This window comes from Gopherus evgoodei, chromosome 4 (genome assembly GCF_007399415.2).
Source record: "Gopherus evgoodei ecotype Sinaloan lineage chromosome 4, rGopEvg1_v1.p, whole genome shotgun sequence".
In the NCBI taxonomy this organism is placed as follows: Eukaryota; Metazoa; Chordata; order Testudines; family Testudinidae; genus Gopherus; species Gopherus evgoodei.
The window spans coordinates 90,273,661-90,345,749 of NC_044325.1; the positions used below are offsets into that span (position 1 = coordinate 90,273,661).

General features: G+C 41.4%; 2 long non-coding RNA genes across 2 annotated transcripts; one reads left to right on the forward strand and one right to left on the reverse strand.

The window, feature by feature from the left end:
- Window positions 1-26,284: 26,284 nt before the first annotated feature.
- LOC115651342 lies at window positions 26,285-26,473 on the reverse strand. The gene is made up of 2 exons (XR_004000327.1): window positions 26,443-26,473; window positions 26,285-26,383 (listed from the first exon to the last, which is right to left on the reverse strand). It is a non-coding gene; the product is annotated as an uncharacterized LOC115651342 (long non-coding RNA).
- Window positions 26,474-28,261: 1,788 nt separating this feature from the next.
- Window positions 28,262-47,242, forward strand: LOC115651530. The gene is made up of 3 exons (XR_004000379.1): window positions 28,262-28,275; window positions 46,086-46,098; window positions 47,136-47,242. It is a non-coding gene; the product is annotated as an uncharacterized LOC115651530 (long non-coding RNA).
- The last annotated feature ends 24,847 nt before the right edge of the window (window positions 47,243-72,089 follow it).

Below are 72,089 nucleotides of genomic sequence, written 5' to 3' on the forward strand. Positions count from 1 at the left end.
AATTTGAGAGTGGGTGGAAAGAAGGTTACTGCGTGGAGAGACATGGGGGCACAAGAGTCAGCTATCCACCAATCCTTCGTTGACCCCAAATTCATCAACCCAAAGGCCAAAGTTACCATTTACCCCTTCATGTCACAAGCGGTAGACTTGCCTACAGCTGAACTGCCTGTCCAGTACAAAGGCTGGTCAGGAATGTGGATTTTTGCAGTCTATGACAATTATCCTATCCCCATACTACTGGGGGAAGACTTGGCCAACCAGGTGAAGCGGGCCAAGCGAGTGGGAATGGTTACACGAAGCCAAACCAGGCAAGCTTCCAGACCCATTCCTGTTCCTGAGCCGTCCACAGACGCCCCGTCTGTGTTACCAGAGACCCAGACAGAGGTAGTGGACCCAGATTCCATGCAAACCACTCAAACAGCCACAGCACCTCCAGTCCCAGGCCCGGAATTGGAACAGCAACCAGCACCAGCAATTGCAACCTCATCTTCAAACTCAACACCAGAGGACGCCAGCGAGCCAGAACTGGCAGAAGCAACAGTCAGCCATACCCAAAAGGCTCAGCCAGAGCCTGAAATACCCTCAGGTGCACCAGCGGAGAGCGGTTCACCAGCAACGGAAACAACCCCATCACCTACATCGCTTCCAGAGGGACCAAGCCCAAGTCCACAGTCTGAGGAAGAACTGGTGACCCCAGCCTCAAGGGAACAGTTCCAGACTGAGCAGGAAGCAGATGACAGCCTTCAGAAAGCTTGGGCGGCGGCACGGAGCACCCCACCGCCTCTCAGCTCTTCTAATCGATCCCGGTTTGTTATAGACCAAGGACTTTTATACAAGGAAATTCTTTCTGGTGGACACCGGGAAGAATGGCAGCCGCAAAAACAGTTGGTGGTTCCAACTAAGTACCGGGGGAAGCTCTTAAGCTTAGCCCATGATCATCCCAGTGGCTATGCTGGGGTGAACAGAATCAAGGACCGGTTGGGGAAGTCCTTTCACTGGGAGGGGATGGGCAAGGATGTTGCCAAGTATGTCTGGTCTTGTGAGGTATGCCAAAGAGTGGGAAAACCCCAAGACCAGGTCAAGGCCCCTCTCCACCCACTCCCCATAATTGAGGTCCCATTTCAGCGAGTAGCTGTGGATATTCTGGGTCCTTTCCCAAAAAAGACACCCAGAGGAAAGCAGTATGTACTGACTTCCGTGGACTTTGCTACCCGATGGCCGGAAGCAGTAGCTCTAGGCAACACTGAGGCTAATACTGTGTGCCTGGCCCTAACAGACATCTTTGTCAGGGTAGGTTGGCCCTCCAACATCCTTACAGATTCAGGATCTAATTTCCTGGCAAGGACCATGCAAAAACTGTGGGCAACTCATGGGATAAATCACTTGGTTGCCACCCTGTACCACCATCAAACCAATGGCCTGGTGGAAAGGTTTAATGAAACTTTGGGGGCCATGATACATAAATTCGTCAACGAATACTCCAATAATTGGGACCTAGTGTTGCAGCAGTTGCTGTTTGCCTACAGGGCGGTACCACATCCCAGTTTAGGGTTTTCACCGTTTGAACTGGTGTATGGTCACGAGGTTAAGGGGCCATTACAGATGGTGAAGCAGCAATGGGAGGGGTTTACGCCTTCTCCAGGGACTAACATTTTGGAATTTGTAAGCAACCTACAAAGCACCCTCCGACACTCTTTAGCCCTTGCTAAAGAAAACCTAAAGGATGCTCAGAAAGAGCAAAAGGCCTGGTATGACAGACATGCCACAGAACGTTCTTTCAAGGTAGGAGACCCGGTTATGGTCTTGAAGGCGCAACAGGCCCATAAGATGGAAGCCTCATGGGAAGGGCCATTCACGGTCCAAGAGCGCGTGGGAACTGTGAACTACCTCATAGCATTTCCCAATTCCTCACTAAAGCCTAGAGTGTACCATGTTAATTCTCTCAAGCCTTTCTATTCCAGAGACTTACAGGTTTGTCAGTTACAGTCCAGGGAGATGATGCTGAGTGGCCTGACGGTGTCTACTACGACGGGAAAAAAGACGGTGGCGTGGAAGAGGTGAACCTCTCAACCACAGTGGAATGTCTGCAGCGGCGACAAATCAAGGATGCATCTGAGCGTGGTATAGGAGCAGTTCTCATGCAGGAAGCAACAGATCACAATTTCCATCCTGTCATGTTTCTCAGCAAGAAACTGTCTAAGAGGAAAACTCACTGGTCAGTCAGTGAAAAGAAATGCTACGCCATTGTGTACGCCCTGGAACAGCTAAGCCCATATGTTTGGGGACGGCGGTTCCAGCTACAAACTGACCATGCTGCACTAAAGAGGCTTCATACTGCCAAGGGGAACAACAAGAAATTTCTTCGTTGGAGTTTAGCTCTCCAAGATTTTCATTTTGAAATTCAGCACATCTCAGGAGCTTCTAACAAAGTAGCTGATGCACTCTCCCGTGAGAGTTTCCCAGAATTCAGTAGTTAAAAAGTGTTCTTAAAATGTAGACGTCTGTTAGTTTTATACTTAGTGGTATATGTAAAGGTGCATGTGTTGTATTAATCTGTTTATTTTAAAGTTCTAGAAGGAAATCGCCGCCAGTGAGCTTCCCCACTGTCTGCAATTTGGGGGGCGTGTCATAAACAGATAGCTAAAGGTTAATGTCTCTTTCACCTGAAAAAAAAAAGTAACCTGAAGCACCTGACCAGAGGACCAATCAGGAAACCGGATTTTTTCAACTCTGGGTGGAGGAAAGTTTGTGTCTGAGTTTTTTGTCTGTCTGCCTGCCTCTCTCTCAGCTTTGAGAAGTGATTTCTGTTTCCTGCTTTTTAATCTTCTGTTTCCAAGTTGTGAGTACAGAGATCATAAAAACAATAAGGGTTATTGTTTTCTTTTGTATTTACATGTTTATAGTTGCTGGAGTGCTTTGATTTGTATTCTTTTTGAATAAGGCTGTTTATTCATATTTCTGTTAAGCAATTGACCCTGTATTTGTCACCTTAATACAGAGAGACCATTTGTATGTACTTTTCTTTCTTTTTTATATAAAGCTTTCTTTTAAGACCTGTTGGAGTTTTTCTTTAGTGAGGAACTCCAGGGAAAGTGAGTCTGTACTCACCAGGGAATTGGTGGGAGGAAGAAGTCAGGGGGACATCTGTGTGGGTTAGATGTACTAGCCTGACTTTGCATACCCTCTGGGTGAAGAGGGAAGTAATTCTGTTTTCCAGACTGGGGAACGGGGAGGGTGGAGTCCCTCTGTTTAGACTCACGGAGTTGCTTTTGAGTATCTCTCCAGAAACACCTGGGGGGGGAGAAGGGAAAAGGTTTATTTCCCTTTGTTGTGAGACTCAAGGGATTTGGGTCTGGGGGTCCCCAGGGAAGGTTTTTGGGGGGACCAGAGTGCCCCAAAACACTCTAATTTTTTGGGTGGTGGCAGCAGTACCAGGTCCAAGTTGGTAACTAAGCTTGGAGGTTTTCATGCTAACCCCCATATTTTGGAAGCTAAGGTCCAAATCTGGGACTAGGTTATATGACAGGAGCACTAGAAGGAATCCTAAGCTCTTCTCTCCTCTCCTTTCAGGTAGGCTTCCTTTTTATAGACATCTTCCCATTCGGGAGGCGTAGTTGTCAATTCCACCTCTCAGCAGTTTAATGAGCCTCAGACACCAGATCTTCTCTCCAGGTCTGGCAGCCTTTCAGGGCTACTCTTCTTTCAACCCAGCAATGGCATTTAAACTCTTCCTGTTTTCATCGTATGTCGCATCACAGAGCTAGTAGTAACTCTGCAACCTTCTCAACTGGAAGCCAATCACTATTAGACTAGGTACTCATTGCTGCATGAGTTCAAAATCTCCAGCAAATAAGTCAGAGCGTTCTCAGTAGGGATGGTGCCTACTGACCCTAAATATTGAGAAAGAAACTATAACAGATGAATTCTGGTGCTTATAGACAAAAGGGAAAGCAACTATACAGAGTTACATCATCTGCTTAAAAATTCTACTCGCATATAATGAACTCACTGAATTTTTGGCACTGTTTGCAAATATCCTCAGAAGTTAGTGAATAAGAACATAAGGATCCCCTGGTGAGTGCCTTCTTAAGATAACTACCACAGAGGAACCATTCTTAGGTCTCATGATAAAACGTAAGGGCTGAATTTTCACAATTAATAGGAGTATCCTTCTGAGAGCTCGGTAAATAAAATGCCCGTGTAGTTCAACTACAGAACTCTTAGAGTATTAAAATAAAGAGAGAGAGAGAGGGGAAAAGAGAGAAAGAAATCAAGTTGCTAGTTCACCATCAGAAACATAAACTGTTTGTGGTGGGTAATATCAAACTTGCCTAAACTGACCAGCTGCTGCTCTGACAACTTACAATTTGTTTGAAGAGAGAACTCCAACATGTGGGGTCCAGACCATCTTTGCTGCAGTCACTGACCCACTGAAACAGAAAATGGCACTATGTTCTTCCTGTTGTAGAAGCTGCTGCTAAATGAAACTTGGAGTTTTCTGATACTGGATAATTTGTAAAACACCACTGTAAAACTAAATGCTGCAAGAGGGAGATTCTGCTAATCTGAACCATATCCAAAATATGGATATAAACCACCTGAGTTTGCAACATTTATCTGGAAATCTCATGATTGTTTGATGAGATTTCCACACCTCTGGCAATTCTGAAGAGCTTCTTTCTCCTTCTCCTGCATTGACCTATAGATCAAAATAGTTCCATCATTTATATATAACTGCATGCAAATCCAGCAGGCCTAATTCTGCTCTCAGTTACATCAACCCAAATCTAAAATAATACCACTGAGCTTCATGGAGTTCCACCAGTTTAAACTCAAAGTTTAACATTTGGACTGAACAGCTTGGATGGGCTGCAGAGGGATAAATAAGGGGAGAATTTGGCCCACAGGGCCTCTTTTGAAAAACAGCCTGCATTTTTACAGGCATAAGTCTGTGGCACCACTATCTGAAAGTACAAATGCTATCAGTTAGATATCTCACTGTGACAGTGTCATAAACAGATAGCTAAGGGTTAATGTCTCTTTCACCTGAAGCACCTGACCAGAGGACCAATCAGGAAACTGGATTTTTTCAACTTTGGGTGGAGGGAATTTTGTGTCTGAGGTCTTTGTTTTCTGTCTGCCTGCTTTCTCTGAGCTTTGGAGAAGTAGTTTCTGCTTTCTAATCTTCTGTTTCTAAGTGTAAGGACAAAGAGATCAGATAGTAAGTTATATGGTTTCTTTTCTTTAGTATTTACATGAATATAAGTGCTGGAGTGCTTTGATTTGTATTCTTTTTGAATAAGGCTGTTTATTCATATTTCTTTTAAGCAATTGACCCCGTATTTTGTCACTTTAATACAGAGAGACCATTTGTATGTATTTTTCTTTCTTTTTTATATAAAGCTTTCTTTTAAGACCTGTTGGAGTTTTCTTTACTTCAGGGAAATTGAGTCTGTACTCACCAGGGAATTGGTGGGAGGAAGAAATCAGGGAGAGATCTATGTGTATTGGATTTGCTAGCCTGATTTTGCATTCCCTCTGGGTGAAGAGGAAAGTGCTTTTGTTTCCAGGACTGGGAATGGAGAGGGGGAGTCACTCTGTTTGGATTCACAGAGCTTGTGTCTGTGTATCTCTCCAGGAGCACCTGGAGGGGGGAAGGGAAAAAGGATTATTTCCCTTTGTTGTGAGACTCAAGGGATTTGGGTCTTGGGGTCCCCAGGGAAGGTTTTTCAAGGGGACCAGAGTGCCCCAAAACACTCTAATTTTTTGGGTGGTGGCAGCAAGTACCAGGTCCAAGCTGGTAGCTAAGCTTGGAGGTTTTCATGCTAACCCCCATATTTTGGACGCTAAGGTCCAAATCTGGGACTAAAGGTATGATAGACAGCTCTCACAAAAACAGGCCAGATTTAGGCCTTTTCAAAATCAGACCTACAAAGACAAATCCCATCAATGGACAGATTCTGCATTCTGTAGCAGATAGCAGAATTCACACAGGAGCTGTGAACTAAGTTCAGCTTACTCATGCATACAGCTCCATGGCTTCAGTGGGACTACAGACCTGAAGGGAGAAATTGAACCCTGACCAGAAGTCTAGCACAAGGCTTATCCATTGCCGAAAGAGGAGGGGTTAATTTCACAATCAGAGTTTACACTGTCCTATTAGAATGAAATAAGGCCCAGGCATCAATGAAGCCCCATGTATGTCATAATATTTCATCCTTAGAGAGGTTCTGAAAGATTCTATCTGGGATGGTGTTCCTTCAGCTTTGCCTCCCACAGGATGAGGACTTTGCTTACCTGAATAGCAGGTGCTTCACAAGTGCAGATTTAACTATAGACTCCCACAGCAGGCACTTTTTTTCTGTATGGGTGAAGGGAGTGTCATAATCAGAGGAGATAAGGTTTCCCTGGAATGAAATGGCAACCTCAAAGGAATCCATTTTATATATCAGCACTCAAACAGTTACTTGCTATTTTTTTAAATGTTTGCCTTTGCTGACCTGCCAAGAATTTCACTGAATAATCTAATGAGGTTTCACTTGTTATCTTGCAAGAATTAACACTTTGACAATTGCAAAGCATTCTTCTTTGAACAAAAGATAAGGAAAAATGTATATATGACTAAAATACTGGGCCAAATTCTGCACTGTGATCCTATTAAGAACTAGATGGTGCCTTTGAAGTACAGCCTGACTGGAAGTGGTGGGTGAAGAGGACTGTATTGTAGCAGGAGGCCCAGGAAGATTTCTGGCAGACCCAGCTGGTATTCCTCCATGGCTCCTGGACACCAGTGTTGCCATGGAACTTAGCTCTCTGCATTGTTTTAAAAGGCATAGTGTATTCTGTTCCTCTGGATAGGCAAAGGGATGTAGCACCATTTCTGGTTCCTTTACATAAGAACATAAGAAAAGCAGTACTGTGTCAGATCAAAAGTCCATCTAGCCCAGTATCCTGTCTTCCAATAGTGGCCAATATCAAGTGCCCCAGAAGGAATGAACAGAACAAGTAATCATCAAGTGATCTATCCCCTGTCGTCGATTCCCAGCTTCTGGCAAGCAGCTTCTGGCAAACCCTCTATGTCCATCCTGGCTAATAGCCATTGATGGACATATCCTCCTGAACCCATCTAGTTCTTTCTTGAACTCAGTTATAGTCTTGGCCTTCACAACATCCTCTGGCGAGAGTTCCAAAGGTTGACTATGCGTTGTATGAAAAAATACTTCCTTTGTTTGTTTTAAACCTACTGCCTATTAATTTCATTTGGTGACCCCTAGTTCATGTGTTATGAGAAGGCATAAATAACACTTCCTTATTTACTTTCTCCACACCAGTCATGTTTTTATAGACCTCTATCATATCTTCCCTTAGTCATCTCTTTTCCAGGCTGAAAAGTCCCATTCTTATTAATAGTTCCTCATATGGAAACTGTTCTATACCCCTAATAGTTTTTGTTGCCCTTTTCTGAACCTTTCCCAATTCCCAATTCCAGTCTTTTTTGAGATGGGATGACCACATCTTCACACAGTATTCAAGATCTGGGCATACCATGGATTTATATAGAGGCAATATGATATTTTCTGTCTTATTATCTATCCCTTTCTTAATGATTCCCAACATTCTGTTCACTTTTTTGACTGCCGCTGCACATTGAGTGGATGTTTTCAGAGAACTATCTATAATAAGTCCAAGATCTATTTCTTGAGTAGTAACAGCTAATTTAGACCCCATCATTTTATATGTATAGTTGGGATTAAGTTTTCTAATATGCATTACTTTGCACATTGTTTTTTTCCTGCCCCAAACAAACACACAAAAAAACCTAACCAAACCAAACCAAAAACCTCCAAGAGCGCAACCGCTGAAGCAAAAAACAAAACAAAACCTCCTCTGGAATTGTGCCACCTCACGCACTTGCTTGGTTTACTGGTGTCTAGAGCCGGTCCTGATTTCATCTGCCATTTTTTGGCCCAATCACCCAGTTTTGTGAGATTCCTTTGTCACTCTTCACAATCTGCTTTGGACTTGATTATCTTGAGTAGTTTTGCATCATCTGCAAATTTTGCCACTTCACTATTTACCCCTTTTCCCAGATCATTTATGAATATGTTGAACACTACTGATCCCAGAACAGACCCCTGGGGGACTTCACTATTTACCTCTCTCCATTGTAAAAATGGATGGTTTATTCCTATCCTTTGTTTCCTATCTTTTAACCAGTTATCAATCCAGCAGAGGACCTTCCCTCTTATCCCATGACAGCTTACTTTGCTTAAGAGCCTTTGATCAGGGACCTTGTCACAGGCTTTCTGAAAATCTAAGTATACTATATCCACTGGATCCCCCTTTTTTCACATGCTTGTTGACCTTCCCAAAGAATTCTAGTAGATTGGTGAGGCACCATTTCCCTTTAAAAAAAATCATGTTGACTCTTCCCCAACATATTGTGTTCATGTATGTGTCTGACAATTCTGTTCCTTACTATAGTTTCAACAAGTTTGCCTGGTTTCTTTAGAGAGTCTAGTGTAGTGTTTGCACTCTACAGTCACGTTGTGACTGATTCCTGAGCAGCAGTGCAAGGAAAAAACCCGTCCTTTTGTAACCATTCCTTTTAGGGAGTTGGACAGGTCAAAGCAGAATTTGCCTACCGAGTCAAATTTTCAATTTTGGTAAGCTAGGCTAGGTATCTAGATTTGGCATTTGAGAACTCAATTTGGCAGTTAGGTACTTAAATTTGGTATTGGGAACCTAAGTCTCTATTTACTCAACCAAATGGGGGATTTAGATGCATAGTTTCAATATCTAGGCTTGAAAACTCAGCCCCCAGTGACATTTTTCTCTGGATTAAAAACAATTAGAAAACACCAGGAGAAAGGAAACCTTGTAAATTACAACTGTTCTAAAAATCAATATAGCTAACTAAAGCCTCAGTGAAGTCTCTCGATTGCACACATGCCAAAATCAGTATGGAAATAGTAACTTATCCAGCATGCAGGGGTTCCCCCTGCTTAACTTAGCAGTGCTGTACATTTGTTTTATCACCTGAAAGATGCTCCAGATATCTGCACATTGGTGTAAAAATAAAAAGAACAAAATACCCTCCCTATGGGAGAATACCCATCCATATGTTCTTTCCTCATATAATACAATGCATTTTGTTTGTAACCAGCCAAAGTAGGTTCGTGTAGCATAAAAAACTAGTTATCATTCCAGAACTGGAAATGACGATGGCCACACAAGTTGCTCTGGTATAGCAGGGCATTTTACCTATAGTTGTTACTATATGTGTAAAGAAACCAAAGAAAAATCAACCGTGATTTTTTGTTTTAATGTCTTAAGGGTGTGGTCACTTTTCTAGTGACAAATGTTTGAATCATGGCCAAAGAATCCCAACTCTAAGATATACCTACTTTTCTCAACCAGTATAATGCTTATTTTGTCTCTACTTTATTAATTTTTAACTGATAATGGGCCTGATCCTGCAAATTCTGACTCAAATTAACTGTTCAATTTACCACAAAGGGACTACATGTATGAGTAATGACTATTTGTAGCATCTAATAACTGTAGATTGTGACGGATAATAGCAATTATGTTTTAAACAACAATGGGACAGATTCTCTTCTGCCTTGCACCTTGTATAGTCATTTACTCCTTGGCAAAAGGAGTGTAAAATGCTAACAGATCATAATGGCGGCATTTTAAACTCACTTTGTACAGATGTAAAGATGCAAGCCATGAAGAATGAGAACAAGTAACTTTAGTTAGGACAGAAATAGAAGACACAGCATATTAGGCCCATCACAAGCAAAAAGCTTTGCATAATCATCCTCATAGGCATCTACAGTGAACCTATATTATCTTTATTTTATTCAAAAGCAATATACAAAATTCAGCCTTTTGTTGAGGAAAACCATCCTAGAGTAAATGTCATACCAGCATTATTTATTATGCTCCCTTTCCTTTTTCTGACTGAAATATACATGAAGTAATTATACACAATTAAACTTATTCTTTCCAATGCTATTTCCTGATCTCCTTTATCATTACTAAAATTACACTAAATTTCCTCTTACTAGTCAACTCACACTTTCCAGGCCATTTCGTATGCATTTACAGTTGTTCATTATGCACCCAGGGGGACAATACAATATTTCATTGCTCTTTCAGTGGATCCATCACCTTTGCCATTGCTCTTTACATTGGGAATCTTGAACAAGATAGATGGCTATTTAGTTTTACACCAATCTTTTACCTTTTGTGGTTATTTCTAAACGTAACTTGAGCAAGTGACAAAAAAAAAAAAGAGAGAGAGAAAAAAGAAGAGCAGATTCCTTCTCAGTGACTTGCTCTGTGGATGGTTGTTACATGTACAAAATTTGTTGTGAGCATGTACCGCTCTTTGTCATCAGTATGTTAGTACCTGTTAGTAAATATTCACTCTTTAAATCCTCTTTTTCCTGTATATGACATTAATTTACATATAAACTATTCTTCCAAAATTTTTATGGTATTAGCAAAGAGTGCATTTGAATTCTAAGGCCCAGAGCATTGCTTCTTAACAAGTGAGTGACCCATATTCAGGAATTTTATATGACCGAGTGACCTGTATCTAATTATCTTCATCATTTTCAGGTCTGTGGGAATCCACATGTCCAGAGAAAAAAACCCCTCAAACTACTACAATAAATAAAACTGGGTGATTGATAAAGGGTACTTGTTATGACAGATGCTTTCTGTTAATGGAATGGGTGACTGATATGGAATAATTGTTTTTACAGGTGAATTCAACAACGGCTGAAACAATGACCCATTTAAAGATTTTTTAACTCATTAAGAACTGTCACTTTTCATAGCCGTTAGTAAGAATGACCAGATTAGAGATTTCTTTTTACTTATGAATTAGGTAAACTGAAAACCATAAAAAGAAATTTCATCAGTAATTTGAAAAAGAGAACACATAGTAAATGTAACCATGGGAAAATATTTTTCCCTCAAAAAAGGGGGTTTCTATGTCTCATATCCTATAAAAAATATAGGTTTGGAAGTTAGGTTGGGGAGTGCAAAATGCCAGCACCCTACCACATATGGAGGAGAGAGATACAGAGGCCAGTTTGTTACCTTTCACTATGAGTGACAGCATATCTATTCTTCCTGTATTCTGTATAGTTCTGTACTAATCTCTAATTGATAATCTTTGATTAAATAATTTCATTTGAATTTATTTAATAATCTCAAATTGTTATTAAATTCAAGCACAGGACAAATGGGAATTCTACATGTGAAATGAGTGCAGAATTATGCAGCTGAAGTTGCAGAATAGGGACAATGCAAGACAGCAGGAATGGAATACTCAAAGTACAGTGTGGACTGGAGTGAAGAATGTATTTGTCTTAAGGTATGTGAGCATTAGCAAGAATCATTAACCATAGAAAGAAGCTTCACGCCCTACAAGGTTGTAAAACACAAATGGCTCTGTTCACTTAAGACAGGGATTCAGGTAGAGAAAAGTTATCTAGTATTCTCTGGGGATAGTTATCCAGTATCGGCTGCACCAAATTATTTAAATTGTAAGCTTTTTGGAGCAGGGACTGTCTTTTATGCTCTGCTTGTACAGTGCCTAGGATAATAGGGTCTTGATCTTAGTCAGGGCCGTTAGGTGCTACCAGGATACAAATCATCATCATCATCATCATATCCAGCCAGCACCAGTCTCACCAGCTAGGTTTCAGTGATTCATACAGAGGCAGGGGTGACATCTGTTATCAAACCATTAATTGTTGCAACTTTGCAGAGCACTACCCTGACATTAATTAGCATGAAATGAAGGTCAGGATCCTTTCTTGTTTACATAATCTAGTAGTGAGAGTGTGTTACAGGTCCCTCTTTGTGCCAATTTTCAGAGGACAGGAGTCTGCTAAAGCCTCACCTGCAAGGCACCTTGGCTCTTAAGCTGTATCAGCTTGTGCTTTTATTCTCTGGAGGTCCCTAGTTCAGTTCCTGCCATGTTGGTCAAAATGATGGCTTCACACTGACGTTCTCTTTCCTAAGAAAAGCTTAAAGACAAAACTAAAGGAATTGAGAGCTAACATCTCAGTTCTGGTGTCTGCCAAATAACGACAATTGCTTCCAGTCTTGTCTCCCACTCTGTTCTGCCACAGGGAATGAGGGATACAAAGCCCCACAACAGAACCCCTCCCACACCATATCTCCATGTTCCCAGCATGTGGCTGCGTGGTTCAAACTTCTCAGGCATGTTTGAGTGGTCACGAAAGTGACACCATTGTTATAACCAACCCTTAAAGAGAAGACACTCTGTCCCTCAACACCTGAGAATCCACAACCCTTACCACCACCTATGCAACCACTCAGTTGGAAGGCAGCCCTGTTTCCAGGAGGGTGTTTATCATCCCAGAGATTGTCACAGCATAAATTAAAAACAAGAGCAACTGCCAACAGCAATGGTGATTTTGTTTTATGTAGCCACCTGTGCACTGGGAACTTGATTGAGAGGCATTCATTTTACATAGACTGCGGTCAACAGATGGAATCAGTGTTCATTCACTAACATACTGGGATGAATTCTGAACCAGTGGCCTTGGGGTGAAAAGCTCTGTCTTCCATTGCCAAGCCCACAAGCCACCAAGAAAGTTCTTAGCTAATAGCCCTGTAAATGGGTTTCTACTCCTTATTGTTTTCATTATGCCATGATAAGGCCTTTTCTCAGCTATAAGTGTTCAAAATGTGAAGTACAGAGTCAGCAAGGCAAATTCTCCTATCAGCTTCCCCCCTATATATTGGGAGTAACTCCACATAGCTGAAGGCAGCCAAGAGCAGAATTTGTAGCTGAGAACAGAATTCAAGCCATCAGCTGTTAGACATACAGTTAGGAAATTCAGAATCACACGAAGGGCAACATTTCCAGCTGTTGGGTTTAACTGAGTGAGAGAAGAGTAATGATTCCATGCAATTAAATGTGACATTGACAGGAAAAAATATCTTTATTATTATATTATTAAAGTATTTTTGTCCTTAATTCTCCCTTCCTTTCTGTTATTTTGTTCCAGCTAACTTTGAATAAGGTATCTTCCTTGTGCCGCACGCTGACTGTAATTATGCCCAGAAAAATACTACAGTACCTTATCGTAAAGCCAAAAATACCAAAATACCAAGTTCAGTGTTAAGGATTGTTACTGAAGACTCAGCTGCTATTTTTATGAGTGTATTTAAGGAGCAATAGGTTATTTGATCAGCCACCATTATTGCACTGAGCCCTAAAACCTCCCATTGGAACAAATTCAGTCCTGGTGGAGCAATTCCATGGACGCTTATAAGGAAGTAAAGAGCTTGTGGTTAAGGCACTTCACTAGGATTTGCATTGGAGACCTGGGTTTAATTCTCAGTACTACTGCAAATATCTTGTGTGACCTTGGGCAAATCACTTAGTCTCTTTGTGCCTCACTGTCCTCATCTATAAAATGCTGACGTTACAGGGCAGTTGTGAGGATACATCCAATTCTGAAAGTGGTTAATCACTGTAAAGATGGGGGACAGGAGGCAAATAAGTACTGAGATATGTATGAAGTTGAATCTACTGACACTAGATCTGAATTTGGTTCAGTTGTGACAAGAACTCCACAACTCTTAGGGAGTTCAATCCAGTTTTCTGAGTAGAAAAGTGAACTGTTTCTTATAGTCAGTTAAGGTGGGGTCAGTTCCCTCTTACCATAAAGCAAAGGATGCCATTTTATCCCCAGTGGTGCATAAATGTGGAAGACAGAGTATTCTTTCAAATACCCTCATCCATACAGGAGCCTTTCTTTCAGCTTTGTTGATTTCTGAGTAATCCTTCTTCCCCTATTAGCAGCTGCCCATATGCACCTTACTGATGGGGGGAGTGACACAACTGCATTCCTCCACCTGCTAAATCTCATTCAGTGAATCAGCCAGAAAGATTGGTGTGAGAGGGAAGCATCTGCTGGCCACCTCTTTGAACATGTTTCTTCTGTGACCTACACAGTCTCAGTGGGCTTGGGGAAGGAGAATCTCAGACCTGCTGCTTCACTTCACATGGCAGTAGTGTTCTGCATTCTAATGCTTCTGTGTCCTGTCAGACATGCTCTGTCTTTTCTCTCTGAGATTTTGTGTTATTCTACTGCTGTTACTGGATAATGATTTCAACAGTATCATCAACCTTTAGAGTGTGAGAAACCACATAATGCATGAATATCATTCTGGTTTCCTACTTTAAGCCAATTATTCGCTGAATTCACTGGATTTTCCCATCAATCTTTGAATAAATTATTCCACTAACAATATATGACCAGCTATAAAGCTGTTTGGAAAAAACTATTAATTGAAAAATACTAGGGAAAATATTGGAAAAATATTAATTCACGAATATTATTTTATCAAATAATTTGTTCAATGCATAACAGTAAAATTCACAGGATAATTGTATATGACAAATTAATGTTTGATTATCTCTGCTTAGAAGCTCAGATGAAGTTCTAATTCCCACTGGATATTTGCTTATCTAATGTTTAGCAGACCGTATGCCATATTTCTCATGATTCTACTTGGCCATTGAATGACCGTGGATGAGTCACTCAGGCCCAAATTATCAAGCCTCCAATTTTGGGTGTCTTGGTTTTTGAGTGTCCAACCTCATATATGTAAGGCCTGATTTTTAAAAGTGTTGACCATCCATTGCTCTCATTAACTTTAATTGCAGTTGTGAGTGCACAGCAACTCTGATCATCAGGCTGTGATGTTATTAACATGAACTGTGACCATATAGATCACAAAGTTCCTATAGTGGCACCAAATCTTGTACAAAGGAAGTCAGGTAAGGTGTCTATGAAAAAGTTATGATTTGCTGGTTATGTCTATGCTGTCTGTATGCATGTATCATTTCTGTATTTAAAGTTATAAGTATTGGCTCTATAGTGTCTGTATTTCAAACTTGTGCTGTGCTTCTGGGTGACACCCCAGACAGTTTGGCATCAGCACTGCCTGGCCTGCCTGAGGACTCATTAAGGACCATCAGCTATACAACTGACCCATTCAGAGAAGGCAGATTCACCTTGTGACTCAGCAAGGCATGCAGGGACATGCCTATAGACAGAACTTTTCCATGCCATGTGCTGGGTAGCTTGTGTTTGGAACAAAGGAAGCACAAGCCACATGGCAAATGGACTATAAAAGGCAACTGCATCTCCTCCATCTGGTGTTCAATCCTGCTTCTTACCTCTGGAGGAACTTTGTTACACTGAAGCTCTGAACAAAGGACTGAATGACCCACCCAAGCTGTGGATGTACTCTAGAGACTTGATTTGAGCTTGCAGTTTATTCCATCACTGCTACAAGCCTGAACCAAGAACTTTGCCATTACTATACGTAATTAATTCTATTTAACCAGTTTTAACTCTCATCTATATTTCTTTCTTTTTATGAATAAACCTTTAGATTTTAGATTCTAAAGGATTGGAAACAGCGTGATTTGTGGTAAGATCTAATTTGTATATTGACCTGGGTCTGGGGCTTGGTCCTTTGGGATCGGGAGAACCTTTTTTCTTTTACTGGCGGGTTGGTTTTCATAACCATTCATTCCCATAAGAAGCAGTGCTGGTGGTAATACTAGGAAAGTGGAGCGTGTAAGGGAATTGCTTGTATGACTTCTGGTTAGCCAGTGGAGTAAAAATGAAGTCCTCTCTGTTTGGCTGGTTTGGTGTGCAAAGGACCCCAGCCTTGGGCTGTGACTGCCCTGCTCTAAAGCAATTTGTCCTGAATTAATACTCTCAGTAGTGTCCCACCAAAGGCCACATTGTTATACAGGCTCTTGAAAACTCCATTTGGGAACCCCAAAACTGATCACTCTCAGCTCCCAGTGAGGCCAGTGGCACACCCAGGTGCCTCGCAACTTTGAAAATTCGGTCACTTTAGTGAAGATTAAAAGAGGTGATTGTCATAAACAGATAGTTAAGGGTTAATGTCTCTTTTACCTGTAAAGGGTTAACAAACAGGGAACCAAAAACGCCTGACCAGAGGACCAATCAGGAAACAAGATACTTTAAAATCTCGGTGGAGGGAAGCCTTTGTTTGTGTTTTTTGGGTTTTGCTTTGTTCCCTCTGGGTCCTGGAAGGGACTAGACGTGCAACCAGGTTTCTTGCCAATCTCCCTGCTACAGTCTCTTAATTATTCAGAATAGTGAGTATTAAGTAGGAAAGGCGTTATAGTCTTTTGATTGTTTTCTGTATTTGCAAATGTGTATTTTGCTGGAAGTATTTTAAATTGTATTTTGCTGGGGGGAGGCTTCTCTCTAGTGTCTTAAGCTGAAAGACCCTGTAATTTTTACCATCTAAATTACAGAGACAACATTTACTTTTTTTCTTTCTTTTTTATTAAAAGTTTTGCTTTTTAAGACCTGTTTGATTTTTTCCCCTTGTTGAGGCTCAAGGGAATTAAGTCTGTACTTACCAGGAAATTGGTGAGAGGCAAGGAGGGGGAAAGGGTGGAATCCCTTTGTTTAGATTCACGAAGCTTGAATCTGTCTATCTCTCCAGGATAGCCCAGGGAGGGAACGCCTGGGAGGGGGAGAGAAAGGGGGGAGAAAAATCTGATTTCTCTGTGTTGTGATTCAAGGAGTTTGAATCACGGTGATCTCCTAGTGTACCCAGGGCAGGAAAGATCTGGGAGGAAGAAAGGGGGCGGAAATGGTTTATTCCCCTTTGTTGTAAGACTCAAGGAATTTGGGCCTTAGGGTCCCCAGGGAAGTTTTTGGGGGGACCAGAGTGTACCAGGCACTGGAATTCCTGGTTGATGGCAGCGTATCAGATCTAAGCAGGTAATTAAGCTTAGAGGAATTCATGCTGGTACCCCAACTTTTGGACTCTAAGGTTCAAATTGGGGAATTATATCATGACATGGTGGCAGTGGTGGGATAAGAATCCAAAAGCCAGTGAGTTAAAAGCAAAAGCCAGTAGGATTATTATTTTTCTTCTTTTCCCTCTGCTAGCTGTTTGTAAGCAGAGGAGAGGGTTTTTAAAACTACAGCCAGAAATTTTTTTTTCTTTTCTCTTTTCTGGTTGTGCAGAGAGACTGCCTGAAGACAGAGACATTAAAGTTTAACAAGGGTCTTTTGTTAAACAAAAGGACTCCAGCTGTGAGTCAACAGAGACCAGCAAAACACACCTGCAAATTAAAGGGTTTTCTTTTGTTCTAACTGAAACGTGAAAGACAGTTAGAAGGAGTTAGAAAAGGCTCTGTTGCTAAGTAACCCTAAGAAGGCAGCAGAGGAACAGCATTTCAGGCAGTAAACAGAAGAGAGCACACCAGCACAAGAAAGCAGGAAGGATGAGCACCAGTGCAGCAACAAGCAAACTAAAAATAGCTAAACTAGAAGCAATAAACAAACACAATGAACATAAAAAAGAATGGAAGTAATTCAGGCAGAAATGGCCAGGGAAGAGGCTGCCCACAGGAAAGACATGGAGAAGCAACAAAAAGAGATGGAAAAGCAATAAATAGAGATGGAAAAGCAACAAAAAGAGATGGAAGATAGGGAAAAAGAGAGAAAGCATGAACTGGAATTAGTGCAGGCCAGGCAGCATGCTCCAGCCAACCCTACCAACCCTTCGCCAGTTATTGTTCCACATCCCAAGAAATTTCCCACCTACAAAGCAAGTGATGACACTGAGGCCTTCTTAGAAAATTTTGAGAGAGCCTGCCTTGGGTACAACATCTCTGAAGACCAGTACATGATAGAGCTGAGGCCACAGCTCAGTGGACCCTTAGCAGAGGTGGCGGCTGAAATGCCTAAGGAGAACATGAATGATTATAAACTTTTTCAAACCAAGGCCAGAATCAGAATGGGGATAACACCTGAGCATGCCCATCGGCGATTCAGAACCCTAAGATGGAAACCAGATGTGTCATTTCCCCGACATGCCTACCACATTGGAAAGAATTATGAGGCCTGGATATCAGGAACACAGATTAACAATATGGACGAGCTACACCTCCTAATACAAATGGAGCAGTTCTTAGAGGGTGTTCCTGAGGAAATAGAAAGGTACATCCTAGATGGGAAACCCAAAACTATAACCGAGGCTGGAAAGAATGGATGGAAGTGACAGAAAAAAAAAAGCTACTGTCAAGGGGAGCGAATACCCTAGGGGGCACACCAACAATAAACCCTATAACTGAGGGCAGCCCAAGACCCCACCTACAACCCAAGGAAAGCCACAGACGCCCTATTCTCCCACCTCACCAGTCTCCAATAACCCACCTCAGCCCAGTGACCAGTCAGCTGGGCGATGCTTTAAGTGTAATGAACTGGGACATATAAAGGCCAACTGCCCCAAGAACCCCAACCGAGTGCAGTTCATTACACCACCATCACACCAAAGATTCCCAGGTCCAGATGCCTCTCAAATACCCTCGGAGTGAAGGGAAACTTTGAGAGTGGGCGGAAAGAAGGTTACTGCATGGAGAGACACGGGGGCACAAGTGTCAGCTATCCACCAATCCTTGGTGGACCCCAAATTCATCAACCCAAAGGCCCAAGTGACAATTTACCCCTTCATGTCACAAGCTATAGACTTGCCTACAGCTGAACTGCCTGTCCAGTACAAAGGCTGGTCAGGAATGTGGACTTTTGCAGGCTATGACAATTATTCCATCCCCATGCTACTGGGGGAAGACTTGGCCAACCAGGTGAAGCAGGCCAAGAGAGTGGGAATGGTTACACGTAGCCAAACCAGGCAAGCTTCCAGATCCATTCCTGTTCCTGAGCCGTCCACAAGGGCCCCGTCTGTGTTACCAGAGACCCAGACAGAGGTAGTGGACCTGGATCCCCTGCCAACAACTGAAACAGCCACAGTGCCTCCAGTCCCAGACCAGGAACTGGAAAAGCAACCAACACCATAACCATTGCCAGCACTAATGCCAGCGCTTGAAAACCCACCTTCAACCCCAACGCCAGAGGGTGCCAGCTAGCCTGAACTGGCAGAAGCAGCAAACAACCATACCCAAGAGGCTCAGCCGGAGCCTGAAATACCACTTGGTGCACCAGCGGAGAGCGGTTCACCAGCAACGGAAACAACCCCATCACCTACATTGCTTCCAGAGGGACCAAGCACAAGTCCACAGTCTAAGAAAGAACTGGTGTCTCCAGCTTCAAGGGAACAGTTCCAGACTGAGTAGGAAGCAGATGACAGCCTTCAGAAAGCTTGGGGGGCAGCACAGAGCACCCCACCACCTCTTAGCTCTTCTAACCTATCCCGGTTTGTTGTAGAACAAGGACTTTTATACAAGGAGACTCTTTCTGGTGGACACCAGGAAGACTGGCATCCACAAAAACAGTTGGTGGTTCCAACTAAGTACCGGGAAAAGCTCTTAAGCTTAGCCCATGATCATCCCAGTGGCCATGCTGGGGTGAACAGAACCAAAGACCGGTTGGGGAAGTCCTTCCACTGGGAGGGGATGGGCAAGGATGTTGCCAAGTATGTCCAGTCTTGTGAGGTGTGCCAAAGAGTGGGAAAGCCCCAAGACCAGGTCAAGGCCCCTCTCCAGCCACTCCCCATAATTGAGGTCCCATTTCAGCGAGTAGCTGTGGATATTCTGGGCCCTTTCCCAAAAAAGACACCCAGAGGAAAGCAGTACATACTGACTTTTGTGGACTTTGCTACCCGATGGCCAGAAGCAGTAGCTCTAGGCAACACCAGGGCTAAAGCTGTGTGCCAGGCCCTAACAGACATTTTTGCCAGGGTACGTTGGCCCTCCGATATCCTTACAGATTCAGGATCTAATTTCCTGGCAGGAACTATGAAAGAACTGTGGGAAACTCATGGGGTGAATCACTTGGTTGCCACCCCTCACCACCATCAAACCAATGGCCTGGTCAAAAGGTTTAATGGAACTTTGGGGGCCATGATAAGTCAATTCATCAATGAACACTCCAATGACTGGGACCTAGTGTTGCAGCAGTTGTTTTTTGCCTACAAGGCTGTACCACATACCAATTTAGGTGTTTTTTACTGTTTGAACCTGTGTATGGCCATGAGGTTAAGGGGCCATTACAGTTGGTGAAGCAGCAATGGGAGGGGTTTACGCCTTCTCCAGGAACTAACATTCTAGACTTTGTAAGCAACCTACAAAACACCCTCCAACACTCTTTAGCCCTTGCGAAAGAAAACCTAAAGGATGCTCAAAAAGAACAAAAGGCCTGGTATGATAGATATACCAGAAAGTGTTCCTTCAGGGTAGGAGACCAGATTATGGTCTTGAAGGCGCAACAGGCCCATAAGATGGAAGCATCTTGGGAAGGGCCATTCACGGTCTAAGAGCACCTCGGAGCTGTTAACTACCTCATAGCATTTCCCCATTCCTCCCTAAAGTCCAGAGTGTACCATGTTAATTCTCTCAAGCCATTTTATTCCAGAGACTTACAGGTTTGTCAGTTTACAGCCCAGGGAGGAAATGACGCTGAGTGGCGTGAAGGTGTATACTATGAAGGAAAAAGTGACGGTGGCGTGGAAGAGGTGAACCTCTCCACAACCCTGGAATGTCTGCAGCGGCAACAGATCAGGGAGCTGTGCACTAGCTTTGCCCCATTATTCTCAGCCACCCCAGGACAGACTGAACGGGCATACCACTCCATTAACACAGGTAATGCTCACCCAATTAGAACCCCACCCTACCGGGTGTCTCCTCACGCCCAAGCTGCTATAGAATGGGAAATCCAGAACATGCTACAGATGGGTATAATACGCTCATCTACCAGTGCATGGGCATCTCTAGTGGTTCTGGTACCCAAACCAGATGGGGAAATATGCTTTTGCGTGGACTACTGTAAGCTAAATGCGGTAACTCGTCCAGACAACTATCCAATGCCACGCACCGATGAGCTATTGGAGAAGTTGGGACTTGCCCCGTTCATATCTACAATAGACTTAACCAAGGGGTACTGGCAAGTACCGCTAGATGAACCTGCCAAGGAAAGGTCAGCATTCATCACCCATGCGGGGGTGTATGAATTTAATGTGCTTCCTTTCGGGCTGCAAAATGCACCCGCCACCTTCCAGAGGCTGGTAAATGGTCTACTAGCAGGACTGGGAGAATATGCAGTTGCTACCTCGATGATGTGGCCATTTTTTCTGACTCCTGGCCTGAACACCTAGAACACCTGGAAAAGGTCTTTGAGCGCATCAGGCAGGCAGGACTAAGTGTTAAGGCCAAAAAGTGTCAAATAGGCCAAAACAGAGTGACTTACCTGGGACACCAGGTGGGTCGAGGAACCATAAACCCCCTACAGGCCAAGGTGGATGCTATCCAAAAGTGGCCTGTCCCAAAGTCAAAGAAACAGGTCCAATCCTTCTTACGCTTGGCAGGGTATTACAGGCGATTTATACCACACTACAGCCAAATCGCTGCCCCACTGACCGACCTGACCAGAAGACCCAGCCGAATGCAGTTAAGTGGATTAATGAGTGTCAGAAGGCCTTTACCCAGCTTAAGGTGGCGCTCATGTCTGACCCTGTGCTAAGGGCCCCGGACTTTTACAAACCATTCCTAGTAACCACAGATGCATCTGAGCGTGGTATAGGAGCAGTTCTCATGCAGGAAGGACCGGATCACAACTTCTATCCTGTTGTGTTTCTCAGCAAGAAACTGTCTGAGAGGGAAAGTCACTGGTCAATCAGTGAGAAGGAATGCTACGCCATTGCGTACGCCCTGGAAAAGCTACGCCCATACGTTTAGGGACTGCAGTTCCAGCTACAAACCGACCATGCTGCACTAAAGTGGCTTCATATTGCCAAGGGGAACAACAAAAAACTGCTTCGATGGAGTTTAGCTCTCCAAGATTTTGATTTTGAAATTCAACACATTTCAGGAGTTTCTAACAAAGTAGCTGATGCACTCTCTCGTGAAAGTTTCCCAGAATCCACTGGTTAAAATTTGTCCTTAAAATGTAGAAAGTCTTGTAGTTTACATACTTAGTAGTATATGTAAAGGTGCATGTGTTGTATTAATCTGTTTATTCTAAAGTTCTAGGAAGAAATCACGGCCAGTCACATTTCCCACTGTCTGCGATTTGGGGGGCGTGTCATAAACAGATAGTTAAGGGTTAATGTCTTTTTTACCTGTAAAGGGTTAACAAACAGGGAACCAAAAACACCTGACCAGAGGACCAATCAGGAAACAAGATACTTTAAAATCTCGGTGGAGGGAAGCCTTTGTTTGCGTTTTTTGGGTTTTGCTTTGTTCTCTCTGGGTCCTGGAAGGGACTAGATGTGCAACCAGGTTTCTTGCCAATCTCCCTGCTACAGTCTCTTAATTATTCAGAATAGTGAGTATTAAGTAGGAAAGGCGTTATAGTCTTTTGATTGTTTTCTGTGTTTGCAAATGTGTATTTTGCTGGAAGTATTTTAAATTGTATTTTGCTGGAGGGGAGGCTTCTCTCTAGTGTCTTAAGCTGAAAGACCCTGTAACTTTTACCATCTAAATTACAGAGACAACATTTACTTTTTTTCTTTCTTTTTTATTAAAAGTTTTGCTTATTAAGACCTGTTTGATTTGTTCCCCTTGTTGAGGCTCAAGGGAATTGAGTCTGTACTTACCAGGAAATTGGTGAGAGGCAGGGAGGGGGGAAGGGTGGAATCCCTTTGTTTAGATTCACGGAGCTTAAATCTGTCTATCTCTCCAGGATAGCCCAGGGAGGGAACGCCTGGGAGGGGGAGAGAAGAGGGGGAGAAAAACCTGATTTCTCTGTGTTGTGATTCAAGGAGTTTGAATCACGGTGATCTCCTAGTGTACCCAGGGTGGGAAAGATCTGGGAGGAAGAAAGGAGAGGGGGAGGGGAATGGTTTATTCCCCTTTGTTGTAAGACTCAAGAAATTTGGGTCTTGGGGTCCCCAGGGAAGGTTTTGGGGGGACCAGAGTGTACCAGGCACTGGAATTCCTGGTTGGCGGCAGCGTATCAGATCTAGAAAGGTAATTAAGCTTAGAGGAATTCATGCTGGTACCCCAACTTTTGGACTCTAAGGTTCAAATTGGGGAATTATATCATGACAGTGATTATGAATCATCTGGAATTCAGGTATCTAAGTTGAGACACATGATCCTGAAATATTTGGAGCTAGGTGGATGGATGCCGAAGTGGAGGCACTGAGACTGCTCTAAGTAACTTGTTGTGGAAAATCGACCACACGGTTGATTTTAGATCAGAGAGCCTGAGGCACCTTTATTTCATACAAGCATATATGCAGGGAGAGACAGCATATACCCCACGCAAGAGGCAGGCTGCTCTGCTTTTTACAAATTTTACCATGCTTATAAAGGTTAAAACCGCAAAATGTAGCACGCTGGTTACACATGTTATTTGCCTTATTTGGAATATAATGTTGATAACAAGCAAGCTGACCAATTAATTCTCCATCTATGGCTTTTCCTGTTATTGTCTTTGCCAGTCAAGTCTGCAGTTTGACTGTTCTAGCACCTTTTCTGTAGTCCTGACAGCAGGCTCAGCTGTTGTAACTTAACAGATCTCCTGGTTCCCCTTTATCCAATTTCCAGTTCCTCTTAGTTGGGGTCCTGATCACATGTATGCCCTTTGTACAGGATAAACAAGCTTAGCTGTTGCTTTATAGCTGTGCTTAATAGGTCTTAGGCCTGCAAACTTAGTGGTTGCTTTCTAACTTTTGCTCAGGCCTAAAGGGTTGGGTGGGGGGGTTCCCTAACATTTCCCTCCTTTGATGCCATTCCACTGGCATCATATTAATTTAAACTTCGATGTTCATTAAATCTTTAATTTTTTACTGGTTGCTTGTTGTTCGTGGATTGAGGTCGTTTCCTCATACCTGGGTATATCCGGCGTTTGGCAGGCCAATTCCCTAAGAGGGATTAGGGCTACTTGGTCAGAGGTTACCTTTGGAATAGGTGACTGGTGAGGGGAACAACAAGGGGGGAAACATCGTCTGCAACAACAGCAGCAGAAGCATATACTGATTAATATAGAAATTATTATAATTCCCCAGGTGATAATGTGGTGGGGTTGGAGCTGCTGGAAGGTTATGGTTATAAAGCACAAGGCATCATACTTAGTGCAAAGAGTTGAAACTTTATAGGCTGTCTGAAAGGGTTTTTTTTTGTTTGTTTGTTTTTACTCTGGTACATGTTTTGGAGCTGGTGGATTTGCTCCTGCAGCTCAGAGATTTGTTGGACCTCCGGTAGGAGGGAGAGTAAATTGTGGAATCGATCAGGGACCAGAGTGGTTTAATTAAATGGCACCTGAAATCGGAGGCTCACCTGCATATTCTTATCGGCGGGCCAGTAGACGACGTGATTTCCTGAAGTCGTGTGCAGATGAAAGTGTACATCCCACAAAATAGCATTGTTGACATAGACAAGCCATTATTAGCCTGGATAAGTGGCTGTGCATCAATGGTTGTTATCTGTCCGGTACCCTCCCAACAAATATGATCATTAATAGTGACAATTTCTCCTGGCTTAAGTTTTCAAATACACTGAAGCTGTGGGGGTTCTAATGGCCAGAAGGTCCATTGATTTCCGAATCCTATCCAAATATCAGGTGTTATTTCTGGGGTGCCAATCAAGAAATGGTTAGGGCCATCGGGCGGTCTCACTTCCCATACATCCCAGTGGATGACCCAGTCCCACATACAACCTCCCTAAGGATCTGGGAGGATTTGGTATGTGGGAGTCCACAATTCTTTCATTGGCCCCATAGGCCTGGAAGGAGCACTGTGAGCACCAGCATTTCCATCCAGAAAATCTTCAAGTGTGCCTCCAGGGCCACAGATCAGATGATACACCTGAAGCACCCATAAGGGCGGTGGGCCAAGCCTGGTGTTCAAGATCACTCTGAACGGCCATTAGCTGGTCGTTCAGAAAATCCTGCACCTCAGAACAAGCCAGATCCCACCACAATGCCTTCCCTGCTTCAGCAATGCTTAAGAGCATTTTCTCAATAAAACTTGGGTCAGAGAACTAAGGGTGGAGACAACATGCAATTCGCCCACTCCAGCCCAGATACTGCTTACCTGTGCCCCGGAAATAAGCCTATGGCCTGGGCCAATTGGCCCAATTTTTCATCATGCTGTTGATTTTTGTAAATATTCCAAACAGAAGTGGCACTATTTTTCCCGTCCTACAAGGAGCCAGTTAAGACCCTCCTTTGGTGGGAGGATGCACCCCAAGTCTGTACCAACCCCAAGGGCAGCCCCTCAGGAGCAATTGGGACAGGTAGCTGTGATCTGGAAGTGGGATAAGAGCAGGGTAAATTTGATAGTTCCCAGCCTGGCATTAAGTGTGGTCCATCTGAACCCCCCTGGTTTTTTTTTTTTCCTAGAAGAACCATACCACAACTGCTGGTCATACACTCGGATACTTCTTCGGGAGGCCTCTAGGTTTGTCATATGGGAGGGAGAATACTATAACAGGGTACAGGTTATGTTGTTGGTTACTGGAATAGCCTCTAAACAGAAAAATATTCCCGTGGCCAGGCAAGTCCTGTGAGTATATGCTTGGTTGTTTACTAGTGAGGCTACTGATTGGCTAATATTTAGAAAAATATTACTTTCCCATCCCCACTCCAAGTTCATTAAGGAGGAGAGGTTAAGGAACATTAAAAGTTTCATTTTCAGGTAGTTTTGGCTAGCTTCCGCAAGCTATTCTTCAAGATTTCGTAGTCTTAATTCACTTAGCTGTCCAGCAATGAGGCTGCAAGAGAGAGATTACCAGCACAATCACCTTGCTTGCTTGGAGGCTTTATTATGTCCTCAAGTGGAGAGGTTGTTTTCTTAACAAGGCACAGTGGGTCTGTCAGCAGACAAAGGAGAAGTTACCAGTTCTTTTACCTTGTCCTTCACTCCTGCCGTCCAGAGGGAGTAACAACACCAGAAGGAAAGATAGACTGATCATCAGTCGGAGAGCCATTACAGTGAGAAACATGGGCAGGTAGTCAATTCTTGGCACTTCACAGCGGTGTTGGTAATTAACAGGATTTGATAAGGATCTTTCAGCATGGGGCCAGGGCAGTTCCTCGCTGGTGGACCTCCATGTAGACCCAGTCTTCTGGTTTCAGCGAACGGCAGAGCTACTGTATATAAAAAGACCTAACACATTTCATTAGTGCCTGGCAATAATTACGCATTGTGCCATTTATTAAATGAATGCCCATCTGAGCGAAAGCCAGCAGGGCACTGTCGGTAGTTACATTGGGTGCCCTGGTAGAAATTTTATGAGGGTTGAGTGTGGTTTTTTAATTGGAAGTGGCCTTCTAAGGGCATTTGGCCATACTGGATCTGTGAAGCTGCACATGACTTAGTTATAATTTGTCCAGTAAAATTAGGTTCACATTCACTGTTGCTACTCACAGGTATGCCAAAGTTTCACAATAGCTTTGACATTTGCCTTTTTACAATTATTAAAACTAACATATACTCATAAGAGCAGCATTTTGGCATGTTTATAAAGTCAATCTGAATATTTACAAAGGGTCCCCGTGGAGTGGGGTGAGCTGCCGGTCCGGTCCAGACTAGTTTTCCACTGTTGTGTGCCAGACAAATAGGGCAAGAATTACAATATTGCGGAGCCAGTCCGGACTGGACCGGCAGCTCACCCTACTCCATGGGGACCCTTTGTAAATATTCAGATTGACTTTATAAACATGCCATGGAGCTAGGTGGATGGATGCCAAAGTGGAGGCACTGAAACTGCTCTAAGTAACTCCAGGACTCCAAAGGCTCCAGCTGTCCTAAGGATCAGGTGAATGGAAATAATTGAGACCTTCCTTTTCTCTGACTCTAATCTGTATGGAATGGAGCTTGACTGTATCTGGGGATCTGGTACATATGTTTTATATGTCAGATTGGGTATAAATTACCAATGCATAACAGAATCACTGCCCTCTAGATTCATGCCATGTTTTCTGAATTTTGCAATAACTGGAAATTAGTCTGTTAATGGTGTGTCCTTTTGATCCTCTCTCCTTCCTCAGCTGGTTATTAGCAGATCTCTTCAATACAGCATTATCTGATTCCTCCCCTTTCAGTAGAATCCATTCACCACTTTACAATGGGGCTAGTGTGCTTTGAAGATTTTAGAATGAAAATGATTAATAACTGTTATTAATTAAGTTCTCTACTTGGTCAAAATTCTCTACCTTGTCATTACATTTTCTTCCTTTTCTAGCTATGACACTGACAATTTTAGGATGTTAGCCATTACCTTTGGAAGAAGAACACACTTATTTAAATGAAGGAGGGCCTCCGACAGAGCTATAGCAAGTTGTTCTCCATTGATTTGAACCTGAAGATCATGCACCTAGAGGTTGGCAGGAAAAAGGCGGACTTCCCTTTTCGTATGCCTATTATGCATGTGCTCATTAAGCCTGAAGAATCACTTAACTGAGATCATGACTAGACACAGTGGGAGTGGGGGGGTGGTCAGAATTGGCAGACAATATAGAGACTTTGCATTATTTCAATTTTAATAGATCAACAATATTCCTCATCAATAAGAGGCAAAAAGAGGGAGACAGAGAAGGGAAAATAGCTGTAGGGATATTTACTGAATTCCTGTAACTACAGGCAAGCAGCTAGACTGGATAAGCAAACTATTTAACTGAAAGGAACACTCATGATGGGCATTATGATCCTCGTTTTTTCCGATCATCTCATACAAGAGGTCTGCTCTGCCCTGATAGACTGCAGCAATGACACCATGCATCACGAGTTTGGGAGGGTTTATTGAGTCCTCAGAATAACTACATTTATTTTTGTTTTATGATGTATCTGGCACATTGTTGAACAGTAACACGGTGAAATTAAATCCTGTGCGGAGGGCAAGCACCGTCGTGCTTAAGTGGGACTTAATTAGCAAATAGTGGGATTTGTACTGGCCATCTACGTAGAAGTGAATTTCACGCATAATGAATAACTCTTAAATATATGACCCAACATTATTTTGGGTGTTTTTTGGTATTAAATTGTCCACTAAGTATGCCATATTGTGCAGTAGCTGGTAGCTACCTTCAGATAAAGCTTAACCCCCCAATAATGCATATAATGAAGAAAGACTGGCTCAGACCAGTGAAGTCTAGTACCAGACACTCAAAGTATGGTGAAAAAAAATCCTTCAGTGGACAATTATAATTCATGTGGCTAATTTTTGTAATCTTGTACCTTCAGGAAAAATTTATCCTTGGTCTTCAGAGAAAATCAGGTGATACTCATCAGTCACGGAATTTGAATGTCTTTTGGAAGGTGGGTCAGTTTCTATTCTTGGTTAAACCCTTGTAGCCCCACTGAGGGCTTGTCAATACTAATGCGCAGGGTCAATCTAAGGTATGCAACTTCAGCTACGTGAATAGTGTAGCTGAAGTCAACATACTTAGATCTAGTTATCGTGGTGTTTTCACTGTGTTAAGTTGACAGCTGACACTCTCACATCGACTCCGCTTGCGCTTCTCATTCTGTTGGAGTACTAGAGTCGACAGGAGAGCGCTCAGCTGTCGATTCATCGCATCTATACTAGACGCAATAAATCGACCGCTGCTGGATTGATTGCTGCCTGCCGATCTGGCAGGTAGTGTAGACAAGCCCTGAATTTAAGTGGGCTGCAATGGCGTAATTATCAAATGAGTTTAGTCCATTTTCTTTAGCTTGCATAGCAACAAATGTTAACAATGATAATATGTTATCAGGCCATATAAAGTCAACGGGATTTCAAAACAACATGGATTTGAGTCTGAATTCACACTGGTGTAACTCCATTGGTTGCAATAGAGTTACGCTTGATTTACTTCAGTATTAGAAAGAAAAGAATAAAGACCTCAATGAATGCATATCCAGTTCCCTAGAAAAAATCTCTTATTTCTACTCTCACTATGCTATTCTGACCTTCAGTTTTGTTGTCTTTTCTATTGTTAGTTAACATCTCTCTGAACTGCTCTTCAGGGATACTTTGGAACTTGGTTTTCCTTTAATTGGTCTCTTTCACCATTTCTTTACATATATCTGAAATTTTCCACAGTGTCAAGCATATTGTGTTATAAATTTCCAGCTGAGAAACACAAAATATGTTTATAAGACATCAGATAGCATCATCACAGGATGACTATGAGCCGCCAATGTGATATGGCCGTGAAAAAAGCTAATGCGGTTTTAGGATGCATCAGGCGAGGTATTTCCAGCAAAGATAAGGAGGTGTTAGTACCATTATATAAGGCGCTGGTGAGACCCCACCTGGAATACTGTGTGCAGTTCTGGTCTCCCATGTTTAAGAAGGATGAATTCAAACTGGAACAGGTTCAGAGACGGGCTACTAGGATGATCCGAGGAATGGAAAACCTGTCATATGAAAGGACACTCAAAGAGCTTGGCTTATTTAGTCTAGCCAAAAGAAGGCTGAGGGGGGATATGCTTGCTCTTTATAAATATATCAGAGGGATTAATATTAGGGAGGGAGAGGAATTATTTAAGCTCAGTACCAATGTAGATACAAGAATGAATGGGTATAAACTGGACACTAGGAAGTTTAGACTTGAAATTAGATGAAGGTTTCTAACCATTAGAGGAGTGAAGTTCTGGAACAGCCTTCCAAGGGGAGTAGTGGGGGGAAAAGACATATCTGGCTTTAAGATTAAGCTTGATAAGTTTATGGAAGGGATGGTATGATGGGAGAGCCTAATTTTGGCAATTGATCTTTGATTATCGCCAGATAAGTATGCCCAGTGGTTGGTGATGGGATGTTGGATGGGATGGGCTCTGAGTTACTGCAGAGAATTCTTTTCTGAGTGCTGGCTGGTGAGTCTTGCCCACATGCTCAGGGTTTAGCTGATCGCCATATTTGGGGTAGGGAAGGAATTTTCCTCCAGGGCAGATTGGCAGAGGCCCTGGAGGTTTTTCGCCTTCCCCTGAAGCGTGGGGCATGGATCACTTGCTGGTGGATTCTCTGCAGCTTGAGGTCTTCAAACCACAATTTGAAGACTTCAATAACTCAGGCATAGGTTAGGGGTTTGTTATAGAAGTGGATGGGTAGGGTTCTGTGGCCTGATTTGTGCAGGGGGTCGGACTAGATAATCACATTGGTCCCTTCTGACCCTAGAATCTATGAATCTATGAATCTATTATTCAAGCCATAAATATGAGATACTTGAGGACATTTATAAAAAAATTTTTTTTTGTGTTCTACATGAAGTTGGAAGCAGAAATTTACTCTCCTCATGAGACATCACAAAAACATGAAACTTGAGTTTTCAATCAAGTCATTTTACATCTGTGCAATGTGCAAAGAATAAGATGAGCATAAGATATCTTTGCAAAATTATGAGACTATGCACTCTGAGTTTCCTTTAAATTATTTTTATGAAGCCTTAAAAGATTTTAATATGTTGGAAAACAGTGAACCTTTAAAGCAAAGAAAATCTTAAATCTGATATTGAACTCATTTTATTTGCATCAGATTTTCATTGGTGTTCCACCACTGACTTCAGTGGAGTCACTCCAGATTTATATCTGTGGAAAAAAGTATGGAATCTAACTCTATATACTACATTCTTTTCCCTGCCTAGTCCACTGTCAGGAAAGTCCCCAGCTGAGCAATAAGTGTGGCTGGAAATTGGGGTTAACTCTCAAAATCCCTTGCATATCCTTATCTACACTTAGGGGTCAGCACTAGTGCAACTAAACCAACTGCTGAACTGGAGTTATATCCTAAGTGTAGACAAGGCTCCAATTATACTTCTGTAGATCTACAGCAGTTCCACTAAAACCAATAGATTTATTCCTGATTTATAAAGATATAACTGAAATTCAACGCTCAGTTCCTCCTTCTTCTTACTCCACACGTGACCTGGCTTGGACTAATTGATTCTCCTAAAAGCCAGGTTAACTTCCTCAGGTGGCTTTCCATAACCTTTCAGGCCCATCTAATTATATGAGTGATTTCCCATCATATAATATTAGTATTGCTTTGTCAGGTGATTTTTATTTATTTAGCAGATACAATATGAAAACACCTCCTCATATTGGTGACTTTTCTGTCACAAAGCATTAGTAAAGCAGAACACTAATGAGATGTGATGGGATGGAAAATTGTTAGTAATATAAAAGATGTTCACACTTTAGAATAGACATGTCACTCTTCACTGTTGTAAAAGAAGTTTGGGATTTTTTAAGGAAATAGTGGTCTTTCTTTCTCTCTACCATGTGCTACTATTATAGGACTGGATTTACACTTCATACGGTGAGTGATTAAATAGCTTTCGTTCTCTGGATATTGAGCGGCGCTGCAAATTGTGGAGGCATTTGGGGGTAGTAGTATTAAGAAGAAACTACAGATGCATTATCTTATCCACGGCATCTTTTGTTACTTTAAAAGCATGGAAAAGTATGTCAAATTGTGGCAGAGATTGTAGTTTTATCTAAAATAAACATATATAATGAGACATTCTTTATTAACAAGTCAGAAGCCAAGTGTTCCCTCTTTTTGAATACTGAATAGAAATCAATATACATTATGCAGTAGTAGCAGCTGAGATTGCAGAAGACCCAAGGACAGCACAAAGACTGTGATTTACTGAAAATATTTCATCAGGGTAAGAGCCCTGAGATGAAGCGCAGTTTGCCCAAAGAATACATCCTCACTGCTGCACTTTTCAGCATGCATTTAGCAAAGCTACTTGCACAAACTGTAAAATGTACTATTCTTGTTGCAACTCCATAACTGTTGAGCTGTAAAGAATTGTTCATACATTCTAAGCAGGTCCTCTAAGAATAAAAGAAGTTTTATGGAACATCATATATTGCCATTCAATGCTAGACAATGTTAACAATTTTGTTGTTGTTGCTTATGACACTTGCCCCTACACGAAAACTTAACTGCAGAGCAGTGTGTTTCCTTTACTTTTCTGCAGCACTTCAGAGAGAAAGAGAGAGAATATCTTGAGAAATCCAGGTTCAGCTAATTTTCATAATGCTGCACACCTCACCATGACCCTTAGAACATCACAGTATTGGCCCTGCTTTGTCTGGGAGACCTGAGAAATTCAGAACTCAAGCTGTGATGGGTCCCTGCAAAAAAACTGCACAACAAAATAAAGAAATGGGACACACACACAAAAAACTACAGAGATACTCAACTGAATATATCAACTATAATGAAATATAAAAAGCTATGCAATTAATGCAAAATCATCTCCACTGTATTGCCTCATCTTCAGAATGACTATTAGAAATGATTAAAAAGTACATAAATCTCAGTATTTTTTTCAACAGCATAATTCACTACGATGTGGAGAAATTCAGATTAGCAAGAAAAAAGTGCTCACCCTAGCTTGTTTGGTGAAAAGAATCAGGCACATCATGTAAATAATGAGCTTTGTATCAACGAGGCAGGGGCCAAGCACCCTTACACGAGTCTAGTAGACAGCAGCCTTGGAGAAACCCTGGATGACAAAAATTGGAATGAAGGTGGTGAATAGGTAGGAAAAATTATGGATATAGACATATGGCTAAATTCTAACTGGATCTAACACTTGTACAATCTTACGGATTTGTGGTATGCACAGCGAATAAGTCATAAGCAGAATATGGACCACATAAGGCAGAGCAGATGCCTCCAGAATAAGAAAGTGAATTTTGTCAAAGTGAAAAATAAAAATCCAATGTTTGTGCATAAGAACAAGGGAGAGATTAGGGCTAAGTCACAAGTATGTGCAACACAGAGATCTATGGGGTTTACTAAAAATGTCTCAGAACTCTTCTTTTCCCACTAACACAATTATTCACTATTTGAATACATTGTAAACTGTCTGATGCAGTCTTGATCTATTGTGAATCTGTAAAAAAGGCGATTGACTGTGATGAGGAAGAGAAAAGTTAATTTGGCTTTAGACAAAACATACTTTAGGTATCAGCTAGATTTTGCAGCTTTTCCTTCATGCTTAGAACCCAACTAACTATTTCTATCAAGATTTCAGTGGTGTTTTCTTTGTGTATCAGATTTCACACCTCTATTCAAGATTTTATAGCTCTGTTACAGTTTAGGAAAAATATCATTTCAGAAGTGTGTAACATGACCCAGGGTACAATCTGGACTGTTGAACAGTAGTGTTCCCTTAACTCTCTAGCCTGGGGTACCTTTTACACTGCTTTGCTGTCAGAACAGCTATTCCTGGCCTGCTCACACAGGGTTTAGCATGCAAATTCAGTCCCAGCGAAGCACAGTAAAAGCTGTGTTATCTGCCACTTTACCAGCCGAAAAGCTCTATAAACCAGCATTTCTGATCTTCATTGAAAGTCTGGTTTACAGTCAGGCTGGCACGGGACTGGTAGGCTACCTACCTGACTCCACATGGCTCTCCGGAAGCGGCGACATGTCCCTGCTGCTCTTCGTGGAGGAACAGCTATGAAGGGTTCAGAGTGTGGGTGGAGTGCGGGGCAGGGCGTTGGGACACAGGAGTGGTTTTGGGGTCCCAGATCTGGGTGGCACTCACCTCAGGCAGCTCCATCACACCTACTTTGCTTCAGATCACACTCAGCTGTGGTGCAAATATTTTTGTAATGGCTTTTAAAATGAAATTATATATGTACAGACAGTTAACACTCAGTATCAGTACCTGCAAGGTTTATTGTTATCTCAGCAACAGGTCCTCAGCTGTTACAAATTTCTTTAGTGGTTTTTTATTTTATGTGTTATACTACTGGCTTGATAAATTCCTTCCTTATACTCACATACATTTTATGTGATGGATAAGTTACTGTTTGGGAATGTATGTATTAAGAATGGTTGATGGGATATGTGGAAATATTTAATTTCATTTTAAAAGTCATTACAAAAATATTTGGACCAACGAGCTGAGCATGATCTGAAGTAAAGTAGGTGTGATGGATCGCGCACCTCAAACCCAAGCCACTGAGCAGTAATCAGGCCATGACCACCGCCCAGCAGTTCATCTAAGTAACCAGAGAAGCGAACCTTCCCCCGAAGCTCCTTATTGGGAGAAACACCAGCACCTACAATTGGCTGAGGAGGTCTCTATAAACCAGGAAGCAGTACAGGGCATTGTCTAAGCAACTAGAGGAATCCCTGGCTGGTTGCTACTATGGACCTCTTCTGCTTTCCTGAGTCCTGCCTGCTCCTGGTTCATATTCCCCTTATCACAGACCCCCATCTACTTCCAGTTCCTGATTTCCTGCCTTATTCCAGATCCCTGCTCCTATATCTTATCCCTGGCACTGTCCTTTGGCTTGGCACCTGACTGACTCTGGCTCTGACCACTAGGCCCGTCTGCCCATGCCATGGTAATTGGAGTGGATTCATGTTTCTGGTGTTTCTTGAATATAGGCCAGAGTCACACAGCCAGCTATGATTATTTGGCAGGCACTGTGCCTGAATACCTTCGTTACATAGGCCAACAGCAATGTCAGATGGCGGTAAACTCATGGCTGGCCAACTGTGAATATTATAGATGGAAGACAACTGAAAAAGATAATTTGCTCAATGTTTATAAATGCATTCATGCTGAGCATCATACCAGTATGATGCTCAGTAATGAATGTAACTGCATCTGTGGCACAATTGTTAGACGGTATGGCAGGTGAAACATGTGCACTGAGCCTATCCTGTGGAGAACCTAGTGTGAACCAAAAGATAGCATGCAGTTGAGTTCCTGAGTGAATTATTCCTGAGGATGTATACAATGTGTATTTTCAACAGTGAGCAGCTGGAAACAAAGTGCTAGGTGGTGAGATGTGGGATTTTAGTGCTTGGGGAATCTACTGAGCAGGTCTTGTTTAAAATCTGTGTAATGATTTGAGTGATGCTGGAAGGCTATGAATGAATCAGATAGTAGAATGAGTGTAGTGATGAGTGAACAGCAAAAAAGACAGAAGAGGCTAGTTCATCCAAAATTAAGAGGACTTGTCAGAAATAAGCAGCAGCATCTGGGGCACTGTGCACTTTAATGCTCCACTACCAGAAAAACATTGATGAACTGGGGAAGATTTCACAGTAGAACAGCAAAGTACTTAAGGATCGGATGGGATTCATTATTAAGGGAAAATTAAGAGAACAAAATATATAAAAGTTTGCCTAAATTATAACTCAGGGGTATAAAATAACCAATTCTTCACACTCACCAGGTTAAGTTACTCCCAAGGAGCTATAACTAAGAAGAAGAGAACAAAGACCAGTAAACAAATTGTTCCAGCACTGACGTCTATTAGTCTGTGGAATTTTAAGACAATTAAACGTAGGCTGGAAAAGAGGCATGGGAATATACTGCAGAGTTTCAAAGAGCATTCCTACATCTATCCTACCATACCATGCACTACACAGGAAAAACTCATTGCAGGGCTAGGAAACTACTGCATGTCCACTAGGCTTTCTATAGAGTGTTTGTTGGGGAGCGTTTGCCCCATACAGCAGCTGCTGATGGCATGAGATCCACGGGAAAAATTCCACAGACAGAATGCAGGATCACTTGCATAGTGGCACTGGGCAGTACACAGCTTCCCAGAAACATCCCTTCCCCCATGACAACACAGCTTACTCCGAAGCCACTTCCCTGTGATCCCTGCTGGCATCTGCCCTAAATATCCTCTCTCCCAAGAGGAAGGGGCAGAAAGGAATGCAACATGTGGTAAGGGAAACAGCTTCAGTTAATCTTGACAGTATCAGTCCTGTGTTGTCTTGCACATTCCCTGCAGATCTGAGATAGAATCAAAGTGGCCATCATCTCTTTCTCACCCTTATCTCATCCAGATATATTCCCCACTCCAGCTCTGAAGCACACTTAAGGATGGACTTCACAGGGCTTCCAGAGAGAGAGGCAACAAGTTCTTGCTTTCTCTTGTCTATGGTCACAGGGACATTTACATACCTTTTATCCTCTTTTTACACTTCCTTCATAAAAAGCAACATGAAGTAGGGCCCTATGGTTCTTTCATTCGTGTGATGTGAGCACATTAGTGGTAGTGGAGTCAGGAGAGCGAACGAGTGAACGAAGACTGGGATCCAGAGGTAAAAAAGAGAAGAATTAAAAGGAGATGATGCTTGGAAAGACATGTATTGAACTCAATAATGTATAATATGTAGGCAAAGAATAGTCAAGCAGGTCAACGAGAAAATATTAGGCAGTGTTCCAGACTTCCAACTTTCTCTTGCTCAAACACTCCATATCAAGCCTCACCAGAAATTAAGTGTGAAGGCCACTGCAACAGGAGCTGCAGCACTCTCTCTCAAGACAACAATGCAATGACAATGAAGTGTATGCAACAAACAATAATATCTAAATGTATATTCCAGGACATCAGAATATACTTAATAATTATTCAGCACTGCATTATTAAATATGTTACAGAGACCTTGCACATGTTTATATAACCTTTTTGCAGTTCCACAAAGACCAGGAAAATTCTGACCCAGCTGGAAGGTGAAGGTAACTAGTTTAAAATGTCAGCTGAAGCAGGAAGCTCAAACTTGTTGGAACTCAGTGTTCTATATGCTTCAGAGGCGTTATGAAAAACAAAAAGCCATATGTGCTTGCAGCATGTTGGCAAGCAACGGATCAAAAAGGCAGCTGCTGTCCTCCCCACCACCCACTCAAATCATGTTGTCAGTTTAGTTAACATCCTCCATCCATTTGAAATGGCAGCTTGAAAGTGACAGTGATAATACAAGCATGATCTTTCTGCTATCATTTGTTCAGTGTGTGGCGAAAGTGATTCTGAAACCAGCAAGGAGAACAATATTGCTATAGTGGCAGGAAATAACTTTCAAGCTGTCCTTGGGAGCCTTACAATCAGAGCAATGCTTGAAAGTGAAGAGTGCACATTGCAATATTGCTTTGTCAATGTGTCAAGGGGATCCTACTACCATCCAATGCAGACACTCAACAGATGACTGGAAGGATGATCTCATAAAGAGCTTCTGCTCCTTTCCCACAGCTTCTATCTGTCATATACCTCTTGCAACAGTATGTCTATTATTACAAATGATACATTAACAACACCTTTGATGTGCTAAGACCAAATGTAAAAGTATGTTAATGTGCTACGTAACAAATTTCAAATCAAGTAAATAAAAGCTGTTGCTGCTGTCTGCAAAAACGTTTATGTTGGTTGAGCAGCATATTCAAGACAACACCAATCCCAAGGCTTTTATTAATTTCTCTTTTCCAGATAAGAGGGATGATGATCATGTTATGCTCTGGGTATATAACAGAACTCAAGGGCCTCCTCCTGCTCCCACTGGAGTCAAAGGAAAAAATAATTCAAGGACCTTATTGAAGAAAAGATCATTGGTAGCGGTTGGCAGTGATCTTCATTAATGTACGGTAGAGACAAGTTATGATTCCATCTCCACGCAGTGGCTTGCCAACGCAGCTGGTGCTGGAAGTGGTACACAGTGGGGGTGGTGGGAGTGACTCACAGCCAACCATGAACAGTAGCATTTCTCTGAAGACAGCTATACCCAGGTTGCCTTGGCAAGGCACTCCTAGGTAAAAGACACCTTCACGTTGCTTACATGGCAAATTCCTTGGTTTACTACCAGTTCTCAAAGGATGCACAGGGGAGATTTTGCTTAGACTCACACTGGAGATTCAGCACATTCTGACACCATTAAGTCATTTCTAAGTTGGGAAATCCTGCTTTCATTTTTAGTGTGTGTCTAGAGACCTAGAGGGGCACATTTCCAGCAGGACCTCCTGTAGTTCCAAGACTTCAGCAATTACTCTTTAGAGAAGCCAGACACACCCTGCCCTTTGGGGAACATAATGCTGCTGTAGGTAATAGCTGTGTGGAATCCTTGCATTCAGGGGATCACATGTGTTGGCCCATGCTCACAAGTGCTGAGAGAATCAAGGTTCCCTGCACACTCACCAGAGGTGAAAGTAAGCAGGTCTGGTCCAGTAAGGGGTAGTGGCAAGAGCCGGTATGCTGTACCAGACTGGACTGGCTTCCCCAGGCTGGTTATTTAAAGGGCCCAGGGCTCCCTGCAGCAGCTGGAGCCCAGGACCCTTTAAATTGCCTCCTGAGCCCTGGTGCCAGAGCCCTGGGGTAGCAGTGGCAGGGATCCAGAGGTTATTTAAAGGGACCGGGGCTCCTGCCACTATGGGGAGCCCCAGCCCTTTAAATCACCACTGGAGCCCTGCACCGCTACCCCAGGGCTCTGGCAGTGGCTGGAGCCCCAGCCCTTTAAATACCCACGGGAGTCCTGCTGCTGCTACCCCATGGCTCCAGCAGCTAGGCTCGGGTGGTGATTTAAAGTGCCTGGGGCCCCCTGCAGTGGCAACAGGACCATGTTGGTGATTTAAAGGGCCCTGAGCTCCACTGCGGTAGTGGTAGCCAGAGCCCCAGGCCCTGTAAATCACTCCTGAGCCCTGGAGCTCCCAGCCATCTTTGCAGCTGGTAGCTCCAGGGGTGATTTAAAGGTCCTGGGGCTCCCAGCCACAGCCAGAGCCCCGGGGCCTTTAAATCTTGATTTAAAGGCCATGCCTTTTCTGGTTGAGGCCACACCTCTTCTGATTGAGGCCACGCCACTGCTCAGGACTCCAGCCTAATGGTAACTTCTTTAACTTACTTTCACTCCTGACCCTCACCAACTTACAGCCCTTGTGCAGTCAGTCATTCAGAGCTAGAATCCAGCCCACTGGCACTAGGTGCTGTGGAATAAGCAAACTGGTTGACATAACTTCTGATACATATTGTTTCCAACCTAAATTATCCAGCACATGCTGTGCCTGCATCTTTCTGGTCTTGTTAACAGACAGAAGCTCCCTGCCTACTGTAGACATATCATAACTCTAGTCCCAGATTTGGACCTTAGCATCCAAAATATGGGGGTTAGCATGAAAACCTCCAAGCTTAGCTACCAGCTTGGACCTGGTACTTGCTGCCACCACCCAAAAAATTAGAGTGTTTTGGGGCACTCTGGTCCCCCTGAAAAACCTTCCCTGGGGACCCCAAGACCCAAATCCCTTGAGTCTTACAACAAAGGGAAATAATCCTTTTTCCCTTCCCCCCTCCAGGTGCTCCTGGAGAGATACACAGACACAAGCTCTGTGAATCTAAACAGAGGGACTCCCCCCTCCCCGTTTTCCAGTCCTGGAGAACAGAATTACCGAGAGTTTATCTCTCTTTCCCCCCTCACCCAGAGGGAATGCAAAATCAGGCGAATAAATCTAACACACACAGATCTCCCTCTGACTTCTTCCTCCCACCAATTCCCTGGTGAGTACAGACTCAATTTCCCCGAAGTTTCCCAGTAAAGAAAACTCCAACAGGTCTTAAAAGAAAGCTTTATATAAAAGAAAGAAAATTACATACAAATGGTCTCTCTGTATTAAGGTGACAAATACAGGGTTGATTGCTTAAAAGAAATATGAATAAACAGCCTTATTCAAAAAGAATACAAATCAAAGCACTCCAGCACTATATTCATGTAAATACAAAAGAAACAAACTCTTTGGTACTCACAACTTGGAAACAGAAGATTAGAAAGCAGAAATACTTCTCCAAAGCTCAGAGAAAGCACGCAGACAGAAAACAAAGACTCAGACACAAACTTCCCTCCACCCAGAGTAGAAAAAATCCGGTTTCCTGATTGGTCCTCTGGTCAGGTGCTTCAGGTGAAAGAGACATTAACCCTTAGCTATCTGTTTATGACAAGACAATACAGAGCATCTCACTTAATAGAAGAAGAACATGAGGAACTAAACTTCACAAATCGTGCATCTGCCCTTAGACCTCTGGAGGGCTGGCAGTCTGGCCTGAAGGAGAGAGACATGGTTCTGTGGCCCCTTCCATTTGAGGGAATGGGCCTTTTGTTTTGTTGGGCTCCACCCCACCCTCACTGGATTTCAGATAGGCCCTTCGGTGTACATTTTTAATAGTGAGAGTAACTAACCAGTAGAAAAATGTATCAAAGGTTGTATCAAAGATTGTGGTGGATTCTCCATCACTGACAATTTTTAAATCAAGTTTGGATGTTTTTCTAAAAGATATGCCCTAGGAATTATTTTTGGGAGGTTCTGTGTTATACAAGGGGTCAGACTAGATGATCATAATGGTCCCTTCTGGTTTAGAAAGAATCTATGACCTAAAGGAGAAATAGCGGCACATAGGGGAAAATTATGAGACACATCTACCCTAATGGGGCTATTGGGAAATACAAAAATCACACAGCTGTGTGTCTGTTATTGAAGTCATATGTGTGCTGCTGCTGATCCATCTGCAGAGGAATATGATTTAAAGTGGGGATCCATTACATGGAAAGAGAAATTCAACAGCAGAACTAAAGCTTTTCAATGATGTCCATACTTCCCTAAGCTTTCTTCTATGTGCCAACTGTAATCCTAGGTTGCTCAATTTGTGGATAAATTATTCTGGTAAGAAACATCTAAATTTGCTGCCTTTCCCTGTGTTTAACAAAACAACCACTCACATCTCTTAACTTCTTCTAATATTTAACCCATCACTCACCCCAAACACTCCACACTGTTGCTTTTGTTTGTTCAGGCAACAAAAGCCTAGAGATATTAATGAGCTAGCCATCAAGTACAAGAAGTATGAAATGACTTAAGAATTGAATCCAGGATAATCTTGTTAGGTCCAAGGGAACCTGGAGGAACAAAATATAGCTTTCATATCTATGCTGTGTATGGCTCTGTTATGCAGTGTGGTATCTTTGAAAATAGGACTCAAAGCTTATTTACACTCATTTTTTTTTCATTGCTGCATTGATCATTTAATGCAAATACATTTCCTGAAAATTGGGCTGTTATCCAGGCATGGCAAATTAAACTTCCAGCTCCACTATTAAAGGCAGCATGCTGATGAATGGAGCAGCAATACTGATTTACTTTGAGTGGTTCTATGACTCATAGACAGGATGTACAATATCTTTGCCATCTTGGCAGAAGCAGCAGGCAGTCTCGAAAAGCGATTGCCACCCTGTTCTCCCTTGCTATCACTCTCACTTAGAAACCTCTACTGTTTATGATCATGAAGAATTTGCACCAATTCTTTAATTTTTTTATAAAGCAAATTAGGTGCTTGTGAATGGCATTATGTTGATGGCCTGCAGGTGGAGGTAGTTTATTTATCCAGAGAAGGGTACAGAATAGGCAATGCCCTTTACCATTTTCTCCATACTACCCCACTACTGTGAATAAACTTTGGTCACAAAACAAACTCTTTGAAAAGGATAGGAAATGTCAGTCTCCAGGCCCATTCCATCTCCCATTTCTCTGCTGAAATTGCCAGTAAATGTGTTAGCAAGATGCTGAACCTGTAGTCTGCTGAAGCTGGAGGGGCAGGATTAGCTTAGTCTGGGTGGGAGGGATAGTGCAGTGGTTGAGCATTAACCTGCTAAATCCAGCATTGTAAATTCAATCCTTAAGAGGGTCATTTAGGAATCTGAAGTAAAATCTGTCTAGGGATTGGTTCTTCTTTGAGCAGGGGGTTGGACTAGGTGACCTCCTGAGGTCCCTTCCAACTCTGATATTCTATGGAACTCAGTTCAGAACTGACATCTAAAACAAAATGGTGTAAATGCTACCGGAACAGACATGTAAGAATCTAGCAAATTTGCAAGGGCTTCTGGAATTTGTAGTTCAAATGAGTGATGCTACCAGCAAGAAAACAGTGCTGCTACTCCTCCTTTTCAATTAGCCCCTTTATTGATTAAAGAATAAGTATCTAATGAGTTGTTTAACTAAATAATTTTCAGTTTAGTTGTTGCTCACGAACTCTTTACTTTGAATATTCAGTATTTATTGATTGATATTGGTCACATGGTATTTCTTCTGTTCCCTGATAGGATAACTGAAAGTTTTTAAATGGAAGACTGAAGGATGAATAACAACTCATGTAACAAATTTTCAGATAACTCACTCAATCAGGCTAAAATGTGCAAAACTTCCAAGAGTCACAAACATTTTAATGAATTCATGACGGTCATAAATACTTGAGAATAATCCCAAATCCCACTAACTCTGTGCTTTTATTTGCAAAAGATGCTTTGCAACTCAAGTGTAACTCCATTCACACCAGAAGAGTAACACTAACGATGTACTTGGCAATAATACATCCTGCCATGTTCAGTGTCTCTTATATGATATTTTTAACATGTATACATAAAAAATAAGAAGGAATAGGAAGGATGAAGGTTTGAAACTATTAGAATGCTGACATTTCCAAATTATTAAAACACATGTTCACATAGGTTTAAAATCCTGCTGAATAGTTCATCATTAATATACAAAAGATGCTCTCTGACACTGTTTTCGAAAGGGTAAATAAAACTGTCATGGAGCATTTCAGAGCTTAAGAATTAATATTAACATAATTGCTCTAAAAAAATTTAAAAGATCTGAAAAAAGCATTTGCTGACTCTTCATCTGTAAGAATATATTGAGGTTGGCATCTATCTCTTGACAACGGTGTTATCAGACCAGTTGCAGTCCCAAGATAATACAGTGGTGCCTGCCAGTGCCATTACAGTTAAGCTTCTGTCAGCATATTCTTTATCAATTCTTGTTTTTGCAGATTTATAACTCCTTAATACTCAAGCATAAGGATAAGATTATGCCACAGAAGTCACAGATTCTGTGACTTTCAGAGACCTCCGTGACATTTACTGCTTCAGACCCAGGGTGGGGGCAGAGCTGTCAGCTGGTCGGGTCCCTGGAGCTCTCAGCCGCCGCTGGCGGTGGGGGACCCTGGAGCAATCAAGCATCCTGGAACTCTGAGCCACAACAGGCAGCAGGGATCCCAGATCTCTGAGCTGCTGGGACTCTGGAGGGGGCCCCAGAGCTGTTGATCACGGTGGTGGGTGCTGGACCCCCCTTCCCTGCAATGAGGCTCAGCCTCTTTTTCTTCCACTTGGGCTTCAGTTATTCCCCCATCATTTCCCCCCCCCATGTTATTTTTAGTAAAAGTCACAGATAGGTCACGGGCCTCTGTGAATTTTTATTTATTGCCCACAACATGTCTGTGACTTTTACTAAAAATAACTGTGACAAAATCTTAGCCTTACTCATGCATTACTATTAACTCCTGGATAAAACTGGACATAGAGCATACTGGGTTTTTTGTCTGTTGTTTTTTTGTTTTTACTGTGTGGAGAAAAGTGTGAGGCATATTGTTTTTTATTTTTAATAAATAAATGCTTTTACATTAGAAGTCAACAGCTAGAATTCTGAAGATTTGTCTTTAAAATTCTGCAATGCCAACCATTCCTGCTATGTGTGTGCATGGAAAACAATGGATGTTTGAAAACTGTCGAATACTCCTAGGTAGTAACTTTAATTCCATAAGGTCTTTGCATATACCTAATTGTACTGACAAGCTAATGGATCCATAATATGGCCACATATATTCCCCCTACTGGATGAAATTCAAAGGGTCCATACAAGCCCCTCCACACATCACTTAATCTCATTTAGGGCCTTATTTTTAGAGATGCTGACAATCATCTGTAGCTTAGAGTTTTGATGCTCGGCAACTTAGCAATGCAGGAACTTAATGTGGGGTTTGTGTGAGGCATAAATATTGTGGGGGCCTTGAATGGACCCTGTTTGAACTGGGTTGTATTTAACCAATAAAAGAGAGTAGAGTTTTGACCTCACTCTGCAGTTATTAACTTCTTAATACTAGTATCTGTAAAAAAAGATATTATGGAACAATGCACTGAGATGAATTTCACTCTCTATGCATGATGGATTTTAATTTCATTCTCCTTCAAGTCCTGGATCTCCCCACAGGAGTACAATATTGGAGCTGTGATCAGCTATGCAGATTGGAAAGTGGAGTTTTGCCTTTGAAGGGACTTCATAACAAGGAAATATGTTAAGATCCATTTAATAATACTATCATAAAATGGACTAGCATAATACCAAAGGAATGCATATATAAGATACTAATTTGTTCTAAAGGAAAAATAATACACATTTAGGCACTTATTGCTTGCATCGTCAAAGTGTTTTTCTCAAATTAATTTATTAATCCTCCAAGTAATTAATACTAATTGTTTATTAGGCTATAATTATGCCAGTCTACTGCCATAATACTAATTAATTGTAAATGTTTTTATGATACCCCATAATGTTTTATATGCAGTTGTTATGGTCTGTCATGTGCATCTTGAAAAGTCCCTGTAATGCTCACTCCAAACTAGTCTATTATGTGTTTACATGACATGTTGCAAATATTAGCAGGTGAGTAATATATGTGTGCTAAAGTACCTGAAAAAGTCTTTGTTGAACAGTCATTTTCATTACAACATTTTTAGGGATGGGAGAACCAACAAGGCCTCGTTCCCTCCACTATTTACACTCTTTAATTGCCCCCAGATTTGACTATATAAGGGCTGTTGGCAGAGGCTATTCAGGTCTTCAACTCTGGGAACGGCTCTATACTACACATTTTTGCCAGCGTAGCAATATCACTCAGGTTAGTGATTTTTTGTGACATTTTTATACTGGTGAAAGCACTATGTGTAGATGCTACACTAGTACATAGCTATACTGGCAAACCTTTTCTGATGTAACTAGGCCTGGGATTTTTTGTCAAGCATTAAAGCCCAAGCTTTCAGATAAATCCCAAGCTTCTTAACCTTCAGATCATTATGCAAAGCCTTCCTATTTGACAATGGTTTCAGATGTTTACACTTCTAGTCAATGGTTCGGGAAGGTGGCTCTACTTTTCATTGTGGCAATCTAAATTTCAAAAGAGCCTTTTTTAAAGCACACTGTTGGCACAGCAACATGATTGTATTTGTAGTTACATTGAGGTGATGGGCATGTGTATTTTATAAATCTATGGATATGTTTACACTAGACTGTTTCACCTGATTGTCAGTTAACTCAAGACAGTTAGTGTTCTGGTTAAGGCTATCATGATCACTCCTGTGGGGGAGTGGAACAAATGCCACTAGTGTAGACATAGTTATACTGGCAAAACTACATATTAAGTGGTAGAGCAGCTTTTGCTTGGGGGCTGAATAAGCTGCACCGGCAAAAGCCCATTCACACTAGGAATGCTTTGCTAGTAAAAACAATGAGGAGCCTTGTGGCCCCTTAAAGACTAACATATTTATTAGAACTTATGGTTATGCTCTAATAAATGTGTTAGTCTTTAAGATGCCACAAGACTCCTCGTTGTTTTTGCTGAAACAAACTAACATGGATACCCCTCTGAAACTTGCCACCTTGCTAGTAAAGTATGCCAGAATAGCTGTACTGGCAAGGTGCTTCTGGAATGATGGGCTGTTCTTTGCTTCCTCCTTTGTGTTTAGCTATGGTAACTGTCAAGGTGTGTGCAGGACCAGCGCTAGGGGTTTGAGCGCCCTAGGCTCACGGCCATTTTGCTGCCCCATGCGCTGGTCCCCCGGCTCCAGAGTCCGGCCTGCAGATGGTAGGCTGCTCCCACGGCTCCGGTGGAGCTGCCGCAGTCATGCCTGTGGGAGGTCCACCACAGCCACGCGAGCAGCCAACTTTCCAGAGGCACCATTGCAGCAGCTCCACCGGAGCTGCCTGCCGCCCCCTCCGGCAAAATGCCGCCCCCTAATAAAGCTGGCACCCTAGGCAATTGCCTAAGCCGCCTAAATTCAAGCGCCGGCCCTGGCTGTGTGTCAAGTTTGAGGCTATAGTGGGAAGTCATGCAAGAGAGGGGCTAAGCAGAATATGCTTCACTTTACACAAAGAGACAGAATAGCTTAGGTACATTACTATTTCCCTAATTCAAATCAACTTCTATGTTTAATGCCAGAAGACAGTGACACTCTCTGAGATTCTTCACCATTGTTTTGTTGACAGTAGTTGATGCAGGGATTCTTAAGACATCTTTGTATCCTATGTTCTGCAGTAGGACTTCAGCACCACAATAAAACATAAAATTTTAGCCCTGAAGTGGATTTATAGTTAGAAAAGTGATGCCTGTAGAAATGACTTTGTGGGGTTCCATATTTAGTCTGTCTCAGTGACTCTAGATCGAATCAGCCGGGCTTGGAAAACATCTCTGGCATACTCGAGCAGCAGGATCTGAAAGTGAAGCTGTATTCTCTCTGTCTCTTATATCATCATCAATCATAAAAATTCTGCTGTAGGAATTTAAATGACAGCTTTTGACAGTCTAGAATCCTGCTCACTACTCCACAGCTGTATTGCCTTTACATTGCTAATAACATCAAAACATTCATTTCCATCAGTAAATTAAGCATAAATGACTGGAAGATACAAGATTAATTTTCCATTAATTTGGGCTCAAATACTGCATTCCTTCTGAATCCAAAAATGCCATTTATTTCAGTGGAGCTTTAGATCTACAAGGAATGCAGGATCAGATCCTTTAGCTCTGAATATTTTAGCTCTTAATTTTAAAGAGTGAAATCCTGGACGGAGTTACATCAATAACAACAAGCATCCCATTGACTTCACCAAAAGGTCTTAATTTAAGTCAAATCTTCTCTAATATGAAAGAATTGACATATAAACTAAACTATATTACAGTGAGGCTGCAGTCAGAATGGGAGCTTCCTATATGTATACAAGTGCACAAGGGACTGTCATAAACAGATAGTTAAGGGTTAATGTCTCTCTTATCTGTAAAGGGTTAACAAACAGGGATCCCAAACACCTGACCAGAGGACCAATCAGAAGACAAGCTACTTTCAAATCTCTCGGGGAGGGAAGCCTTTGTTTGTGGGTTTTGGGTTTGGCTTTGTTCTCTCTGAGTCCTGGACTGGGCTAGAGGTGTAACCAGGTTTCTGCCAATCTCCCTGCTATAGTCTCTTATCTGTTCAGAATTTTAAGTAGAAAAGGCGGTCATAGTCTTTTACTTTGTTTTCTTTTTCATTTGCATATGTGTACTTGCTGGAAGTAGCTTAAATTGTGTTTCTGCTGGAGAAAGTTTCTTTCTATTGTTTATAAGTTGAAAGACCCTGTAACTTTTTACCCTCTAAGTGCAGAGACAAGTTTTATGTTTTTCTTCTTTTATTAAAGTTTCCTTTTTTTTAGAATCTAATTGATTTTTCTGGTTATCTTTTGTAAAACTCCAGAGAAGGGAGTCTGCACTCACCAGGGAATTGGTGGGAGAAAGGAAAGGGGAGGAGGAAAGGGAAACCTGCTCTCAGCGTTTATCTGTGTATCCCTCTCTGGGGAAGAAGGGAGGGGGGAGTGGTGATTCAAGGAGTTGAATCAGATGATCTCCTAGTGTTCCCAGGGCGGGAAAAAGCTGGGAGGAAGAAAGGAGGGGGAAAGGGAAATGGTTTATTCCCCTTTGTTGTGAGACTCAGGGAATCTGAGTCTTGGGGGTCTCTAGGGAACGGTTTGGGGAGACCAGAGTTTATCAGGCGCTCTAAATAAGTCCTGATTGGTGGCAGCCTAGCAAATTTAAGCTGCTAATTAAGCTTAGGGAATTTCATGCTAATACCCATATTTTGGACGCTAAGGTCCAGAATTGGGAATTATATTATGACAGGGACCAATTTACTTAACACTCAGGGTTTGATTTTGCCGCACTTATATTTTGTAGTACCTTACTCCACAATTTATACTCTGGAAACCAATGAGACTGTTGCAGCACAAAGTCCTATTCCGCATGAGTAAGGCTGGAAGAATCTGGTACTTATGCAGGAAGTAATCCAAGTAAGAGAAAACACTTATCTAGAAAAAGCGCTTTTCTTGGAACTGTTTATTGTTTTATTTTGGTTTTCCAAAATGTCATAAATCAATATCTTTTGGACATTTATCAGCATGTGTAACATGCATGTGTAACACCGGTGTGTTGAGCTACACCAATGGAGTCTGTCAGCTGAACATTTCAGGACAAAGTTTTAGAACAATCCAGTAGCTTCTATTGGGTCTTACAAACAGATATTATAGGTCTCAAACTATAACTAAATGCAGGGTAGGCAATGCCCTCAGATATCTCCTGGTAATTAATTACTTAGCCTCACAAATATTGGCATGCTTAGTCATCCCTAATAACTGTTAGCCATATACCTAATTTTTATAAGTAACGAAAACATACCTACTTTAAGTCACTGTTCAATTAACTTATTTCAAAGCCAAATTCTTTTTTGAGTTACACTATGTGACTTCAATAGGCTTGTACAGGGTATAAATCAGTTCAGAATTTGGGCCTAACTTTTGAGCAACTGGATGTGTTCTCTGAATTGGCATGCAACGCAGCACTAAAGCCTTGTTGTCTTGATCTATGTAAGCCTATGTTTTTTCTTCCCAAATTTCTGTTGTTGCAGTCAGACGAGTTGCTGAATACTGAATTGATATGAACATTAGAATGCAATCCATAATCCCATAACCAGGATTCTAAAAAGGTGCGAGTTATTTTTAAACCCATCTGGACTTTCTCATATTGTCCTCTTCCACCAAAACCTAGAGAATGGACTTTCCATTGAAAATTCTATGTCTGGAAAACTAACCTTATAGAGGAATATACCTCTCCTCCAGGACCTGAGCATAATATGATGTTTGAGTTCTTTTCTACAGGTGAAATAAGCAGCATCTTTTGCTGACAAGTAATAAAAAAAATTTTTTCTAGATACATAACTTTGATTAAGTAAGTTAAAGAAGGTTGACAATCAATAAATGCACACAAGGAAGAAAACTGAATAAAATAAACAGGTCTGTTTGTTCTTAGATGAAGTTCATATTTTTATATTTAAGGGAAATACTTTCCAAGTTACCTTTATGGAAAAATTATATAGAATGAAACAGTGATTAAACGAACAAAGTTCTACAGATTTGTAACAGGGTAATATCAATACTGTAATGTTCTAAGACCTATAGAATTTGATAAAAAATTACAGTCTTTGTATAGTTTTTTTGAAATATCCTCTACAATTCTATAGCAGGGATATAATTTTCTATTAAATTCTATAGGAATTTTACATAGAGGCACATATATGTCTGTGTGTGTGTGTGTGTGTGTGTGTGTGTGTGTGTGTGTGTGTGTGTGTGTGTGTGTGTGCGCGCGCGCGTGCGCGCGTGCGCGCGTGTCTATATGTTTTGTAATTAATGGGTTCTGGTAGATCTGGGCTTGCCCTCAAAGGTCAGATAGCAATTGTAAAAGAGCACATTTTCTCCTTTGGTAAAAGCGGTGTGACTGTTTCTTTCCAATACAAACCTTGCTACTATAAATGGTACCATTTGTCACCATGGGATTAGCCTATTGCAGTAAAATCTATGTAATGTTCCAGCTATTCAGAGTAGTGTTTAATCTGCCGATGTTCTTGGATGCAGTGGAAAGTCTGTCTCCAGGTTTCAGCTACCATTTTTATATACTGCTTTACAGCAAATTCACCTGCTTCTTCCTCTATATCTCTAAAAACAACCCATTCCTCACTTTTCCCCCTTGCTTAAATCTAGGATCATGCCTTGGTTATCTCATGCATTGACTGCTGGAATTCCTTTTGTGTCTTTGCTTCGCATTCCTCCATTCTGTTTAAACTGCTGCATCCTCCATTTCCAACCCCACTCACCAGCTCATTCCTTCCCTTATTGAGCATCATCATTCCTGTCTTTCCCCATATTAACATCAAACTCTTCATCCTCACCTTGAAAGTTCTACACAGCTCTACCCACTTCACATCTCTGCTCTCATTTCTTACCACTGCCCCTTGTACTCACTCTTTTCTCCTGAATGCTCCCTTTGTCTCTTTCTCTCACTTGTGACTATCTCACTGCTTGAAAAAGTACCAGCCTTTTGCCTTCACCTCCTCTGTTGAATTCCTTCTTAAAAGTCACTTATTTCTCCTAACTTTCCACTAACTTTCCACCCCAGAAATCCCCTTCAGAATGCAATACTTATTCTTGTGCCCTAACCATTAGAAAGCATTAAAACAAATTACATGATCTTTTTTTCATTGAAAAATAGCTTCTCCCCACAATAGTTTTCTCTTTCTCCTGGCACTCTGTTCTCTTGCCTCCTTCCCTTCTCACTCTGTGGTTTATTGTCATGATTCATTACATTATCTGTTTAATTTAGATTTTAATCATGAACCTTGTCTTCATATATGTCTATGCAGAGCAAACCACACTCAAGAAATGACAATTTTCAACAACTCATGACTTGTCCAAATCTGAATGGATTGCCATGGGCTAACAAAAGGCTAATTATAGTTCCTGCTACAAATCATTGAGGCACTAGAGCTCTTAAAAACAAGTTGGAAGAATTTTTATAATGGAAAGTTTTGGGAAAACTAAATATAAGCATTGCTACGACTCCCTTTACTAAAGTGCCATGCACACCAATGGTGCTCTGTAAATAACAGTAATAATAGCTGAAACATCAGTGGCATTGTACAAGAATGATTTTTAACAATTCATACAATAGCTATATAGTATTTACATACCACAAACAAAGCTTATATGCATTTGCTTCCAGGGAGAGGTACAATTGTTTACAAACCAGAAAAAGAATCATTAAGGTATTTATAAAGCACAAAAGAAGATGCTGACAGCAAATTTGATATACCTATTGTAATTGTATTTATTATGTTGTAAATGCAAATATGCAACAATGACATTTGCATTCAAAATGCACAGAAAGAATCTTGCATAATGGAATGTACTAAAGCTTAGAACTATCTCCATAATGAGCATGAGGTAATTGGAGCCATGATAGCTGGGAAAATGACCCTGGTGTGAATGAATAAATTTATGGTATTTTGTATATACCCAAAAGCCCAAGGTTCAATTGAAAGACAACCCAGGGTTGCCAGAAGGTTCCTGGCTATTTGTGAGCCTTTTAGTGAATCTGGGCTGAGTTTTAGATTGGCAGTGAAACCCAAAACCAGACAAAATCTTAATTTATAGTTTATGATGAAGGGTATATTATTCAAATTCTCAGGGCTTAACCCTGTAAGGTGCTCATCACCTCTCAGGAGGTACCTTGCAAATTTGGGCTCCAAGTTCATAAGGTTAGACCTGATTTAAGCTACAACAATATATAATTAGGATAACTGCAGTGGAGTTACTCCATATTTACAATGCTCTGTAGTATGGTGAATGGCATGTCTTCATTAAAGTGACACTCTTTGTGAAATAATGTCACTTTGGCTATACTGCAGAGAATAACATGGCCCTGAATAATATAGCATGTGGGAAGTGGTCTGGAGAAAAATACCAGGCAAAAGAGAGCAGTAAAATGGACAACTTAAAAGTATCTCAATTTTTCCCTCTATGCAGATAGTTTTGAAAAAATGTCCTCATCTAAGTTGCCCCAGTCAATCTATTCTTTCCAGACTTTCAGATTTGTAGTTGTTAAAAGTCAGTTTCACTCCCAAAGGTTATATCTGTAGCACACAATATACTTTCGTAAGCAAGGTTTTACAGCTGGGAGCTTTTTCATCTTCATTTCCCGCTCCCTTCCCCCCTAGAAAAACGCTGCAAATTATTGTCTCTCTTTGCCACCTAGTGGGAAACTTGATTTTACAATTGCCTTCCAAGCAGCAACTTCCCATTAAAATAAGGTAATGGAATTCTGTGTGAGCACAGAACTGAGAAAAGGAAAAGTTCCAGGTCTAATGTCTATGCTGAATCTTCTGCAGGTGTAACACAGAAGGAATGGGGTGGAAGGTGGGGAGATAAAAGATAGCTTTATGCCATCTCTGGACCTAGACTTTGCATTGCTCTGAGGGCCATTGTAAACACTGGCAGCTCAGAAGCCCCCAGAGTGCAAAGTGTTTGGTGTTAACCCTTCCTGCCCTGAAAAAAAAACCCAGTATACCCCTGGCAGGACAGTATATGGCTGTTTATGGAAGCCCTACTGGAGGTATTCTCCCTCAGCTTCTTCTGGGATAGTTTTAGCCTTTATATTCCATGACAAAGTTAGAAAGGGATCAGTGTGTTGGCATACCAGAGATGTCATAAAGATGCTATCCTTGCTGATAAGAAAACATACACAGAGCCTAATTTTGATCTCACTTATATTGGAATTTTGTTACTGATTTCAATGGAGTTACTCCTGATTTTCACCAATGTAAGGGGCAATATTCCTCTTTGCCAAGTTATAGATTTTGAATGTTTCTTTTCACATCTGGCTGATCTTATCTGTTTACATGTGTCAGTTAAGTAATAGCATATACTGCAGTGTGAGAAGATTGTCCTCTCCCAAGTAAATGGGAAAGCCTTTTTCAAAGCCCTATACTTACTCATAGGCTAAGGGAAATCAAGGGAATTAGAAACGCTAGGGGAGTCTCATCTCAGTGCTCTGCCCTTCCCCTGTTGTTTTTTTTCCTGGAGAGAATATTGCAGTGAGATAAAAGATTGATCTAAAGCCCCAGCTTTTCAAAAATATTGAGACACCTGAAGATGCAAATAGGATTTTCAAAAGCACCTAGAAGCCAACTCCCACTAAATCCACTGGACCCTTAGAACAAGATATGATTTCACATATCAAAAGGGACACCAGGGGGCCAGACAAGATGATAGGCAATATAATAGTAAAGAGGCCAACTCTGATACTAGGAGTTAATCCCTTCAAAAGTAACACAGAGCTGACTCAGGGTAAATTCTAAAGTACCACTGAGGTGGTTTGAAGGTCATGGAGGGGAAGGAAGTTTTCTCATGTTGGTGAGAGAACCAAAGTTATGGTGAACTTGGAGGAAGGAAGAGGTGGAAAGTGAGGCGGTGGTATATTGAGGCAGGACTTTTTTGGTTTTGTGGGTAGAGAAAGGTTGTTAGGAGAACCCAGAAGGGTGGGATTTGCATAACACTGTTTGAACTTGAAGTGCACTAGTAAAGAGCAACCTTAAAAAATTTGTGGATAATTAGGAACGGCAACAAATGTGTATCCAATTTTGATGAAAAGCTAACAAACAGAAACTGACACTACTTTCTGCCAGCTGGGTGAATGTGAAACAAGGTTGATTTCAAATGCATTTAAAATATGAATGTTTTCACTTGTCTATTCTCAATCTATCATAATATGGCCATAAAACCAGCCATTTCAACTAGTCTTCTTAAATCAAGGAAATGGCATATGACATACTCTGAAGATGTCTCAGTACATATACTGTTCCTGCTAGTATTATAACAGGTACTCAGGCTGATACAGCACTGTCAGCTGGTAGCTGCTGGTAGACAGCCATGCATTTTTCAGGCTGTTACACAGAAGGAAAGTTGTCTATGTCCTCAAGTCCCCCTGTTATGTAAAAAATTTACGTGAACAATAGCCTCTTTTCTCTCACTTTCTATCCTGATTCAGAGCTATTCTCAGATTGCCCTTCTTCTGTAACTGGGATTTCAAATGGTCAGTGCTGGAATTTGATAGACACAGAAATGATAGCTGATTAGTTTCTGTCAAGTCAATATCAGCTCTTGCTTTTACTCCTTTTTCAGTGCTTCAGTGAAAGTTGAGGAGGAGGGAAAGCACAGAAGGTCCTTAATTATGTTCCAGAGTATCAAAGCTATGAACAGCCTCACAATCTGCAGAATATTTTTGGCATGAGTGGATTGCCTGGAGAGGTAATTTGCAAGCATAATATGTCAAAGCAAGTGTCTTCCTTGGCAACACATTGTTTTGGTGGAAAGACAGAACATGGATCTGATTCACCTCTCAGTTACTCTGATGTCAGTTCAAGTCAGTGGAGTTACCCAGGTGCCAATGATTGGGTGAATGCAGCCTAATAGCTTTAAATATTTCTAGCGAGCTTGAAAAATGTCCATACTCCACCTAGTGTTGCTGGCTTTTGGGGACTTTTGTAAGAACAAGGTGGCGGTGGTAATTCAGGACACACTTTATGTTTGTTTTGTTTTTTAAATTTCCATCCTTCCATTCAACATGTGGCATATTGAAAGAGTTTTCTAGATATAGGTTATATAGCCCATAAAATACATTAATCATTGTGTGGATTTAAAAACATCTTAAAATAACCAGTTTTCATGATCTCTGAAATACATCGTCTGACACAATGCTTTTTAAATGTATTTAATTTATAGAATGTCATATTAGAATGTGTTCCAATAATGTGCACAGCAGTGCATGAACCCCTGAATATGCACATAAATGGATCATGCAGCTGCTTGTAGAAGATGCTGTTTAGAGGACTAAATGCTCATGTAATTACTTGTATAAACAATGCCTTACATGTTTTTCTCAGAATTACAATGAATACGTTTGTCATGCTGCCTGGAGTGGTTTACAGCTAAGAATGCCAAATTCAGGACAGACTATCAGAAAACAGGGCAGACCCTCCAAACTGATGGTATAGTCTATCATTATATTTCACAAAGTCAGTAACAAATGTGTACTCCTGGATCACTATATTTGTCTTACCATTGAGTTGCAGACAGTCTTTTTAAGCATTCCTACCCCTTTTTACCAGCCAGACAAACTGGACTTTATTATGAAAAGTTATTGAAACCAAATCCACCACATGTTGGATTACTTCCATCCCCAAAGTCCAGTCACTTACTCCCAGGTCAAAATATATTCAAGATCTCACTAAAGATAACACTGCAACCAAAACCTTTAGGAAACTAACTAGAAGTGTATTAACTAAGGAAAGAACTGAGAATTATTAAAAGGTTAAAGCAGATAAAATACATTACAGCTGGATCAGAGTATGTAGTCCAAGTGGCAGCAGAGATAAAGTAATCTACCAGTCTCAGAGTTTTTTCAAAAGTCCTCAGGCCCAGGGCTTCTCAAAATGGGGTTTGGGGGACCCTTGTCACTGTATCTAGAACCCCTCTCTCAGAATTCAGGTGGATTAAAGGTGCAGAATCACTCCCAGTGTGCTTTTTTATAATTTAAGATGGTCTAGCAATTGTCCTTAGCCCATCATCTGTCCTTAGACTTCACACAGTGAAACGTACAATAACCCCTCTTTGAAGTTAACTTTCTACTTCTCATGCATACACAAGTAATCCAGGTTTCAGAGTAGCAGCCATGTTAGTCTGTATCTGCAAAAAGAACAAGAGTACTTGTGGCACCCTAGAGACTAACAAATTTATTTGAGCATAAGCTTTTATGGGCTACAGCCCACTTCTTCGGATGATAGAATGGAACATATAGTGAGGAAATATATATACACATACAGAGAGCATGAAAAGGTAGCAGTTGTCTTACCAACTCTGAGAGGCCAAGTAATCCAGTTACACTGATTTACATAAGGCAATTACCAGTCATTATAACATGGATAGAGAAGTGAAGACAATACAGGTAATATTCATTAGTTTCATGCAGTATATACATATCTTTGTTCTTAAGATAATTAAGTACAGGATACAGATATGAAAAAGGACATTGCAACAACAGGTTAATTTAGTTACTTTAGTTCACATTAAACAGGATACATACACAATGTAAATAGCATTCAGCTGGTTACAGACAAGTGTAGTCAATAACATTAACATTCAACAGACTAGTGAATTGGGACACTTAACACTGCTTTGAGGTCGTGACCTGAGCTCAGCGAGCTGCTAGCTCCACAATGTTCATGTCATGTCAATCATTTGTTAAAAATATATTACAATCATATTTTCTATGTTATACTTTATGGCATTTACTAATTGTGGAATAAAGAAAACCTGACAAATGAGCAAAATCTCATTATTGTTTTGGCCTATTCGCTATCTAGAGTGATCACAGTATAAAGAGCAGCCTTGGAGGGTCTAGATTTCCAAATTATGCAATCGACCAGGATGCTGGCCGTTGCAATTTAATGAGGCTAACACAGAACTGAATGTTCTTTATATGAAGACAAGAAGTTAAGCAATGTACACCTAAGTGGAGTGCACTGTGTACAACAGATATTAGAAATATATTGATTTTTTTAAATGTGAAAATTATTAAAAAAAAATAAAAATGGAGGCTGAAAAGATACTTACAGCGAAAAACTCACCAGGGAGATTATCAAAGGCACAAATGGGCATTAGATGCCCAATTCAAATTGATTTTCAGTGTGTTACTGAATTATATTCAGCAAATTATTTTCTACCTTCCACCCTAAAAAAATCTATATCTATTAAGCAAGAAAGAAGAAATGTGCTACAAAATCAGAATCAGTTCAAAATAGATAATTAAGAAACTAGAACATTTATGGTACTGATGAGAGTAGTCCACGGATTATGAAAATTCCCATTGATGTAAATGGGGGCCGGGGTTGGCAATTGTTTGCACAGAGACTGCAGATATGACCTTTTAAAGAACTGTGGTTTCTCTTGTAGTAGAGAAGTTGCAGGACTCTTTTGTAATGAATCAAAAGGGGACTTTATTTTTACTGAAACTGTTACCCAGAGAGACGTTTTGCCCATCCTCTCTCTCTTATCACGGAGACTAATACAGATTCAGTGCCCTAGAATCACAACTCAGGATCTCCATAAATTTAGAACTGAATTAAGCAGACATGGTAAGGATTGTTACCCACACAGCAGCACCCTCCTAGAATTCCAAACAGGAAAAAATTGTATATACACTGCAAAACTTTTCCTCAATTAAAAAAATAAGACAAATTTCTGCTCAAATTTGCAGAACAAATACAGATCTTGAAGTAATTCCTTGCATGGAACTCTCCAGGCCTGTTACTGTGTATAATGCATGTATTACAAATACATTACATGTGACAAGGTTTCTCCATAGCAGATCATAAAGGAGAATCTTCTCCAAAGAATTTACTTACATTTTCTCTCCAGACTGTGACAAGTGAACATTCTGAAAGCACTAAAGGTGAGGCTATTAGGAGGAAATTATGATTTGATTAAGGACATGGAGCCACAAAAAGGAGATTATACTTAAAGCTAATATGATATAGCTGAGAAAGAAACACACATAGTATTAATTAACTAACAGAGGCAAAGCCATGGACATAACCAGTTGGCCACAAAGTATTACACATAAGAAGGTCGGTAAATACTTCCTTGGAGTTGAGTTAATTAAGTAGATAAAGAGTTGGCTTTGAGAGAGAAGGTATCAAAGCAGTATGAGATGAAGGAAATTGGTCAGTGAAGTGCCACATGCACTTGTATTTGTACAAATATTAACATTAAACATTAGCAGCCTGAAGGAAGGAAGAGGAAAGGAAGGTGATTAAATTTGTTAATGAGTTTAATGTAGGGAGGGGTAATCGATATAAAGCAGGAGGGCAATAAAATTTAGAATGATGTGAACAGATTTGAAGCCTGGGCAGGACTAAGTGATTCAGTGTGGAGAAATATAAGATAATGAGCCTAGGGATAAAAAAAGGAGGATTGGAAATACAGCCTTAATGGCCATATGCTCCAAAACATCAAGCAGGACTAGGATATGGGGGTAGTGGCGGATAAAACTCTAAATACTTTTGGCACAATGCTGAACACCAGTAAAAAAGAAGTGCAAACAAAACAGTGGAAGATACTGGACCAAATTCAGCAGAATAATCAGGCACAACTTAAGTTAATGGGAACTGTGTTTCAGTACTACAGGGCTGAATTTGGCCCACTGAATATGAGCCATGAGGATATGGGCAACATTTTATAATGGAGAAGAGGCAAAATTTTCAAATACATTTGCTGTTTCTCTGTGAAAAGTTGTAATTTTCTCTATTTTATTTATTGGATATTATTCACCAACAGTTCAGTGAATAATTCTTGGCATGAAGCCTGTAATCTTTGTAAAGGAATTAATCTGTGGAACCACTCATCTATTTATGCGATATCTTTCTGTCCCCCAGTTTGATAATTCTTAGAATCAGGTTTCAATATTAATGAATGTGGAGTGAATATTAAATTTATTTTTCCATTATTATGCTCTAAAATTTATTTAAAATTGGTCATTTCCATGATCATTCATGTCATTGGTCTCATTCACTAGAATATTTGTGGAAAGGTGAGAAAATAAGGGCATGGTATTTTCTGTTTTACATGTGTTTTATATTACTTAGGAGTGATTGGGGAGAGCCTAGCGTGATTCTGTCTCTCCTTCTTCTGAGAGTTGGGGAAGCTCCTGCCCCATGTGGTATCCCAGAGTCAGATGGCTACTAGGATCATATAACAGGCCTGGGTGGGAGCTTTTGTGGGCAGAGCCTGGTCTGTTATGGCCTGATTTCATCCCCCACCGTTCCAGCTGTTCCCAGTGCAGCGTGTGATGATGGTGCCATTTTGGCAGCAGTATGAACCTGGATCTTTAGAATATTTGTGTTCACTTATTATATTGACAGGCTTCTAATATTTTTTCCAGCAGAACATAGATAAGAGAAGAGAAATGGTGATTTCTAACAGTGTATAATTCAGCCGAACCTCAACAGATTTTAATGGGAGAGTGAAAGGCATATTTCTAGCCCAAAGGCTTTGTCCTTACTAATCCTAAAAGGGGTTGTTACCAGTCCCTACTACAATATAATAAAATAAAGCACCCCACTGCTTTATTTACATTTCCTTTTACTGGTATTCAGCACTGTGCCAATGGTATTTAGAATTTTATCCACCACTTGTCCCAGATAACACTACTCCTACTCCATGTATTGGAGCATATGGCCATGAAAGATATATGGAAATTTCTTGGCTTTGATCTGCATTGCAATTTCCTATATTCCTTTTATATGTTGTGTAATATCTTAGCACAAAGAAGTTTATTCTGGATACAGTAATGATTATGAGTTTCTTGGTATTCATGATTTCTTAACCTTTATATTATACTATATTTAATGTACCTTTTTTATGTGTTATACGGACCTTGTATTAGACCTGAGGAGCATTTTGGTACAAAATGATATCACTGAAAGAGTTAAGATTTTCCACTGATAACATAAAGGTTTCCTGCATTTTAAGTAATAAAAACTCTACACACTGGGACAATACATCATGCTTTGGAGCACTTTAAATGTCTCATGGATATAAAAGTTATGTGTTTTCCCATAAGGAATAGCATGCACAAGTTTGATAATGCTATAGCATTTATTGAACCTACAAATAAATCATAATACACAAGGCTTTCAGGCCAAAGAGTTGCCTTTTTTCAGGTGTATCTGTAGAGTGAATAATATGAACTGAAATATTCAAACTGAAATCATAAACTGGGGTCATGTAGCAATTCTTGTTGTCAGAAGGGGGTCACAGTGCAATGAAGTTTGAGAAACCCTGCAGTAGCGCCATTACTGTTTTTCCAATGGTGATTATAATGGCTCCAAAATGAAGATTGATGAGACTGATGATGTCAGTAGAAATGCCGAGGAATAGCAATTTTAATTTTCCATCTTGAGAATAATATCATAGAGTAAACACGATAAATTCTAAGAAACCTTCATATAAAGGCACAATATGACATTTTCAGTTACGAACAGTAGATACTGAGATCGTTCCACTGAAACACTATGGGTTTCAGAGTCAATCATTTTGTGGCTTGTAGAAGTTACCGAGAAAGGCACAAGTTAACTCAAGTGTCTTCAGCCTAAAAGTATAAAAAAGATTCTTCTGAAAAGGACTACAGATCTGAAGTTTACCCGAAATTTGACATCTGAGTTGACAATACTCAGGTCAAATTTTATCCAAAAGTAACCTAAAACTGCCACAAGGACACCTAAAATTTACAGAGCACATATTCATTTATTTCATTTGTATAAATTATGAACAGTGGACTAGATTCTCAGCCAATGTAAATTGACTCCATCTGGTCCAGTGGTTCTCAACCCATGGTCCAATCAGCACACATCTGTGGCCCATGTGACTTTCTCAGGAATAGCAGCAAAGAGTCCTGTGGCACCTTATAGACTAACAGTCATATTGGAGCATGAGCTTTTGTGGATGAATACTCACTTCCTCAGATGCCACAGGACTCTTTGCTGCTTTTACAGATCCAGACTAACATGGCTACCCCTCTGATAGTATTCTCAGGGACATTCAGGTAGTATACATATTGTGTGATTGTGGCCGCCATAACATACCAAGAGCTGTATATACAGCCCATAATGTTAAATAGATTGAGAACCATCAATCTGGTCCATTTCTTAACACACGTTTCACCTATATTCTTTTTTGTACACCAATAGCATTTTGTTCAACTATAGAGGAGCTTTTAGAATTATCTTAAATTTTTGCTTGGAATGAATTTCCTATAATAAGTGCACTGACAGTGCCCCACATTACATATTGTCAACAAGTCACAGGAGAGAGGCAGGGAACCATTTATCCAATACATTTTAGCCTCATGTTCCTTGATATACCTCTCTTTCCTCTCCAGAAGTAAATCTAGGTGTCTCAGGATACTCTCTGCTTCACTCAACTTTCCTACCAGCTTATTTCATGAACAAAGGATCTTTCTTGTGTGGGAAAAGAAAAGACTGGCAGTGAAAGCACCATATACAACTCAGTAGCCTAATTTAAAGGTATGGGTGATTGAGTACATCAGATTTGTCAATAACTACCCATCTCATAAAGGATAGCTACATTTTGAACTCATTTTTATAAAAGGTATCCTAGACTTCCCTTATGCATCCATATAGGTGACTACATTGATTATCTTTCTTTATTTTGTATGCAGTGTTGTTGTAGCTTTGTTGGTCCCAGGATATTAGAGAGATAAGGTAGGTGAAGTAATATCTTTTATTGGACCAACTTCTGTTAGTGAGAGAGACAAGCTTTCGAGCTTACACAGAAGTCATCTGAGGAAGAGCTCTGTGTATGTTCGAAAGCTTGTCACTCTCACCAGAAGTTGTTCCAATGAAAGATATTACCTCATCCCACTTGTCTTCCTTTATTTTGCCTCATTTTCATAAATACTCCTCCTTCTATTTTCCCTGCCTTGTTTTGCTACACCTTTAGTTTATTTGGTGCCACAATTCTGATTTATATATCTGCCGTAGCTTTGTAAATTGTCACTGTGTATAAAAACAAAGCCCTTCAGCCTGGCATGTACATTCTTGAATGATGACTTGCAAATACTAAGTGTGCGCACTCTGATATCCCCTTGACATATGATACTGCATTGTTTCCATTGATTGGCTGGTATGGTGTATTGATTTATTACAGACATCAATTTAGAATAACCTTAGCTAAACACAATCGTCTGCTGATTGTGGAAGTTGCAGGTTTACTTCAAGGTGAAGGTTACATCAGAATAGGTTCATATATCATCTTAAATCATGGTCATTTGGTAAGTGTGTGATATAATACATTATTAACAATCAATAAGGTAAAATATTTTGTGCTACTGTTGCACATTCCATCTGAAAATAAAAGTGGTTTACAAACACCTCACAACAATGTTGCCGAGACAAATTTATGGGTAAGCATTATTGTCCTAATGTTTCAACTGGGTAAACTGAGGAATACAGAGGTTTTAGGCCTATATTTTCAAAATTGTCCATTAAATGTGAGTCCCTCACTCTTTAGGTACCCAAAGTGAATGGCTTAGATCATTTTACAGAAATACTGAACATCTGCAGCTCCAAATGAAGACAATGAAAACTGTGGTTATTCAGCATCTATCAAAAATAGGCCCCATATGGTCTGCTTTTCAGCAGTGTTTAATACTCAAAACTCTAATTGAATTAGTGATTGAATTCCATCAGTAGAGATTGAATTCTAGACCTTCAGCACTAAAATATGAGCCTTTGCCACTTGAGCTAAAAGGACAGCTACTTAGCCAGCACCAGCAGTAGGCTGGACCAGATGAGAGGAACATGTAACGTACACTTAGCTGTTCTGAAAATCAGACCCTATATGTGTCAAGTCTGGCACACGTAATCAGTAGACATTTGAAGATTTTGACATAAATTACTTGATTTTAAAAGTCTGTGTCAGAGATGGGAATAGATCCATAGATTCCTGTTTCCCAGTCCTTTGTTATAACCACAAGACATCCTTCCTTTAATGTACATAGGCAGCAAGACCTCTAAATGTTTAGTGTAGATTTCAAATGAAACAAATGATACATATGTTTCAATAGTATAATTACAAGGGAAGAATCACAATGAGAATCAATCTGTGTTTCATTTATTAAAACAAAGTCATGTCATACAAATAATCTGATTGAAAGAAAAGGAAGTCAAGTCACAACATTTCCCGTTAAGGAACTGGATCGTCCCCCTACAGGCTGAACCTTTAGATGCTCCTGTGTCACCGGGGTGAGACACCTTTACCCTATCTTGTTTTTAATGTTTATCTTTTTAGTATGTGTTTCATGTTTTCCAGCAGTAGGGGGAACCATGATTGGGCATGTCCGGACTTGCTGGTTATGTGCATGTCCCAGAGCACATACATAGCCTAGGTTATAGATGAGTGTATTATGAGATTTTCTGCATGGTGTGTGGTGGAGTGGTGTCAGACTCTAGACAGAGAAGCACTTTCATCTACCTGCAGTTGGTACATCTCGCTGAACCACCCAGCAGGGAGTGGGATTTTACTTACTCGTAATTGTAGACTAAGAGCATATATTTAGATCCGATTGCAGTTTGCAATAAATGGTTAAATCACCTGGTATCTTTTGAGCTTGATTGATTTGCTCTGGGGGAAGGACAGTTTTTAACATCCCTTCCTCTAGACTATAAAGACCTTGCTCTTAAAATACTGTGACAAGGTCTATCCTTGTAATAGCCACAATTCAAGATAATTAAAAGCCATTCATTTTCCTCTCTCAAATTAATTTTAATCAAGCTAAACCATGACAAAGAAGAAGAATTGAATAAACATATGTATACATTACATTTTGAAATACTCTAATAAGCAGGAAGCTTTCAATCTATAAATTAGTCTATTGTCACAGGTAGTTGGAAAACAAAGGTCTTAATCCAAGCATAGTAATTTACAAATGAGGAAATACAGGATTATCATTTGCACAGGCACATTTTAATGTTGACTTGCAGCACAAGTTCCTAAATTTAATGATGTATTGGAACAAGTTAATATTTGAAAAAGAGAATGGCAGTAATTATACTGTGGCACAGATATTCTCTTTGACAGAGACATTATTGGTAATGGCTGTTAGCCAGTATATGGCCATTATCTTATTTGTACAAGGCTGCACTTGAAAATCATCTTTGAATGCGTTATTTTATTGAGTTTAATCATTTTGTTTGTCTACACGGGGGTCTCAAACTTCTTTGCATCGCGACCCCCTTCTGACAACAAAAATTACTTCATGACCCCAGGAGGGTGGACTGAAGCCTGAGCCTGCCCAAGCGTCACTACCTTGGGTCGGGGAGGCAAAGCCTGAGCCCCACCACTCCGGGCAGCGGGGGCAAAGCTGAAGCTCAAGGGCTTCAGCCCCAGGCAGGGGGCCCACAACCTGAGTCCTGCCACCCAGGACTGAAGCCCTTTGGCTGTGGCTTCAGCCCTGGGTAGTGGGTCTCAGACTTCAGCCCTGGGCCCCAGCCAGTCTAAGCCAGCCCTGGCGACCCCATTCAAAGGGGTCGTGACCCACTTTGGGGTCCCAACCCACAGTTTGAAAACTGCCGGTTGATTTGTTTGGAATCTCAATGCACTAAGGGTGAAATTCACCCCTCTGCAGAACCAGCAACGTGCAAGTCCCACTTAAGCCTTCAAAATAGGGCTTTGCTGGTGCATATGCCCACCACACAGGCAGGAATTTCATCTTAAATAATGACCCCTTTTGGAACAAGCTGCTACCTTAATCCTAGTAAATTTCTGTTTTGCTAATGAAGGGTCTGCTTCAGGCCTGGTGAAAAGTTACTCATCTCTTAGTAAAAAGAACAGGAGTACTTGTGGCACCTTAGAGACTAGCAAAGTTATTTGAGCATAAGCTTTCGTGGGCTACAGCCCATCCGAAGAAGCGGGCTGTAGCCCACGAAAGCTTATGGTCAAATAAATTTGTTAGTCTCTAAGGTGCCACAAGTACTCCTGTTCTTTTTGCGGATACAGACTGATACAGCTGCTACTCTGAAACCTGTCATCTTATAGGCCTGGTCTACACTACGCGTTTAAGCCGAATTTAGCAGCATTAAACTGATTTAACCCTGCAGCTGTCCACACAACGAGGCCCTTTATATCAATTTACAGGGCTCTTTAAACCGGTTTCTGTACTCCTCTCCGACGAGAGAAGTAGCACTGAAATTGGTATTGCCATGTCGGATTAGTGTTAGTGTGGCCACAAATCGATGGTATTGGCCTCCAGGCGGTATCCCACAGTGCACCATCGTGACCGCTCTGGAAAGCAATCTGAACTCGGATGCACTGGCCAGGTAGACAGGAAAAGCCCCGCAAACTTTTGAATTTCATTTCCTGTTTGCCCAGCGTGGAGCTCTGATCAGCACAGGTGGCGATACAGTCCAAATCCAAAAAGAGCTCCAGCATGGACCGTACGGGAGATACTGGATCTGATCGCTGTATGGGGAGACAAATCTGTTCTATCAGAGCTCCGTTACAGAAGACGAAATGACAAAGCATTTGAAAAAAATCTCCAGGCTATGATACAGTCCACAGCACAGTGCTGTGTGACAAGCATAACAGAAAGCCAAAGAATCAAATGGACGCTCATGGAGGGAGGGAAGGGGTACTGAGGACTCCAGCTATCCCACAGTCCCTGCAGTCTCTGAAAAGCATTTGCATTCTTGGCTGAGCTCCCAATGCCTGTAGAGTCAAACACATTGTCCGGGGTGTTTCAGGGTATATGTCATCCATTTACCCCCCCTTCCCCCCGTGAAAGAAAAGGGAAAAAATAGTTTCTTGACTTTTTTACATGTCACCCTATGTCTACTGCATGCTGCTGGTAGACGCGGTGCTGTGGCACTGAACAGCAACATCCTCTCCCCTCCCCTCCCCTCCCCGGTGGCAGACGGTACAGTGCAAAATGACTGGTAGCCGTCCTCATCATCCTGTGAGTGCTCCTGGCTGGCCTCGGTGAGGTCAGCCGGGGGCACCTGGGTAAAAATAGGAATGACTCCCTGTCATTCCTGGCAGATGGTACAGAACAGCTGGTAACCGTCTTCGGGCTTGTCTACATCAGAAAGTTGCAGCGCTGGTGAGGGAGTTTCAGCGCTGCAACTTAGGAGGTGTACACATCTGCAGGGCACCACCAGCGCTGCAACTCCCTGTTTGCAGCGCTGGCCGTACTCCCGTTTTGTCTCGGGTGTAGAGGATCCAGCGCTGGTGATCCAGCGCTGGTAATCAAGTATAGACACTTACCAGCGCTTTTCTTGACCTCCGTGGAATAAGCAGGTATCCCAGCATACCTGAGGAAGCCTCTGGTAATCAAACTGGTCTCCTTCCCCAGCTTGCTCTCGCGTTCCCCGAACCCTGAGCAAGCAGGTCTCCTTCCCTGCGGTTTGCAGGGTGGTTCGGGGAACGCGAGAAAAACCGCGGCGAAGCTGGTCTCCTTTCCCGGTTTGCTCTCTCGTTCCCCGAACTCCCGAGCAAGCAGGTCTCCTTCCCTGAGGTTTGCTGGGTGGTTCCGGGAACGCGAGAGCAAACCGCGGCGAAGCTGGTCTCCTTTCCCGGTTTGCTCTTGCGTTCCCCGAACAAGCAGGTCTCCTTCCCTATGGTTTGCAGGGTGGTTCGGGGAACGCGAGAGCAAACCGCGGCGAAGCTGGTCTCCTTTCCCGGTTTGCTCTCTCGTTCCCCGAACCCCCGAGCAAGCAGGTCTCCTTCCCTGCGGTTTGCAGGGTGGTTCGGGGAACGCGAGAGCAAACCGCGGCGAAGCTGGTCTCCTTTCCCGGTTTGCTCTCGCGTTCCCCGAACCCCCCTTGAAGCCGCCCAACAGCGCTGCAGTGTGGCCACATCTAACACCACTTGCAGCGCTGGTTGCTGTAAGTGTGGCCACTCTGCAGCGCTGGCCCTATACAGCTGTACTAATACAGCTGTAACAACCAGCGCTGCAAAATTTTAGATGTAGACATGGCCTCAATCATAGCAACTGGGGGCTGAGCTCCATCAGCCCCCTCCCCCTTTCATGTCTAAAGAAAAGATTCTGTATTGCCTGGAGGCTTCCTCCCCCTCATTGTATCTCACTAAAAAGTCAGTGTTTCTGTCATAGTATAATTCCCAATTCTGAACCTTAGCGTCCAAAATACGGGTACTAGCATGAATTCCCCTAAGCTCAATTACCAGCTTAGAACCTGTAGCGCTGCCACCAATCAGGACTTAGAGTAGAGTGCCTGATAAACTCTGGTCTCCCCCAAAACCTTTCCTGGGGACCCCAAGACCCAAATTCCTTGAGTCTCACAACAAAGGGGAATAAACCATTTCCCTTCCCCCTCCTTTCTTCCTCCCAGCTCCTTTCTGCCCTGGGTACACTAGGAGATCACCGTGATTCAAACTCCTTGAATCACCACACAGAGAGGAATGATACCTTCCCCCCTCCCCTTTTCCCTTCACCCAGAGGCAATCCAGATGCAAACTCCGTGAATCTAAAACAAAGAGGAAATTCACTTTTCCCTTCTTCCCCTGCTCTCTTTCCCTTCTCCCCACCAATTTCCTGGTGTATACAGACTCAGATCCTTTGAGCCTTAACTAGGAGAAAAAAATCAGACAGGTCTTAAAGCAAAGCTTTTAATAAAAAGAAAGAAAAAAGGTAAAAGTTTATCTCTGCAGTTTAGATGGTAAAAAGTTACAGGGTCTGTCAGCTTATAGAAACTAGAAAGAAGCCTCCCCCCCAGCAAAATACAATTTAAAATACTTCCAGCAAACTACACGTTTGCAAATAAAGGAAAACAAATAAAAAGACTATACCGCCTTTCTACCTTTGTACTCAAAAAATTGGAATAGAAGATTAGAGAGCCTGTAGGTACGTGTGGTCACTCTCAGAGCCCAGAGAGAACAAAGCAAAACCCAAAAAACACAAACAAAGGCTTCCCTCCACCGAGATTTGAAAGTATCTTGTCTCCTGATTGGTCCCCTGGTCAGGTGTTTGGTTCCCTGTTTGTTAACTCTTTACAGGTAAAAGAGACATTAACCCTTAACTATCTGTTTATGACAGTTTCTTATTCCTGCATTCTTTATTACTTCATCACACAAATGGGGGGACACTGCAACAGTAGCCCAGGAGGGTTGGGAGAGGAGGGAAGCAACAGATGGGGTTGTTGCAGGGGCATCCCCTATAATGGCATGCAGCTCATCATTTCTGCAGGATCTGACATGGAGCTGCTGTGCTCTCTGGTTCTCTGGTACACTGGTTCTCTAGTACACTTGCCCCATATTCTAGGCAGGACTGTCTCTATTTTTAGATAAAACATAAAGGAGGGAATGACGTGGGGAGTCATTCCCATTTTTGTCTTTGCGCCCCTGGCCGACCTCAGCGAAGGCCAGACAGGAGCACCCATGACAGCAGCAGACGGTACAGAATGACTGATAACCGTCATCTCATCGCCAATTTACTATGGCACGGTAGACGATACAGAATGACTGATAACTGTCATCTCATTACCAATTTACAATGGCATGGCAGACGGTATAATAGGGATGGTAACCATCTCTGCTACTTTGCAAAGGCAAATGAATGCTGCTATGTAGCACTGCAGTACCGCCTCTGTCAGCAGCATCCGGTACACATACGGTGACAGTGACAAAAGGCAAAACGGGCTCCATGGTTGCCATGCTATGGTGTCTGCCAGGGCAATCCAGGGAAAAAGGGTGCAAAATGATTGTTTGCTGTTGCTTTCACGGAGGAAGGAATGAGTGACGACATTTACCTAAAATCACCCGCGACACTGTTTTTGCACTATCATGCATTGGGATCTCAACCCAGAATTCCAATGGGTGGGGGAGACTGTGGGAACTATGGAATAGCTACGGGATAGCTACCCACAGTGCAATGCTCCAGAAATCGATGCTAGCCTTGGTACCTGGACTCACACCGCCGAATTATTGTGCTTTGTGTGGCCGCGTGCACTCGACTTTATACAATCTGTTTTACAAAACCAGTTTATGTAAAATCAGAATAATCCGGTAGCGTAGATGTAGCCTCAGTGTCTGTCTTCTTCTTTCACAGAGGAACTGCAGTGATTCTACAGTGCTGAGGCCCTTCTGCAGCCATGGAGTATGGAGGGAATGCAGACAGTCCTTAATCCTTTCTCAAGTATTCACCCATAAAAGGAATTGCTGTAGTTTGATTAGTTTGAAAGGGAAACATTCTTTCAAACAGTGTTATTCCTGTACCAGGCAACCATTGCTTGGGCTTTCCTGTACGCCATGCAGCCTTGATGCAAACTCAGCATTCAGCATCTGGTTTCTGTATTATATTGGTTCTGACTGCCTTTGTCTCTGTATTCACATTCAGGCTAATCTCTGCATTGTGTTCATTCTTTCTCTCTTCAAAAGAACAGACAGGAACAGGGGCCAGTTTAAAAACATTCCAAGTTTTCTTTGGCACTTGGTTTATAACAGCTGAAGCCTTGGAAATTATATGGAATTTATGGTCTGACTTGATGACCAGCTCCCTGGCAGAATCCAATTAACCTTCATTCATATGTTCTCACTGACTCTTCTTGAAGCTTCTTCCACTGTAGCTACAAGATTTGACTCTGCCTACCTGCCCCCGCCCCTCCACTCCACCCTTAGTGCCAAAGGTGCTCCAAATAAGAGATGACCAAAACTATATTTTAAATTATTGATGGATTCAGAAGTTCACTTTAGACAAGCATCTAAACATTCAGATGCTCATACAGACCAATTGAATCTCTAGGGTCTGCAAAACTGAGCTAACAATCTCATCAGACAGGGAACATACACCAGATTTCTGACCCTTCTGATTCAGCTTTGGCTGCAACCCAAAAGTGCTGAGGTGAGCAAAGGTAGGAGATCATTTAAACTTAACACAGCAGAGTTTCTCAAGTAGAGGAGTGACTAATGTCTTGTTACGTGGTTGCATATAAATAGAATGGATGATGATACATATGTGGGATAGTTATATTTGACAATACATTATTCTTTTTCTCACTGGGAAGCCCTGACCTTTAATTCTAATTTACATCCTTCTTTAAGGGGGAAATTCATACACAAATGGGCTGTATGTGGCGTACTCCCACTGGCATTTAGAGGAATTCTTCATACGCTGGAATAGCAACTACTGTTGCCGCCACCTGTTCAACTGGGTCTCTGTGCCAGTGGATTTATGCAACTATTGCCAGCCTCTTTGGAGCTGGCACTGGGACTATCTATCTGGGAGTAATTAATCTGTATTTCTGCAGAGAAATTCCTTAAAGAACAGCGTAGTTTACATAACAATATAAAGATGCCCTCTGACAGCACTTGATCACTAGCTTTCAACTACTCAAAGATGTATAGTTTGTTATCTTACTGCTTAAGTGCTCATTCAAAGTACCAAGATCAATGTATACAAAGCAGCTGAAATGCCACACTCTGGCTTGGAATAGTTTTCATATCATTTCTGTCATTTTTACCAGGCATTTCAAGCTACGTTGACCTCTGTGGCACATATATAGAAAACAGAGATGTCCACTGGTGGGAGGCGGGAAGTGGAATCAGCCAAAAATACATGTTTCTATGAAAGGGATTGAATTATTCTGTTGCAGAGAAAAAAATGGAAAAAAAAGATTTCACTCCATAGAATATAAAGAAAGTGTTACCATGGTACCAGCAGAATCCTGATACATACACACACGAACCTTTCCTGACAAAATAACAACAACATACATATACAAGGCAAATGATTTTCAGTTAAACTTTTGCATAGTGTTCTTAAGTAAATGTGTTTCATAAATGTTTTTATTCATATGTATAGTTAACACATAAGAAATCATCAGATCTTGCTGTTCATCTCTGTTATTGGCATATGATGGGAAGAGTGTACCTTTGCACTGGCCAAAGTAAAACAAAATATGCTGCACTAACATTACAGAAATATATGGCCTCAAAAGGTGTTGGATGGCTCAGGGGACTGAGAATGAAATACAGATATTTTCTCGGTGAAAAACTATTCTCATTTGATCAAACTGATACTTGACAATTAAGTGGAGGTGATGTAGATAACAAAGTTATCAGTGATGAAAGTGAATGATGAGTCATGTTGTGTTCCAGTTTATCCATCTTTATAATAGACATAAGAATGCTTTCCAATTTCACAGGGGTGTTCTCAGACATACTTGGGAAGTATTTAGAGGGGAAAAATTATTATTGCCTGATGGATGGGAATGTTATGTAGAGGTACCATTTCAGGTTGGAACTGGCAAAGGCTGTTACTGTCAGATGGCTGTTAAGTGGCTTAAGACGAAAATAGTTTGGTCGATCCAAATCTAATTCTAAGTAGATAGGTGTCCACATCACAAAATCAAACAAACAAACTGTCCCAGTTGTCATTAATGGCAATCTCAGTTGCAGGACTGACTAAGCATGGTGACAACATACGTTCTCACACCTGCATCTGGTCCCTCCAGATCAGGGTTGTAATAAATTCATGAGCACAAATTTTAAGTTCAGAAAGGACCATTATGATCATGTATTCCAGGCCACAGAATTTTACCCTGTGATAGCTGCATCAAACCCATAACTTCTGGATAAGATAGAACATCTCTTTTTAGAAAGGCAACAAATCTTTATTTACTTAAAGGCTTGTAGTGATGAGGAGGCCATCAGATCCCTAGGTAAGCTGTTCCAATGGCTAATAGCCCTAACTTTAAAAATTGTGCCTTATTTCTAATCTGAATTTGTCTAGCTTCAGCTTCCAGCCATTGATAAAAGAATCCTCTCCTATCAGAAATCTTCTTTCCATGTAATCCATGATGTCATCTCTTAATCTTCTCTTGGACAAAGTAAGTAGCTTGAGCTACTTCAGCCTTTTGCTGTAATGCAGATTTCCTTGACCTTGAATCTTTTTTATAGCTCTTTTGTGAACCCTTTCCAATTTTTAAACATCTTGTGTCAAGCAGAAATACCAGAAATAGACACAGTATTCAAGTAACAATCTCACTAATGCCATACACAAAGGTAACGCTACCTCTCAACTCCTACTTGATATCACCCTTATACAAGGATCGCATTAGGTCTCAGTTACAGCTTTGCACTGGGAGTTCATGTTCAGCTGGTTATCAACCATGACCTCTAAGTCCTTTTCAGAAACAATACTTCTCAGGATATAGTCCATCATCCTGTAAATGTGTAAATTCTTTGTTCGCGGATGTATGATCTTGCATTTGGCTATATTAAAATTCATGCTGTTTAAATGAGCCCAGCTTAACAAGTGTTCCAGATCACTCTGTATAATTGACTTATCCTTGGTATATGGAAGCTTACATTCCCTCTGCAATATCTCTGTGCTGTGGATAAAGAAAGGACTTCATCCTCCAGTGCTTTCTGTTTGGCACTTTTCACCAGCATGAAGTTCACAGAGAATGTAATCAGAAAAATATTGTAACTCTTAACATTGCTATTTTTAACCCTTTACTTGATCAGTTATCAACACACACACACACACACACACACACACACACACACACACACACACACACACACACACACACACACACACAGTGTCCTTCCATTACACCATCCCTTTTTGATAAAATTATCTCCCCTGGATTTCTGCACACTCCAAATCTGGAACACACATTCATTCCCAACACTGCAGTGTCCCATCACTCCCTTTCTGTGATTCTCTCTCCCCTCTTAGTGAACAGTTAGGCAAGCAACAGTAAAACAGATGTAGTTGTGTGCTTTATTACTTCCTTTTCAGCCATGCTATATATTATATGCTGGTGAGAAAGGGTATAAATAGAACAGAGCTTCTTTCTCATCACAGTGATTGTAATGAGAATGATAAATGGGTTGAAATAAACCCATTGAGGCTACAGAGATAAGACTGTTATCTCCTCCGATGCTATATCTAACCCAATTTCATTATGTCATTATCTTCCCTGAAATGTAATGGAATTTATGGCAGTTTAAAAGATCTATCCTGGAATATTTTATATATAGTATGATTTCTCTGGCAAAGAAAAGCTCCCATCATCTGATCATGCTGATACTACAAACTTTAACTTGCCTGAAATTCTGCTTTCACAAACGATAAAATAACTAGCTACAGAATAGTGTGTACATTGATCTGCAAATGTGTAGCCACTATTGCCTTTTGGTTGTTGGTTACTCCTAAAAGATCAGAGGTCATGTGTTATGACTTGTACTGAGATGTAATGTAATTAATTGAGACCCAGG